Consider the following 71,303-nt stretch of genomic DNA (forward strand, 5'->3'; position numbering starts at 1 on the left):
CTCACTCATGAATTAATTCAATTTACACTAAATTGTTACAAAATATGATAATATATTGTCTTTCATTTTTAATAAAATTATATATTGTCACTATTTAATTTAATTAGTCAACTATTAGAATTAAATTCTAATTTAAATACCTTAATTGTAGATTTTGGTCGTAATTTTAGCAGTTTTCTTCAACTCATCAATATTGCTAGAATTAAGGAAGTTACTTTACATATATCTATTGATATAAAAAAATTATAAATTTAATTGAAATAATAATGTAAAATTTGTTTTTGGATAATTTAAAGTTTCTATCTTAAAGGTATTTTTTTTAACTCACACTAGGCCAAAAATCAAGGTTGACAATAGTTTTTTTACCATTGTCTAATCTAGAAGTCTACCATTGTCTGTTTCATAGTTCAGACAATACACAAAAAACATTGTCAAAAATCAACTCACACAATGGACATGGTTAAAAGAGTTATTGTCTATACACTAGAATCGACAATGCTTTTTAGTAAACAAACATTGTATAATTGTTATCAGACAATGTTTTTTAATCAATGTGGACAATGGTCTTTCTCACTTTGGCTATTGTCTATAATTTCGCTAGACAATAGTTCAATTTTCATTTGGGTTGTCCTTTGATCCATATAACAATGCTATTATTTATATTTCATGCATAGACAAGGTGCGAGGGAAAAATATCAATTTGCTTATAACCAAAACCATATTCAAACTAATTGCATTATCATAATCGACCAATTAAATACATCATTCATTGGCCTAAAGTATCAAATATATTATAATAATATCCCAACCTAGCCTTTATCAAACTGTCTATGTACACTGAAGAGAAAAAACTAATTAAATAAGAAAATAATTAACACTAGGAGATTGCCCAAAATGCAATTATATGCTCCAGTAGCTATAATGACCTTCAATTACTATGTTGCGTCATTCTTCAGCAACTCTATAAAATCATCTGCAAATATCAAGTATATATGAAGGAACAAATATCAGTCCAATATACTAGCAAAAAAAAAATTCTTCATTTTCATTTACAATATGACATGTATTAAATACTAACATGTAACCAAATGACACGGTGGTCAGAGAAATAACAAACCAGATATACATTAACCTTAGAGCTTGAGGAGCTATGCACCACACAATAGTAAAAAGGTCATATTTTAAACATAAACAAATAAATTGTGCTTCACATACCTTAAGACTCCAAAGAAGATTCATTTATCTTAACCATATTTATAACTTCCTTCTTATCTATTGAAAGCTGTCATCAAAAAGACTGATAGCTAAACTCATACTAGTTATAACATTTAACTTCTGCAAAAAAAAAGTAAAGATCACACATATTAGTATCTATAATCAAGAAATGAAGGTATGAAATAATAATTAAATTACATTAAGTTCTTCTTGCCAAAGTAACCTCAAATGTATAGTAATAGTTTATTATCTTTGCATAAGCATCAACCAAGACATCATATCATAGTTAATACCACATCATTTTAGAGATCCTTTACAAAAAAAAAACAATATTTAGTTTGTAAAAGCTCAAGCTAAGAAGGAAAGTAAAAGTTGTGACTATGCTCAAGGAGGTTGCATTTAATTAGTCATTTACACTTTGGTAAGTTGGTATAGTATTCTTAACTGGATTATAAATCCTGATTTAGGAGTTGTGGGAATGTTGCTGGGACTGAGACAAGCAAAACCCCACAAGAATCTCGAGCTATGGTGGCCGGAGGAGGCGGCGCCGACACAGCAGTAACTTCCGGCGGTTGCTACACCGTGTGTGGTTGTCGCTGGAGTGCAAGGCGTAGCCCAAAAGATGGAGATCGTCGAGCCCGTCAGTTTGATAGGTGGCACGACACGAGGCGACGTCGGATGGTGGAGAAATAGGCCGGAGAAGGTTTTTGGGTCGGGTGAACAGTACCCGAGCTCGGGTGAACAGTAACCGAGCGGATTTTTTGGAAAAAAAAAAACTGATTTTCTGATTTTTAATCTCCTCTCCTTCCTTTTATACTATTTCCAAAATCGGAAACGAACTTCCGACGTTAATAACATTCGCGTCCGACGTCCGATTCAAACGCGTGACGTGTCCACGAACTCGTATCGATGAGCTCTACGACTTTCGTGAAGGAAGTTTTCACAACCGAGCGACAGAATAAAAGTCGATCTATACGTTGCGGTAACATTACGTTTTCTAATTAAACGATCCGAGAACGTTTCCGTTTTCATTTCGAAATGTCGCAAACCTCCAATTGTCGTCTTGAATTACTTTCACAAGTTTAACACTTTGAAAATTCTCGACATTTAGTTTCTAAAAATTCGGGTTATTACAACTTTTGCATATTTAATAATGCATCTTATTTGGTACGTATTTCTTTACGCCAAATGTGTAACGACGTGAATAGAATTCATTCTCATCATGTCGTTTTATATTTTCTTTATAGGGACTATAAACCTAAACCTTTAGGTATTGTTGTTTCGTGGGCGCTAAGCTATACATCGAATGAGAGTCGAGTCAAGTATATTGTGTTAAGTGCAATAATGCGTCTTTGCACTTATATAGGGAATCTCATTTCCTAACACTTATTCATCATCTTTCATTTAGACGAAAACGGATCTATGTCTAAAGACTTCGACTGATCATGGGAGCTTGGAAGCCTCACTTTTTAACATTTAGAGTGCTTAAAAACCGATTGATGGTTAATCATCAATATTACAGTATTCAAGATCCATTTTGAGACTGTGTCTTCCCAATGATCTTTTTCATTATCGACTTAGGATTTGTATTGGCGACATCTTTTTAGTTCATCAAAAGACTATGCAAATCCATATTGAATACGCAATGACATAACACATTTGATCCCTATTCATAATCAAGTATTTTACTTCGTGAACGTTTCAATTCCTTTTGTAACGCTACGTGATCTAGAACCATTTATTGGGTGGATAAAGTATGTTCTATGACTTTCATGTATATCTATTAATTTCGATCCACATAGAGATACCTTATTTCACCATTCATAAGCTGCATTTGTCAGTTTTTCAGAAACTACCAAACTGATAAGGTAGTGGAGTCCAATGACTTCCGTTACGAGAATATCTCTTTATGGTCCATTACAAAAGAATATTTACTCGTAGTCGATTCCAGTGCGTTTGTGAGAGACCATTTATGCCACTTTATGGTGTCAACATGCCACCATCTATGGTGGCAATGCAATGCCCAATTCTTTTTTGGTGGCGTCATGTCCTCTTTTTAGGACATTGAACCTTGCAAGCCTATTTGCAGCTAATATCTGTGATCTTATCACTTTGTGCAATAGTGGGGATCAAGATGAGACACAGTGGGAACAAACCACGACAATTCCTGTCGTTTCTCTTGAACATTCTTTGTTCTTATCTCCCCCTAACGACGGGAAGACTGTCTCATCAAAGTGATATTCCACATATCTAGCGGGAAAAGAGATCGCTTGTCAAAGTTGCTATATAGCGGACTATCTAGATGCTCGTCTCCAATAAGAACATTTATTCACATTAGTTGGTTTCACCATCATGCAATGTGGCGTCACAATTCGGCACGTAGATTAATCTAGTTGAGATCAAGGATTGTAGATCCGTGTCAATCCTGGCAAGCTCAAGTATTTTCGATCCTTTGATGTTATCGATTGTAATTTCTTGTACAATGATTAAGGTGATAGCCAAAAACTAGTGAGTAATAAGTTGTTTATGCAAAAATTACATTATCATAAACGGAAAGATTGGTGCGCATTACAATTTACCAATATCAAGACTAGTACTTAAGTCATTTTCTGTGAGACCAAGTGGGTTTGTAACTATCATAAGTAACATTAGTTTTAGTAGTAAATGGTGTGATGACACGTGACCAACGTGTCGACACATCAACCAACACTATAAATTATTTAAAGTGTCCGCCAGTTGGTTGAATTAATCCACATAATAATCCACATAATTTTCGTTGGATTCAATCCTTGAACACAGTGAGAATACATGTCCTTTGCATAAGATGATCTCAATCTGAATTTCTTTAAGAAATTGATAAGATTGGAATGATTAGTTTTACATACCTAATCACAATAGATATAAGAAGCATAATATGATGTTAGTGCATATACTTATGCATCAAAAATATCATTGTTCCGTCTTAGGGAAGCGACGAAATCTGGGGATGAACTTACATCTTCAATACCTCCATAAAAATAAATTTAAGGATTTTGAGAGTACTTTGTTTCCTTAGTTCTTACTTTTATTTTATCCAAAAATATGAGTGTTCTGGTGTAACTCCTTTCATATACGAACAAATATAGCACGACCTGGGTATCCCAGTAAATCGTGTCAAAGCCCAAATATGCCAAAATCCTGAAGGTCAATTTCTTTTGACGTTGTTGGATTTATTAAGCAGTTTCATATATACTTGCTAAATAGACATATGAACTTCTCTAATACTTGGTTAAATCCACATTCATTAGAAGTAAACTGTAATCTCACTTATTCATTTTACATGAAAAAATCGTTGACATAAATGTTTAAAACATATGAGGGTTCGATTATCTCATGTTGACCCTTGTTACATAAAGTGCCAATGAAGTATATATGTAAGACATGAAAATGGAATATAAACCCAAATTCTTTAGAGTAATTTGATAGAATCGTAAAACGATATCTCCATATCATAATGCATGTATATTTTGAATCCCGAAGGATTATATATTAGCGATCATTATTAATATTATTATTTATATCCACAAATATAGTACAATTATTCTTCAGTACCACTGTGGGAATCACATGATGCAAAAATCCTAAAACATGTCATATGCCTCTAGTTAAACACTCACATAAAATCAGATAAGTGATTCATAGACAACCAATTGACAACTACTACCACAAACTCAATCTTTAAGTCATCAATTAACCACTTGCATGAATCCAAAGCCAGTATATATTACCTTGTGTATGACTCTCAATCTGTTAACTACACCAAACTCCCAAAAAAACGGAACCTTGCAAAAAAGAAGGCAAATTTAGCTAAAACTCAATCCATAACCTTCACCAAACGTTACTAAAATATTGGTCATTCATCAGAAGCCATTGTACCTTGCATTTAAGTTGCGTAAAGCCTTGTGACATCCAATGATGAATACAACCCTAGCAACTCATTCTAGGGCTTCTTTCCATGGAGCTTATGCAAAGGACTTTCTAGTGGCTTCCCTTATAAAAAATCAGTACAACAAGTAAGAAAATGGCAATGAACACACAAAAAGGGGTAATATTAGCAAGTAATTAAAATACAAATTGAGATATGAATATCTTGGGTAAGAAGTAGGACAACAATCAGCAAAACCTAGCATCTGTGTAAATTGACATTAAAATGTGTACTCAAACAGATTAATAGAGAAGAAGATTAAAAAGATTGAACCTCAACGACTTGATTTAAATTGGACTTGAGGAGATCGCTCTTTTGTTCATTCTTTCTCTTCTTCTTCTCAACCTCTTTTGTTTTCTATCAATTGTATATACTATAATTAGCAACAACAAAAATACATAATGAAAAGATTAATTTCCAGTAAACGAGCAACTAGATTACAGTAGCGAACCTTGATTATGTTATATGTTTAACTTGTTTTTGAGCATTTGAAAGGCTTTTGAACAAGTTTGTTGCTTCCAAAACTATAGAACCCTAAAATCAAAAGTAATCAGAACCCCAAAATTCAAAACACTAAAGAGCTGCACCAAAAAAGAACTCAAATATGAATCCAGTTTGTATTGCTCAAGTAATGCATAGAGCCGATAGGTCGAATTCAAGGTTTGACCTCCATTGAAGTTAGATTCGATGGCGAGAGAGAGATGCTATGAGAGGTTAACAGAAACAGAACCAAACTAATGCAAAACAACCTTTGCTGCAAAACTTACATCAAAACCCACAATTAAAATCAAAGCTTTCTAATTCCCAAATACACATAAATCAAAAAAATGAAAGAACATGACAACTCAATTCAATAAACAAAACCCAGTACATAAATCAAAGTATCAACAAAGATACAAAGTGAAACAAGTGATGAGGTTCGGAGTTACCCTTTTACGATTAGAAGGATGAGGAGCCAATCCTATCTCGGTGGTACGTGGCCCTTGTTCAATCTGACGAAGAGGTTTGTCTTGTGTTGCGCCGACACCACTTCTTGCAAACGAAACTCAGGCGAAGAGAGAGAGAGAGAGAGAGAGAGAGAGAGAGAGAGAGAAGAGGGATTTCTAGATCTGTATGAATCAAAAGCTAGGGTTTTGAATTGGGGAAAAAGCTGATGTCGGGACCGCATAGCCGATAGTGAGAGAGCCGAGTGAGAGCTGTCCCAGAAGAGAATGAACTGCTGGGACGTAAGGCTTCCTACCGTGACATGAAACTTGCTGTCGGGACGCGAGGCTTGAAACTACTGTTTGGACAAACTAATTGCCGAGAGAAATGGTAGGGTAGTGGAGTTTTCCTCCCTGACCGGGACCGGTGAGTTTGGAAAGTGTTTTTGCGCAAATATGAAATGGAAAGTGTTTGCCTAAATGGTTAAGTGTTATGGTTGGAAAAAATGAGGGGGGGGGGGGGGACTAAAGTGAGTCATGAATTCCCTCCAATATTTAGGGTTTCTTCTTCAATGAATTTGTTTTCAAAAACCATTGTTAGTTATACATTTGAGACAATCTGTAAAGATATCCTAAACAACTATTGTAAAAAAGATATTGTCCTAAACAATTCAGTCAATATTTCCCAAAATAAATAAAACAATTGTTCATAATTTGAGTACAGACAATAGGCAGTTTAAAACCATTGTTGTAAAAAAAATTCTAGACAATGTGATTTACGGTAAAATATAAAACATTGTCTTATAAACATCTAACAATGCCAAGAACAAAATCATTGTTCAGACCAAAACTTAAGACAATGCTTATTTTGAAAACCATTGTCTGAAAATCTTAGACAATGGTTTTTTTGCCCTGCATTGTCTATTACCATTGTTTATTCACTATTTTGGCCTAGTGTCATTACTTCGTATGTTGTTATCTTCAGCAATTTGCATTAACTATTTGAAGAATGAATTTGTAATCTAATTCAAATGTAGATATCAATGAAAGAAATCTATAAAGTAGAAGTTTTATGTTCTTAACCTAACTAATAGAGTTTACGTAACTTACAAACTATATGTCAGACGCGTTGAGTTTATATGATATACCTATTTGTTAGATAAAAATATACAAAAATACTTGTAATAAAAAACGATAAAAGAAATCAATCTCAAGAATAACATACCTTATTAGTAAGTACCAAAGAGAATGTAGACATGGATATGCATAGGTGATGATGTGATACATAAGTTTACAACAAACATATCGATTCAAATTTCTTCCTCTTTGCATTGGTGCAAATGAAATGAATTGTTTGTATTACAACTTAGCGTTTGCTAAATATAAAGGTTTTTTCCATGCAAATTAAACATGAATGCTTGCACAAATTAGGGCATAAATCACATATTTTTAAATTCTTATGATTATACAACAAAACTCTACATGGAAGGTTGTCAAATGGTATTTCAGGCATACAGAACAATACAAAATATGCACCAACACTCTAAAAGGGATGTTGCTTACGTGGATTATGTATAGATTAAAAGAAAAAATTGTGGGTTTCTTTTCAAGCCTTGTCTTGAAAATTAGGTTTTCTTCTAGTTTTCTCTATAATTTATGAGAGAATGTGTTCGATCAAAACTTGTATCTAGCTATGCATCACGATTAAAGTTGTTTAATAGGTTCCCTACATAACTAAGTAGGTCGAAGTTTAATATGTATGAGAAGATGGTACAGCGTAGATGAAGGAGATCTATCAATTGATGCTGGCTTTTCTCCATCTGAAAGGTGCGTGATCTTGATCGATGTTATCGATTGTGCTAATAGTACATGATGTGCGTTATGGAAAAAGGGTGGTAGTTATATAGGTTGTTGCTTGGAATGAGATTGAACACTTGTTAAAACCAAAGCCAAATATAGACATGCCATTTATACATATGTTCTACATACTTTACGCGAGATATCATTCACTTGGATATTGTACGTTAATACTTTGCTCTTATGTTTCTCATAGATGGAGAAGTTAACTTTGCATATCGAACTTGAGATGCTTTTCTTGCTGTCATTCAAAAACTAAATAGTTACGGTAACATTCTCAAATTCTTCAAACATATTCATTGAGTAGCAAATATGTTTACAGTTTCATACATAACATTATTCTTTTCTTGCTCCTTTTTAGTTAGCCTGTCACCAAACAATTTTCATACAATAGTTGCTGGATGACTAGGGTTTCTAATTGATGTTGTTCTCGCTTGAAACAAAATCAAAGTTCATGTAAATGTCAAAAAAAAACTCTTATTTCTCAAAAATCAAGCCTGATGTCTCAAGAAAATGCGTTTAATCTAGACTGTGTAGTAATGATCGAGTAGACACAATAACTTGTATTGGCTACGAGATATCTATTTAATCGTACTTACGTACCATTCTTCATTCGATGTACACGAGTCATTGAACATATATACATCTGTAAGATCGGGAAGGTTGTCGTCGATATTTAAGTGAAAACCAGAGCCAAAACTCCCTAAAATCTCCATAACCACATATCCAAAGGCCAGGGTAGCTATCTTCTATTGCTAATTTGCCATCCCCATCTTCCTCTCACCCTTTTCCACATTGATCGAACGTGATCTCCATCAAAGAAGAAAGCCAGCAAAAGAGGAAGACAAAAGTGCCGCGTAGGTATGGCAGTCGCCAGCTTCGGCATGCAACCAAAACCTAAAACATCCATTCGAGCTCGTAGCAGTAATTAACAGCAACGTCGATGGTGGCCGGCCAGAAGACTGGAAGAAAGTGCACGTGTACACAACCGACTTTGGCACGTGACTGGAAAGTAAATAATAATTAAACTGTAACAAGTGCGTGAGGGACTAGGAGCACCAGATTGGTGGATTCACGTGACATCATATCCCAAAAAGACGACAGATGGTAGAGATGAAGCTGGTTGGCCTGTCAATTATCAATCCCGTATGCAGTTGGAAAATGAAAGCTTCAAATCTTCTTCTGAATTCATCATTTGATAAATTTTAAAAGAGGCTCTGAGATTTTTAAGTGGGAAAATGCAGAGAAAAATTCCAACCTCTCCCCATTTGTTTGATTTATAATACTAGTTACTTGCACCTGAAGAAAACAAAGTTTAATCCTCCCATAAACTGATTCAAAAAATACATGATCATATATGTAATGTCAATTTTAACATTTAATTAAGCCAACTTCACTTGTATATCATCAATTCCTGACCTAATGATCAGCATCCAGCAGCCTAATAATTTAACTTGCTTGAGGTTTCGATTATTTTACATTGTTAACTATTGAGTTTTAATTTTTTTTTTCTAGTGGGATCGATTGCAGTTGCAACATTACCATCTGAAGTTGCTTCACATGATTCGTTATGCTTAGCTCATAGATTTTCTATACAGATGACGCGCGCATAGAGCATTTGCGTCAAATCTTTTTTTTTTTGATTTCACGGCAAGAAACCATACCCCATTAACATGAGGGGCCCTAGTCTCATGTAGCTCTTACGAGCGCGAGCAGATGCAGTCCACAAGCGGAACATCAAGGTATCCCCACAACTGAAAGTATTTCCTCCGGCATGGGACTAATCTCTGATGGGACCCATGTGAAATGGTTACAGCCCATGCCACAGTAATGCTTCCAGTGGCCCAACACGGCCCAGTTTTTCGCTACAATAGGCCCGTCAGACACACTGGAGTGTGTAATGCTTCTGCCAATGATCAAATTCCTGACCAATGCTACATTTAAGCCCTGATCAAAGAGTTGTCGCGGTCAGAAACCACTACACCACACCCCGTATTAATTTGTGTAATATAAAGTCAACAGAATTCAAAGATCATTGAAAAGTATAACAAATCAAGTTAAGAAAGTTCCACTTCATGTTGTTGTACTACAGGTAAAACCCTATTCGTGAAAACCTTTCAATGGATGGTCTCCTTGGGTAATTCTTTTAGCTAAAAGTCATGTACTTCTTCATCCAATTCCAGTCGCAGAGGCTAATGTTATTGGGTTATTATGGGCTGTTTGAAACGTACACTGATTACTTGAAAGCTAAGCGATACATATTGTACTTTACTTTTTGTTACTGAGAAAATGAGAGTGGAAGTAATTAAGGATGTGACCCCAATCTTTTTATATATAAATTACCTGAACATTCTAGAAGGTAATTTTACAAAAGTCACAACTTAATATACATTTGTATGCATTATATATAAGTCACTAACTAAGTGGTTATATATCGTTAAGATATTTGATTCTTAATGGATGTTTGGCAATGGGGCACAAACTTAAGCACGTACTCGTGCTTTTAGATTTGGCTAAACTAAACAATGATCACTAATCATATGACTGGAAGGGCAGGGTATTGGATTTAATTGGGATTTAAATAACCATTAGGGTTTGGTTGATAGAAAAATATGCGGCCGCAATATTACAAACACGTTTCGGAGAGCAACATCACACGATCCAAAAGCATCCTCACATGGCCATATCGAAGCTCCATGCTTTGGTAAGTTGATATTGAGAGATAGGAAAGTTAATTCGCTTCGAAATGAACCTGATTGAAGGGACACTTCGCTACTTCGAAATCGACAGAGCCTATAAGATGTTCGAGTAACTTATCAAACGTAGAGACAAACTGCTCGGTAAAATGTCGGGCTAGCTAGTATCGTATTCTTCCAAAGCTAAACAAAGATGGCATATATAATGACAAAGTAACAACACCCTTTGAAACAAAAAGGATAGAAACCACAAATAACATAGGTGGAGATCAAAAGGTCACGCCAAGAAAAGAGTAATGGAATCTCCCCATCTTGACATTGCCAGTCCCTACAGATGCTGTTAACTGTGATTTTCTGACCCGAAAATTTACCCAACTTCCTCTTCCGAGCCCAACCTCTCGCACGTGCCACCCATCCTTTGCGTGCACGCTTTCCTCATTAAATATAATGATATATATTTTTCCATATCCTCGCCTATCTTACTATGGTTGGGGTTTATAAATGACATTCAGCCATCTCAAATGACTAAAATGCTCCTACCAGACTTACGTTTCTGCTCCCTCAATATAATTATTGGCATGGGTATCATGGTCATTCACACACACCAAAGAATGGTGGTAGTTTGGATCATTGAGATGACTTCGTACTCACCTTATCTCTTATTATATTCCAATAGTTTGCGTTCGAATCCAAGTGGCACCAAGTAAATTACAATAATAGTCGCATTCCGGAAAGGGCACTTCAGTCATTGAGTCATTTGAGTGAACAAAATGCAAATGAAAATTTATGTAAAATCAAGACAATACAGATTTATCGACAATGCAATTCCACAATCTAAGGACCACAATTATGATAAAATATGTGGACGAGAATGCCCTTACTCTATGTACTCTAGGTATGAACATTAAGGTAATTTGAAAAGAATATAAAATACAATTGCATCCTCTTTATTCCAATTTTGTTTTATATGCAAATTCGTATTCAAAAAATTTAAAACCTTCTGGCAATTTGAAGAATAAATAAAATACAATAATGGTGTGGAAAAAAAGAGCCCTGAAAATAAATAGATGAAGAACAGCGACCGCCTCTCTCTCTCTCTCTCTCCCTCTCTCTATCTCTCTGTTTGGAGCTTAGCTGCGCTGTTGGTTTGAGAGAGATATTAGTACTACTCCTACTCTCCCAAACCCAAAAACAAAGCCACCATTTTTCGTTTTATATTTGCTGATCGATCGAGTTCCATCGCTAAGCTGCAGAAGAAAGAAGCCACTCTCACTCTGCTGCAAAAGGAGAAAGAAAAGGAGAGAAAGAAAGAGACGACAGAGAGTCCAGAGCGACAACACTGAGAATAGTGAGAAAGAAAGAGAGAGAGAGAGAGAGAGAAAAAGGAAAGGGAATTGAAGAAGCTTTCAATACCACAGAAGGGAAAACGATGTCTGAGAGCTTTACCTCCTTTCATACTCTGCAACTCCAAGAGGTATACATAAATATACTTATATATAAATATATATTCATCATGATATCTGAATATGAACAAAGCTGAAAATGATAAGGGCAGGATGAAAAGAAGAAATTAAAAAATAACATATATCACCAACAACAAATTAAGAGTAGTAGTAGTAGTAGTAGTAGTACTCCCATTGTTTTCTATCTCTCTCCCTTTTCATTTTTAATTCTCTTATATTTCTATAACCAGATAGCTTCATGAATGAAATGAGAGACTCAAACCCCATGATGGGTGATGTTTGTTTTGTTTGTCTTTGACCTGATCCGTGCTGAATTGAACAGTAAGTGGGTGGTACAAAGCGAACAAGGGGGAGGAGATATGATGAAGAACAAGATCATCACTAGTTTGATATGGGAATAGCATCAGTACAACGGTACAACCACTCTCACCAATATTCTTCTCATCAAAGGATACTCGCAATAATTCAATCTCAACATCGGAAAAGTTCTCCAATTCAGGTAACTCTATGTCCCAAGACTACCACCAAAGCATCTACAGCTTCCCCAATGGCTTCGAACGATCGGCGATGACCACCCACCAAGAGCAGCAGCAGCAACAGCAGGAGCAGCACCATTTCGCACATCAGATCCGGAGTGAAAAGCTGAGGGTGCAAGGGTTCGAGCCACCTCCTCCGCCATTGGTCGGGTTGGATGAGGAAGAATCCGGAGGACTTAATCCGGTGTATGAAACAGCTGGGATGTTGTCGGAGATGTTCAACTATCCTACAGGCGGTGCAATACCTGCAGAACTGCTAGAACATCCGATGACCGCAAGTTATCGGATGGCTCGGCCGCAACAACATCAATCTGCTGCGGTAGAATGGTATGGAAGCAGACAAAACGTGGTGGGCGGATTGGGTCCATTGGGGGATTCAAATAAGAATCAGGGTGGCCGCGACAACATAGCAGCTCATCAGCATCAGATTTCGACCATTAATGCGGACTCAGCTGCTGCCATGCAGCTTTTTCTAATGAATCCACAACCAAGATCGCCTTCTCCTCCACCTCACTCAACTTCTTCTACTCTTCATATGTTACTCCCTAATCCTTCATCCACTACTTTTCCGGGGGCAGGAGGAGGAGGTAGAGGAGGAGGAGGGGCTTTCGGTCAATTCTCATGGGTGAGACCAGATAGTCATGGCCATGAAGGCGGTTCCACAACTGGTCCTTCACACCAACTCAACACCAGCAGCATTAACCCTAGTGATCACCACCAACAAGGTCTTTCATTATCTTTATCCACTTCATTACAACACTTAGAGGCAGCCAAAGCTGAAGAACTGCGAATGGGAGATGGTTCCGGATTATTGTACTACAACAATCCCGACGGGTCTTCCGGCAGTGCACATTATAACCAGTACAAGAATCTCGTTGGTCATCAAAGCCAGCAGGTTCATGTCGGATTTGGTTCATCGTCTTTCGGGGTAGTGAATGTCTTGAGGAATTCAAAGTATGTCAAGGCAGCCCAAGAATTGTTGGAAGAGTTCTGCAGTGTTGGTAGGGGTCAACTGAAGAAGAACAAATTGGGCAGACAGAATAGCTCCTTAAACCCTAGCTCCAATCCAGTTGGCACCAGCGGCGGTGGTGCTGGCGGCGGCGCTTCTTCGTCTTCATCAAAGGATGCGCCTCCTACTTTGTCAGCCGCTGATAGGATCGAACATCAAAGAAGGAAGGTCAAACTATTGTCCATGCTTGATGAGGCATGTCTACTCTCTCTCTCTCTCTCTCTCTAGAGTCAAAGTTCTTTATTTAAAAGCTCCACTGTTTTTTTTTCCAAGTCACCGGGACAAACAAACAGAAAATTCCGGCCACTTACATTACAATGATTTTAAAATCAACCATTTTGAAAACTCGGCAGTCTAAAATAGGGAAAGCCGGCTGGTGAGAATAGGTTTCTTTTTTCTTCTTCTTCAAATGGACCTATAGTTTGGTTGCGACGCTTTTGGTTTACACATTATTCTATTCAATCCTTATTTATTTTCGTAGATTGGCTTCGATTGGTAATGGTGAAGTGCTAAGCTAATGCTACTATCGTAGTAGAGTCATAGCAAATGAACAACGAAATAAACGTTCGTATATGTAGGCTGATCATATCCATACATATATATAGAAGTTTGTTGACCTCTTGTTGGCTAATTCATTATTTTGATCTCCTTGTGTTCTTTTTGTTTTTTGTTTTTGAACTCAAGCGTGTTGTCTCTACACGGGGAGGCCAAGAAAACTGATATTTCCATTCACAGTTACCAGCCATTTCCAATCATTTCACTGTACCAAGCAGCACCAATATTTGATATATGCATTTACTCTTCTACTTCCCTTTTAAGAACCACACATCCTTCTCATAATTTTCGGAGGTTTTTAATATGATGAAAGAGGAAGACGATGGAGTTCTCTGACTTCTCTCTCTCAGTCTCCATCGATCAGTCTGCTTGCTGGTTTTTCTGTCACACTCATCTCGTATGTTGTAATTTTCTCTCACCGATTTTTCTGGTTTTAGTCACCTTCTCCATTTCTTCTGTTCTACTTTTATTAACTACGTACCTTCTCCATCTAATCTAACATGACCTTGACAGTTTATCTGTTTCTATGGTTTGCTAATCAATATGCTGCCTCCTTTTAATTGTGTCGCACGCTAGGGCTATCAACATTTAATCATTTATAATAAAATTATTACCAAAATTGTGAGCAGTTAAACCTTAATTATGTGATTGTGACTAATTAAGTAATCAACAAACAAAACGTATAATGTATGTCCATGGCTATACTAATGCAGGTGGATAGAAGGTACAACCACTACTGTGAGCAAATGCAAATGGTGGTTAACGCATTTGATTTGGTGATGGGTTTCGGGGCAGCAATGCCGTACACAGTTCTAGCTCAGAAGGCAATGTCAGGGCATTTCCGGTGCCTGAAAGATGAGGTAACAGCGCAGTTGAAACACAGTTGTGAATTGCTGGGAGAGAAAGATGGGGCGGGGAACTCAGGTATTACCAAGGGAGAGACGCCGAGGCTGAAGTTGCTAGAGCAAAGCCTGAGACAGCAAAGAGCATTTCATCAGATGGGCATGATGGAACAAGAAGCTTGGAGACCCCAAAGAGGCCTTCCCGAACGATCTGTCAACATCTTGAGAGCCTGGCTTTTTGAGCATTTTCTCCACCCGTGCGTTGCCTTTCCACTTCTCTTTTTAAGCTACTTGCATTTCATTTTCGCAATCATAATCATAACCAGGCTATTAACATCTGAAATTGTGATCATACCAATTATAGTTGATTGTTCCTAACTGTAACTTGCAGCTTTAGGGTATCATTTTTTGTGATATTTAGAATGTCAGGTTAATAAGCTTGCAAGTATAACATCATACAGTATACATGAGATTTTTATCATATTTCCCTTTTAAGAAAATAGGAAAGAAAAAGAAAATAGATAGAGACAGTAATACGAAAGTACGTCCGTTCATTCATTTTCAGACCAAAACAAATTTGTTCATTCATTTTTTCAAGTTCTGATTACTGTCTAAATGGACTTATAAGGACTGGTAAATTAATGTCCATTCATTGTCTGACCTACCAAGACCTTTGAGAAAAAATAGAGGCACTAATTAAACCATGCATTTATAACATCAGAAAAAGAAAACCTTTGTATTATAACTATTATTAAGTCTAGTGACCAGAGAGATACGAGTGAAATTTTGTTGTAACTTTGCACAGTACTAGTCTGTTAGCTCCTGCATTGCTAAGCTAGCAAGTGATCTTTCTGGCTATCGGGACTTAGATTCTCACGCCCATGCAGAGAGAGCAAAAGAAGAAAAGATTTGAAGTTTGGCAGTAATGTTATCTGATATATAGACCAATGCCATGTCAGCATAGAGAGTACGAAATAGTTATAGCTTTATACGATTAAGGGCAAGGACTCTAATGTCATTTTCTCTTCTGGTCTCTTTCTCAGGTACCCAAGCGATGCAGATAAGCATCTGTTGGCTCGACAGACTGGTCTCTCCAGAAACCAGGTTGGTCCTCTCTCTATCACTCTAATCTTTCTCTCTATACTTGTCTCGATCCATCGATATCTCTACCTCGCTAGCTTCATATACATTTATACACGCATCAATATATATTTATATGTATATGTAGATATTATATAGAGAGAGGGAGATGAAGCCTTGAGTGATGAGAATGGAAGGAAGGGGCCAGCTGTTAACATTATTTTTGGATTATACGTATTTCTCTGGTTTCTTTTCAAGGCTTTTCTGCTGGCTGGGAGAGAAAGACAATGTGTTTTTTCTGCCCCCGCATGTTCTTTCCATTCGTCTTTTCTCTTAATTAGTTAAACTTTGGATTCTTTAATTGCTCCTTGACATAAATTCTGAGAACACACTCAACACAGCGTGAAGTGAAACCCCACAAACAATAATAAAAGAGCTGTGCCGTGCAAAGTACATAGCAGACGAGACCTGAGAGTTTTCAGCTTTGAATTGCTCTTCTCTCACTCAATCACTCACTCTCTCATATCAAAGGAAACCTTCCTACCACACCCGTAAGCTAGTCAAAGATTGATGAAAATAAGTAAACCTTTCTGTACTTCAGAGACCAGAAGTTACTTGAATTATTGCTACAAACTATAAGATTATATGTCTATAACCTACTAGCTTCATCCACTGTTTCATTAAGTAGGTCATTACCTTTGCATGTGCATTGATTATTCCTGTTTCCATTTCATGTGTTTTCATTGTACCTTTGCTTGAAAAGCCATCTCATAAAATTTGTCTACTAGGTCTCTCATCTTTATGAGCTATCTACCTCACATTTATGTTTCACTGGAGATCATTTCATGCTCCATAGTTTTCTTCCTAGGTTATGTTTAATTTCATCAAAACAATCCAAAGATAAAATTAGGAACGTGAAGAAGTTGTGTCATTAATTAGCTACCTTCAACACAAATATTACGTACGTATTGCATGAGTATGTAGTTAATTACGAGAACCAATTTAATTAGTAGTATCTATCTGTTTTATAGTGTAAACATATTTCACGTTCGAGCAGTGATTTATCTGGATTATGGTGATTGATTTGCATCAGTACTGGTCCAGAATAGCAAACATGATTAATGAACACACATACATTTTATCGATATTAAAGGGGGAGTATCCCCATTTATGACTTTGATGATTTTATTTGTGCAGAGACTTTAATCAATCAGTGTGTTTTTTTATTTGGATCTGCAGGTCTCAAACTGGTTCATCAATGCTAGGGTTCGATTGTGGAAACCCATGGTGGAAGAGATGTACCAGCAAGAAGCCAATGAAGAAGAAGGTGGTGGTGGTGGTGGTGCAGGTACATCAGCAGTATCAGTAGATCAAGACCAAGATCAAGATCAGAGAACAGAACAACGCAACATTGGTGACCACCACGCACAGACTCCAACGCCTCCCGGAACAACAATGACAACTGCCATGTCAGCCACAACAACAACAACAGCAGCTACAAGATCCGATATCAATGCCTCCGAAAGCGACCCTTCACTCCTCGCAATGAATAAGCAACGATCCTTCTCGGAAAATCAATCCGCTACTACTCCAACTTACCCCATCAACATGTCCGCCAGCACCACCGCCACCGCTCTGGTGGCGCCGCCTGTGCCTTACTCCACCACCGGCGGCGACACGTGTCGCCGCGGCAGCATGGACTACGGGACCACCTCGGGCAATGCATCATCATCAGCAGGAGATCATCAGAGTCATCATCATCATGCAGGCTCTACGCTTATATCGTTCGGGACAGCCACGGCGGGTGACGTGTCTCTCACACTAGGGCTCCGCCATGCCGGAGGAGGGAACATGCCCGAGAAGAACACTTCTTCCTTCTCCATTAGAGACTTCGGGGGCTGTTAATAATTGATTAGTATAACTAGTTAATTATTAGCCTCATAATTAAGCTTGATACTATTCTATATAATATATAAGTAGTTTTAAACAAAAACAAAAAAACATTTTTACGTGCCTTCCATTCTATGAAAAAAGATACATGGTGATGAGAATTAAACCTAGAATTAAGAGTACGTAGCTTAGCTTTATGGGGTACATTACTGTAATTGTATAGTAGATATCGTTCATTTTGTTGTTATTTTAATTTTTCGTTTTAAAATTACAAGAATAATATCATGGGAAATTATAATTTGAGGGTGGTATTATATATGATCCTAATATTTGTTATTCTTGAATAATGAATGAGATATGTGCAGATGGGTTTTTTTTTAATTTGTCTCATTAATTGTTTTACTTGTACATCTAACATGCATGAATCATTATGTATATGATTGAGTATTCACAAGTAACTATTTATTGATGATCACTGATACTCTTAGCTAGCTAGAAAAAGAAATTGTACTGCCACAGAATCACATGGTGGATGTTTCAGATGTAAGGATCTGAATTTAAGGGCATGTCCAAGCTTGTCTACGCGGCGCGGTCAATATATGGACTAGTAGTGTATACTTGACTATATGACTCCAAATTTGAATTTTCAGGGCAATAGAGCCACATCTCTTTCATCGGGCGACCAGAAAATTCATTGCCTTGATATCATATGGAGAAAGATTATTTGGTACGTAAGACGAACCAGCAGGGTATTTGATCTTTTCGTTATTTGAATAGAGGGTATTTGATAAATTGGCGCATGCTATATCGAGTGTGTAGAAGACGTATGTAACTGATTGGTTCAGAACAATGATTTTCATTAGGGTTTAGGCGAAGCCACACACACATTGAGAACAAGCATGATGCAGTCATTCTTAACTAAATAATTATGTTTAAATGATTAATATACACAATCCGGCTGTTATTACTTCAAACAACTTTCAGATTAAACATATATATATATAATCATGTTGTTGGATCATTATGTTAAGGTAATCGGTCAATTAATTATTGATGCTTGGATTAGTTTTGGTCGATTATTTTTAAGGGATAGAAGAGATGAACATAGAGTGAGAAATCAGTTTGTACCACAACGTAAAGCTAGCTAGCAAATTGTTTTTGTTTTGGTGGTTGATATCAATGGAAACCCAGAGCGACAACTTATAGATGTTGAATTTTGACAGGGTTTGCTATCTACCTAATAACAAGCACCAGAACGGTTTACTTATATCCCAAACAAAAACATTCTAAGCAACAAGTACCGTTTACCCAATACCTAAGCATGCGTTGCTTATTTTCCTTCTCTGAGAAAGAATATATAACCAACTGAAAAACAGTACGTTGGATTTCCTAATTAGTTGTTCTGCTGCAACAACTAGGTACATACCTACTATAACCCATGCATGTGAGAAAGCTATAGAGAATCTCACAATGTAACGATAGATTCAAGAAAGATGTTTTTTAGAATCAAGATCCAAGGAAAGGTTAAAACCAATAACTCAAGCTCATCGTTTTATTGTCATATTTGACTTCATATGAATGTTCAGAAAGCAAATGCAAACAAAAGTAAAACACGCGTACTATTCGCTTAAAAAAAAGATCTAGTTCGGGTGAATAACATCAAGAGGATAGTTAAACTCGCACTTGCTGAACAAAGATTAAACTCCCACTTGTAATTTTCGTCTGTCCCTGCAGATGCATGTATGCACACAGGTAAGTTATATGTACGTTGCACGTTCCATATGACCATATATTGAATCCTATGCATGCACAGGTCGCTTAAATCTACCATTTAGAAATTGAGGGTGTTCGTATAAGTGAGAACTGTATGATTTAAAGTCTGAATCAGAATATGGACGAAGTTGAATGTTCAAATTCAAGTATTTTACTTTCTCATCTTGAGATCATGCAAATATCCAATATGTATAAAGGTTGCTTTCAAATGGGGGTCGGGGTGGGGTGGGGGGGGGGGGGTCATTTCCTGCGAGTCTGTGACACTGTTCATTAACATCCGGATCGACACAAGGCCATTCAATTCAAGTTTCAAGTTTCAACTATAATGGGCACTCAATTTAATTACAAGGGTTTCGCAGCAGCAGTGTTCCAGAATCATTTCTTTTGTCTGGTATGGTCACGCATAATTAAGTTACAGATAATAATCACTGTGAAGAAAGAGACGAAAATTCTATGCAAGCTCCTTAATTGTGTTCCAATATTTCATTGTCAATTGAAGAAGGCCCCATTTGTTTTTCCAGCTACATTATAATACTGCATTTCGCATGCAGGGACATCAGTGGGGTCGTGGATTGAAACTGTGAATGACTCGGTGTAAACTCATCTTTTTGAGGTAGCCTGTACGTGTAATCTAGACAAGTAAACCCTTATGTAGACTTAGTTTATCTTAGTCGATTGTAAAATGAGTGTGGATTTCACTCCGTAAAATAAAAGATACGAATACAGAATGCTATTAGTATACCATATACAAACAACAGGAGTTACCTGAAATACAATTCGAGCTAACATAACATTATACATTTTGATCATTCACGTGTCTAGTGTGAATAACTGGACAGAAATTAACACAATTATCAACACAAAGCGTGAATGGGGTCGTGGCGGATAAATCAACTATATGGATGGACTTCAAATTTTTTGTTGTCCTAACCCACATGGTATGGTAGGGTAGGAATATGCTGCAACATATATATGCAAGATAATGATCGATCAGTACTGAGCTGTAATTAATGTGATAATAGGAAACAAACAGTAAGCAGATCGATCTAGGTGCAAATGTCTTTGTTGGATACATTATGATTTCGCAGTTGGATTTAAATATGCATGGTATGGTGGCCTTCACTACGACCTTAGCTCCTCACCACCTCCACCACCACAGCAGGGCCGGCCATATATGCACAGAGGATACGACTTACACAGGAGAACATTCAATCCTGATCCAGCAGTGTGTAACATGCATACGTTTGGACCACTGCTGCCCATTGTCATGGTGCAATAATGCCTTCCTTCTTAGTTTGCTAGAATTTGACGAGGGTTACGAAAACAAAGGGATTCCAATTTTCTTCTACCATCTTAATGATCGAATCAACATGAGGATCAGAAACTGATGATCGAGTAAACATCTCATTTGAAACTTGCCTTACGATAAGCAAATGCGATTAAGATTGCGATTAGTGCAATGGAGATTAAAAGCAGCTAAACGAAACAGCCTCCTCTAACAATGTGACTACCGGTTGCATTTCATCTGGACTAATACATTTCCGATTTCCGAACCGAGAGCTAGCATCTCATCGACCAGAAGTACCGTATATAACGATATTTAACCAAAAAACAATTTGAAGAATATATGATATTAGCATATGGAAACAGTCCAACAGACTCTTCAGAAAATAGTTTTCACGTTTTATATAGTACCACCTCTGTTTGGCTGTTAATACCTAACCAAAACTATTCATCTGTTTTTTTATACGAAACTATTCATCTGTTCTTGTCCGTATAATGTTGACAACTTTGTTCATACACCGCTGGAGATCGATGCTGATACTGTACACGAATATGATTCACCTTTACTACAGTAGTAGTCATCAAATGAAAGCAACAATCAGTTATTGAAGAGTCGATCATATTGTACATGATGGGATTGTGACCTTTATTTATTACAGTAACTTACACAAGAAAGAACTTACTAGGTGCTTTGATTTTAATTAGATCTGTTCTGACTTGCGAATCTGAGAAAGCAGCTACAACAAACTAGGCTTCCCCAATGCCAAATTCTGTACAAGTCTGCAGACCTTTTAGAGTTTTAATCAAGTATGGTCTTATAATTGACTAGATATAAATAATCAGTCACCTAGATAAAAATCAAATAATCAATGTCTCTGTTAAAAGCTGATGAAGCTGATGGAAAGTCCAATGTACGCAATTCGCCACCCTAGTTGCACAGGAAGAGTCAATTTTATGCGTACGTACCTGAACTGATGACAAGTTACATCCTTCAATAAAGCATGACAATTGGATTCAGGAAATTGTACAGTAATGTAAATCTGCAGTCCATCGTAGTTTGATCGTGCAGCTGTACCAGAAATACTTTCACCAGCAAATCAAGTTACAAGTTATATATAACCTTTAGTGAAATCATATTTGGGCATTTGGCACATTACAAGTATATGATCATGAGCCTGAACCAAATGAAAAAAAAAAAAATATATTCACAAGAGGCAACATCTACAGTTTAGATTTTCTTTTTCCCAGTTTTTTCTGCATAAACAAATCAATTCCACATTAATCATTAACAAAAGCAGTACAAGTCCTGAAGTCCCACCCACTGTCTGGTCACTCTTTTGCCCTTTCACAAAAATCTGCCATGTTAGCCTTCACAAAATGAGAAACATTCCAAGTCCCTATTTTCACATTGAAGTGAACCCACATAATTGCTGAAAACAACACCAACTAGATTTACATACATTCTTATGGTATTAGCTTAGTCTTGGTAGGTCTACTAGGATGTCATTGAGCTATCTGACTGTAGTGAATTACCTTGTTGTCCATCGACATATGGTCTAACAAAAGTTCTCCTCCACCAGACTTCAAAGGCCTTCTGAAGATTTGGGCAGCTATCCCCAGACTTGAGAAAACTTCCCAGCCAAGAAAGCATAATACTTTGCTGGTCCTCTAGAGGCAGGGTAAGAATTGTCCGACCAATCCCTTCTTCCACAACCTTTCGGTCAAATGACCGACACCCATGTTGCAGCCAATTGTAGTCATTAATCAGTGGCTGTAACCATGTTTGTAGCAACAGTTGACGTGTATCCTTTGATGGCAGCAGCTCCCCTTTTCCAATTCCAACAAACAGCCTTGCTGAAATAATGCTAACATGGTAGCGCGACACAATAGGTAGTTTCATATGCAAGGCTGCCAGTTCCTGCTGCCCAGCCCACATTACTGCAAATTCATCTGCGGTTTGCCTGTCAGCCAAGATATCAAGCAACCATGAGAGGTTATCAGACGCCAAAGCTATTTGCTTTACCAGAGGATCTTTGTTGTCCACAGGTTTCTCAGGAGACTCTGGTTCTGCTGACTGCTTGAACAGAGACAACAGTAAACTTGAACAGTTTCTGCATGAGTCATAAAGTGTTTGATTGCAGACATCAGATGGACCAGACGAACTTGCAACGCTGTTATTCTCCCTAAGAAGCTTGAGCACTACAGATTTCATTTCCCGCCTGCCTCTCTCCTCATTGCTTCCAAGAACAAGTCCAATTATGTGGGAAAGTGTGTCTTTTGGGGCTTTAGAAACGTTGGAGGAGACTCGATTTAGTACTGGACTGACCCCAATACCTTCATTCTGGAGACGCAAGACCGATGAGACCACTTTTTCTTCTTCTTCCTCTCCAACCCACGGGACTGCTTCCAAGTATTCTAAACATGACTGCATGCATGAGTTGAAGCCAAGCACTTCTGCAATCTGAAACAACGTGTAATTCTGTTCCAGGTTAGGTTTTGATGCATCTAGATGTATATACACATACACAAATGTATTAACCCTTATATACAAAGGTGGACTGACAAGATATTGAAAACCTACATTGCAACTCTAGAACTATGATATTCAACTTCACAATATTTGTGTCTATTTCAATCATCATAAGCAATTAAGCATTTCATATTGTCATGAATGAATTTGATATATGCCTCATACAGTAAAATGAACAGTCCTTCAGTTGCATATAATTCAGACCAAAGAAAGAGATACAGAGTAGTTAAATGTATCATTGAGCATAATCAAGCCAAACTTTATAGCTCTAAAGGTTCATAATATGCAAGATAGCAATTACTTGGCATGATGCTTCCTATTTTCAACAAAGAAAATAGTATGATGCCTATCAGATGGGTCAATACTCTACTAATAATTCATCATATTTAAAAAATAGGAACTACAGTGCTGAAAGATTTAATAAGATGAATCATGCCACTTTGATTTCTTGATTAAAACCAAAGAGACATGATCCCAATAATCATGTCAATACCAGGACTATGTGTGCCATCATCTCCATAAAAAATCGCAATTACAAAGAATGAACAATGGGGGGACATCTATAAATTTTCAACTATAAAGCATCCCAATGGGGGGACCTCTGTTTTTGTTCCAAATAATAATGGACAATGTACAATCATACGCAAAATACCAGATACCATCTAAAGAAGGTGCATGGCGTATACCTTTAATACCAATGCTAATAAGGAAAAGCTTTGTTAAAACTCACTACATTTTGTTGAGGTCATTTTATTTATCAGTATGCTGTTACAGAGAACAGATGAATGAGAAGCAAAAATGAAAAGAAAAACAGAAAAAAAGGCATGACTTAGTAGGAATATATCAGAAAATTAGAAGGAAAGCATGATTGGAATTATGAGTCAGTGTTGTGGCCGCTTTAATTGGGAGGACAGAATGTCTTCTAGAATGGTACTGAATAGGGCAATATGCTTGTATCAACTACATGTCAGTCTAATACTTGTCGGTGTAAATATGCTCTCTGAAACTATCAACCTAAGCAACAGAATGATTTTGACAAAAATCTATCCAGACCAGGAGGAATTCCATTCAAATACTCGAGCTTCTGAAAGTCTAATCCCTGAACTATCTTATTACTTGGCAAAGCTTCGTAATACTTCATAGAAATGATACAGCTGTCATAACTACCCTTTAGACACCCTTTTGATAATCTTTTCTCCTTATTTAAGTTATGTTTTATCGACTGAGGTTGTAATTTGGCCACTATACTCTTATTTCTAGATTTTCTCAATCCAAATTTTTGAGTAAATTTACTCTTCTGATAGAAATATAAATATTAAGAAAAGGATACAGCAGTTGATAACTTGATATTACATGGTATTAAAGCATAACCAGCAACAAAACATTTGCAGTCACATAGTATGAAATAACTGATGCAGTATACAGTTCTGCGTATTACCTTCAGGATTCGGAGTACACGAGAAACACTTTGCTTCATCAGCCGTTGCCTCATTTCTTTGCAATACATAAGTCCAACAGTTTCAACATATATTTCAACATCCTCGCACTCTTCAATTTCAAGGCAGGACGAACTAGACAGTTGTTCAGCAAGCTTGTCAGCAAAAAAGTTGCTATTCTCCACTAGAACATTCTTGTGAACGCTCAACTTCACACAAAATCCCTGCTTCCCAAGTAAAATCACCTTCATATCACTAGTTCCCGGCTCACCAAACTCAATTGCCACCTTCCTCGGCAAGTTCTCCAATTTGGGCCTCGGAACTCTCTCTGCAACCATAGATGCACCGGAGACAGGTGCATCTGGTCCCTCTGGACCAAGAATTCTCTGACCATCAGAAACTGATCTAGACGGCCCGAAAGTTGGCTTCTTTTCATTCAGTATAGTTTGTTTTCTGTGAGCTGTTGTCCTGGGGGGTGGAGGTGGTGGTGGTGATGAGGACTTGGGCTTGTGAAGAGAGTTATGAGCTTTAAGGGTCTTTTGAAACGCAACAGGGGAAGGACAACACCAAAAACCTTCTGGGGTTACAGCAATTGGGACACTTCTAATTTTGGTCTGGCCTTGTTCTACCTTTGTAAGTCTAATTTCAGCCATATCTCACCAGAGAATTTACAGCAATCACTATTAGCACATTGATGCAGACCCTCACGCTCACACAACAACAAAGAAATGGCCTCTGCTTCAGCACAACTGTTCTTTCCTATCCAAAACAGTCTAATCAGAAACTCCCATGAAAACTCTTAACCATGAAAAGCATAAAAGGTCTAATCTTGAAGCTGATCCTGAGAAACCCAACTTGAGAAATCACAAACCCACCACCGAAATTGCATAAAACTAAACTTAATGCAAAAACCCAGCTCCCAAATTCTCAGAAACCATGAAAAGACGCAATCTTTACAGGCAGAATAGCATAAAAGATAAGAACTTGAGACTCACCAAGAACAGGGTAATCTAGGAGCTCCCTGGAAACTTAACTCTTAATCTTTGAAGCCCACGAGTGCCCCTAAATGATTGAATGGGAGCTCTCGGTGTCAAGCATCAAGGGAACCACTGAACAATGAGAGTTGGGATGAGGAATAGTAGTGCTGGTGCCCCTTTAAATTGGTAAAGCAGAAAAGGAAAGCCCACAAAGGAAAATTAAAGAAAAAGAAAAGAACAGGGGGTTTGTGTATTCTACTAGAATCAGTTTATGTCTACCTGTGCTTCTGGTGATGATGAATCATATTTGGTTTTTGTGACAGTGTGTGGGTTCAGAACTTGCATGTCTTGTTTTGCCTGTTCCAAATGCTAATGTTCTCCCTGCTCTTATCTCAAAAACACTTTCTCAGAGATCAAACAGGCACGCCTCAACACTAGTCTGTTCTCATTTTTTCTCTCAGTGTTATTATTGTTTTGTGTTCTTTGCTTCTTTTATGATGGCGTTGTTCCTACGGTGCTAGATTTTCTAGGTCTTTTCAAACATATAAAATAGAAAGAATTGCAATGAAGATAGATTTAATGCCTTAGGCTTCAAAGCTTTAGCAGTTCTTTCTTGTCAGGACCATCACTATCTTGTAGAATGATGTGTATGTTTAGACTGATCCAAGAACTGAAGTGACTCATGTAGTCATGTGTTGCCAAATTGGGTTGGGAGAGATATACATGAAACGGGGACGTTTTTGCCGACTTGATTGGGTGTGAGTGACCGAGTGTTACACGTAGCGGTATTCATGGATAGAGTTCCAGGAAGAATGAAAATGATGCATGGGTGTAACTACATTACATGTGCCATGTCCGTATCATCCTGAAGAAGAAGAACAAAGTAACTCACAAATCTCAGTCCATAATTGTATTCTTAGTGATTTGATTTCTCTTCAATTTTGAGATCATGTGAAGAATTCTTATAATTCAGGAATGAATTTGGAACATAATTAAGTACACTCGGCCATAACATAAGAAACACAATGTAACATGTATGATGAGGAAGTAGAAGTATTCCACATGGGAGATAGATTAATGATTGATTTTGAAAGGATACCTCGGAAAGCCAAGTTTACCAAAGGGATCTATCTATTCCAGAAAGAGTATTCCAATACAAACACAAGGTTTGTTCATCTATGGCAATAATACAGACATATGGTTACAGGAGCTTATAGTATAATATAGATTGCTTACGAATTCAGACTAAGAAAGCCAATTCTATATGCCAAGTTGCCATCACAGAACCCGATCACAAAGTTTCAAAGCTGTCCCGCGGTGGGTTCTCTAAGCAACCAAACTGTAACAACATGCATACATATGTATGCTGACATTTGTATACACACAAAAATGTTCTTTGCATTGTCGAACTTTAGTTCTCCCCTATCAAGAAATAGATTATCTATCCTCATTCTGCAATTTAACTCCTGACGATGTAACAAACTTGATTACTGTCTCTATGAAGATCAACTTAAATTTCTGTTAGAAAACATATATAAGCTCATATACCGCCATCATGTGTTAGTGCTCGACTTCATTGAACCTTGACAGAGCTAAAGGTTTTGTACATGTGAAGTTCTTTGGGTTGAATAAAAGAAAAGAGGCAGTAATTTTAGGGAAAGGAAGGACCATAAATCAAATTGTAGCCCACGGGAATCTATGCCTAGTTTATCTTTGTTGATTTGCTTTATGTTTGTTGCTATTAGCTTTAGAAAAAGAGTAGACAACATCATCCACAACAATCAAGTGTGGCACAAATTCACATTAGAAAGAGCTGGTAAGTAGCTCAAATATCTAAGGTTTGTATAGAATATCTATATGTGCTAAATTTGACCCCTTATATTTCTTTTAGGTGTTGTGCCATTATGAAAAGGAAAAGCCATTGAGGGTGTCAACTGTGAGGTGTAGGGGATATGCAATAATAGAGAGCCTATGCAAATGATGGTAGAATTGAGAGGACGTAGCACGTTTCATTATATCAATTGAGAATGGCCTTGCTGTAAATTTGGCCCACCATTGAACTTGGAATGGCTACCTTCTCAAGTGGTAGGTCTCATTTTCAGGCTGTGAATCTGACTATATTGATCAAGTTAAAGGTGGAGTCAGTTCTGTTTATGAGATGTAACATGAAAGCTCACTAAATATAATCAAATCTTCATAGGAGTAAACGTTCTGTACTTCTGTAAGTAGAAGATGAAGTTAGATTCTTATTTAGCATGTCTGATATTTTGATCAAGTTAGATTCTTATGCATGCATAAAACCTCATTCGATTTTCCAATTTCCATTGATTAAAGGCTGATCAAAAGCACCTACACGATCTGACTTTGCTCTCTGAATCGCTTCATATTACCTGTGTATGTTCCTTTTATTGTCTGTTCTCTGTACCCCAACTGATACCACTGAAGTGGAACAAAGAAAAGCCTAAAAGCTGAATTTTACAAGGCAACTCAACAGTGGCCTTAAAAATCAAGAGCAGTCTCAAAATCAATTTATTATCTCTAACAACTCAATATATGAGATTATAACATTTAGTTTTATTTCAGTCATATATCTAAGCATTTTTTAAGACCAAGACTCAAATAGTGATCTATATCCCACAATAATTATTTTGAACATTACACTCAAACAATAATATATATAATCTATTATATTGAATAAAACACCCATTATAAGGTCTTATTGTTGGAGATGAGATTTGTAAGACTCATAAATAGTGCAAGAAGGGGGTTCTAAAATGAAAATAACACCCCCAAATAAGACTTATTGTTGGAGTTGCCTTTATGGTAGTCATTAGAATAGCTAGCTCATTGTGAGTAAGATACCGTAAACGGTGACTAATCTAATCATTTCCGACTATATAGTTTTGATATCCTAAACACCATAAAAATTTTCGCTAATCTAACTTAGTGATGTCATACTAAAACCATTTTATTGACAGTAAGTGAATAAATTATTAACCATCACGTGTATCGTAACTGCTAATTTGATTCTTAGCAAAGAAGTCAGATGAGGATAAGTTAATTAACAGAGGTTGACTAGAATGGTTCAATGCTACCTGCAGCTAGTAAAATATATGCCATAATCCTTCATCGAAGATCTGAACAGCAAAAATGGCAACAGCAAGCAAGCTTTTTACCTTCTGTTCTCTACTAATGGCAGCACTATTTGCTTACTCAGCTTCTGTTCAATTAAATGACCCTGGTACTATAATCTTTGATATCCTTTTCTCGATTATTGCAATGTTAAATAACTGTCAAGGTAATTTTGTAAATTTTTTTGCTTCAGATTGGTACTTTTGGTTTCCCCTCTACGCTGTTGCTTGTGTTGTAAATCTAGTGAACTGGGCTATCTCATCCAAAAGAATCAAGCAATTTGCTGAGGCAGCACTATGGCTTGGAATGTTTCTTTTTATCAAGGTTGTAGCTGAAAATGGTACATCTGGGTTTTGGTCAGTGGATTTGAGTGAGAGAGTAATCAGGGAGAAGATAGGAAGTGGATTAGTCATAATCTCTATGGTTTTGCAGTTGATGGCATCATTATCACCACCAGAAGCTCCCACACAGAAAATGCCAAGATATGTTGAATATGGTAAAGACCCCTTAACCTACTAATTAAACTCAATTTGACTTGATAATTAGGAAATTATTGGTGAATTGTGATTTTCACAGGCATGGGAATCCTGGTGGGGTTTGGCTATGGACTCCCAGTTGTCTTCTTTATGGTCCTAAAAGGTGAAATGAAGTTCTGAAACAACAAGCAAGCATGAAACAAAAAGGAATCTCTCTCATGTTGTAGCCATTGTTTGTACCAGAAATGAACAACATTTTACTGTCTTGATTAGCAGAAGGCGCCACAGACGCATATTAGTTGCACAATAATATCGCATGAATTTGAAGCTCTACTTTTGAATCTGTTTACTTCACTGGTCCTGTCACATATGATGATTGGTGAATAAGAACAGATAAGTTTTGGTACCATTTCTTTTTACAAACTCAACTAATGCAGTGAATCTCATCACTCGCCACATTTCGTTTCAATCTCTGGTCATGCTCAATCTCCGGTGAAAATTCGCATATGTTGTTACAAGAACAGCTAAGAGAGAACAGTCAGTGGCCATGCCACATTGAAGCAACAACGGATTTGAGAACTTAAAAACATGTTCCAACTAATGAGAACTTTGATAAGAATAAGCCATTTATAAACTTTACCACCACTAAATCACCTAAGAACTTGCACCAGCTTAAAATCCATGATCCATCTACAATGTGCTAAATCCTGAACAGCTACATTAAAGGATAAAAATAAGTCCTAATTTCTTCAAATAAGCATGGGCTGGCTAAAACGCATGGTTTCAATCTACCTAAAGAAAATTTCATACACCGGCCCTGGTCCGTAGTGCACGAATTCAGAGCTACACAAACCCTTGCGGCAATATTATGACTAGGCCAAATTCGTCCAGCTCGGGCTTAGATCTCCATTCTGTAATCAACTGTTTGTAGATGGATATGAGACCAAGAACTCTCCATTAACCCAGATATAACTTTCCGTTAAAAACTGCCACTCAAATTATAATGTACAACCACCAAAACTGACGCTGAGCCCCGTGTTCATCGTAGGTTTAATAGAGCCGGCCTCGACATCTGGGAGATCCACAATAGCACGGGCATCCCCCTCCGGGAAGGAGTTTGTACCGATAGTCATACGTTAGTTCTTCACCCAAAGCTATCTGCTTAAACAGAGTGGAAATGAAATATTAGCAATGTTCACCCCTGCAATAGTAAAACAGTCCTTACGATCTCACAGATATGAATGATCAGCTATGTGATACCTTGCGATCTCACGAAGATGAATGATCTCAGAAACTATAATGACCGTTTCAACCCACCCATCCCATGCATCATATGCACAAAGATATGACAGAAAGAAGAGACAGAGCTTACATCTCGATTAGCATATAAGCCAATATGTGCACGATCACTATCCATGCTTTCCACAAGAACTTGGTAATTCACAAGATTTGGTGAACAGCTGCACAAAAAAGAAAAATGACAGATTCAACAATAGATCAAAAGACATTCAAAAAGTCTAACATATATAAGATAGAACAGTCCACATCCAATATCAAAGTAAGGAATACAATTTTTTTTTCTTTTTTCATTCAGGTTTTAAATAAAATTTGTGATTTGACTGATTACTTTTAGGAGTTGGTTTTAAATTGGAACTGAAGTCATCCTGCTATACTATTACATAAATTATATAAATTGCTAAATAAGTTCAAATATATAGATGTGATCAGCAATTACCCACACAAACAACTTCCCGAAATATCATGATCATGGAGAAATGTGGTTACCCACAATTTAATTGGTCTTCCATCAGAAGAAAGTACTAGAAATAATTATATATCGAGGCACTAAATAGTCTTTCATTACCTATGGTTGATAAATCGTGAAACATTTCCATAATTTGTAGAATCTATTACAAATTGGGCCTGTCCTTCCACCAGTCTGCTCATATCATTAATATGAGCATCAATTTCATACAAATAGCCGTAACCGTCTTTGCCATACCTGGTAATCAATGGGACCATTAAATTTAGAATAACTAATGTAAAACAAAAGTTGATCATAAGAACAATATCTAAACCTGTTGCGCCTCTTGTTTGCTTCATTTTCGTCTAAAATCTCACCAATGTATTCACAAATAAAAGTGCCACGCAAAATCACTTCACCTGCCCTAACTCCCCACCCCTGCATTACAGTAAAGTCAATACAAGACCTTCTTGAAACTATTTTTGTTTATATAGAATATATCATCTACCATTTTCTCTGTCTTGAAGACTTCCAAATTCACTCTTACTCCATTCTGCAAAGCCCTATTAGGACATGTTCTATTGCAGGTGCACATCTGATTGCATTCATAAACAAGATAGCCTTCCTGCCAATTTCATGATAAAAACAACAGATTATGCACTTGTATATTTATAATATCAAATCCAAACAATGCTTTATTACGTGTTAAATCTGACAGGGTAGATATATAGCATATTGAACACACAAGACATACCAATACCCATCAAGCATTATAATAAAGTAATAAATCCAAATCAATTAGAAACTGGGATTGTGATTGGTGATAGATTGCTTATCATACCTCCAAAATAATTCGGCCTCTATCATCATAGGGGAACCTTCCGAGCATGGGTTTCCCATGGATATCTTTTGCATCATCATAGTCATTATCAAAAAGGTAGACATGATCACATGCTTCAGGATCGCATGCAGAATGTGGGCAGGAACAACGCAATTGCAAACACTATAAAGATAGGGAAGATCAGAAAATCAACAAAAAAAGCCTAAAGTACAGGAAGAAAATACGGACTTGGTTGAATTTATCTATTTTTCTTGAAGTTATTAGTACCGTAAAATATAAAGTAAACTGTGATTAAAATTAACATGGACAGGATACTCACATTCTTGCTTAGGAACATGATCTTACAGTATTTCCTAAGTCAGGTTATTTGGCTGTTTATATAAGTTTCATAATTGTAAATTTGAGGTATACTATCTCGACCCCACCATGATTGATATAAATTTATATAAGTTATCGATGCTAGCCTCTGTCACTTGCTATCAACGTGCCAATAAGTTGAAAAACATAAAATGATATGCAGTGGTTAATTAGAAGTAGAGGGAACTCAAGGAAAAGCCAATTGTCCAATAAAACCATGAGAAAAGAAAGTTTTCTATTCTTATTTTTAATTTACTGACCTTTTAATATTATATTTTCATTGTAACTGTGGTTTTCTACCATCTTAAAAATCAATAGCATTTTAGATTTTTTTTATTATTATTTAACTGAAGCCAAGTATCTATACATCTATGATGAGAATAGACCAAGCATCAAAATCGTCTGAAATAAGTCACCTCTGTATCCAGTCCTGGGGATTGATCAAGTAATGGCTTTGCAGTATAGGTAAAGCTCTCCCAAGGCATGGAATGTCCGGCAGTTTGGTGAGTAGAACTACCTTCATTGGCAGGAAGAGAATCCAACAGATCTTCATCAGCTACACAGACCAATGGCACTGTTTCTTGGCCAAAGCTAATATCATCACATAATATATGAGCTTTCAGCAAAGACCTTTGGCTCAAGTAATTTGAACCAACAACATAGTGACTCTCATCCACCTCCCACTTTTCTTCAAAAGGATCTGATAAAGGTTGAGATTTGTGCCCCACAGTACCAACTGGACGAGGTATCAAGGGAGACGGCAAAAGAGCATTGAAATCCCTGCACCCTTTAGGGCACATGAAACCCTCTTGATGCCAACTTACCTTAATATTATGCTCACTGCAGAGCTTAGCTGCCTTCAGATACAAGCGTTCTGGCAAAATTCCATACTTTCCCTGGAGCAGAACTTCAAGACTAATCTTGCAGCACGCAGTGCGAGCAACAGATAAAATGTCTAGGTTGTTGGGCCTACGTTTTGTTTTTTGCATCTCAGAATACAAAATCCTTGCTACTGCTGAACAATGTGAATCTGCCAACCTACCAAGACTCACGGCCTCAGTTGTATGACTCTGTATATCTATCCCTCCACTGCCAATTGACTTAGACGCTTGGATGCGTTTCTTTATAGTTGCATTTGCTCTGTTCCTGATCCTATATGATGCCGCTGCCAAACTCTTTTTCAGTCTAGGACGGCTAAGTCTCCCAGATTTTAATCTATATGCATAATAACGTATTCCCCTCTTCGAGGGTCGAGAACTGACTAAACTTGGCCCCATGTGGGCAGCTTGATGGTGGCGACCAAGATCAGGGAGTAAATCAAATTTCAAACCACAAAACCTACAAACAAATTTTCGGACATTAGCTTGATTTTGAGAGGTATTTTCCACAGAAGCTGAATTGGACAGCTCAAACTTCCTTGGAGAGCCATCATCAGCAGACAGAGTATGTTGAACAGCTTTTGAGGGCCTGAAATCATCAGGATGTACCACAAGCACATGAGACCATAACTCCTCATTATTCCCAAAGTGGCTGCCACAAGGGATGCACTGGAGAAGCATGCATTGTTCAACAAATTGCACACGGTGTCTATCCTGGACATGTGTTTCCAAAACTTTTTTATTAGTAAAAGAATCCAGGCAGATAGCACATGCATAACCTCTAAAGAGCCATTGAGCTTCTTTTTTATGATTGTCCATCCAGTGAGTTCCAAGTTCTTGCTCATCCATAAACTCCTCAGAGCAAATTTTGCACTTGATGGCTGTTTCATCATCATGGTTATCATCCTCAACCCAAGGCAACATGGCTGGTTCTTCCATAGCAGAGTTCAAAACACATACATCTTCACGTGTATCATCATCAGTAGTAAAGCCCCAAAGTCTTACTAGTCTCTCCTTTTCACTGCAAACCAACTTTGTAAATATTTCCCCAACCACCAAATTTTTAGAAGCTTCTGATAATGCCCACTGAAACTGAACATTCTTAGGTACGGGATTTCTTAAAGATAAGATACTTTTGAAGAGCTTGTAAAATAGCTCACACGCTTGATGAATATGCAACTTGTGCTCATGTGAGTGACAATCCTTCAAAAGATCTATAAATACTTCTTTTGATATTATCTTACTCTTACCGTTTCTAGCACGTTTCAACCAGGTTGGGAGGTGCTTTTCACAATATAGTGAATGCCTTTTTGGACTTTCCAGACAAGAATTGCTGCTATCATGCAAACCAGATCCGATGCAACGCATCTCTTCAGTCACATTACTAGTTTTGGCAGAAAGCTCAGAATGCACAAATAGGCCCTCCCTTCCACTAAAGCCATCGCCAGCCATGATTCTAACAGGATCCACTTCTAGTGGAGCACCAACATCTCCCACCAATACCATCTCTCGGCAGTTCACGGTTTCTAAACTAGCCATGTTCTCCTCATGCATTCTCTTAAGTCCATTCTCCGGAGTACTTAAGATTGTTTCCGGCTCAGTTTTCGGTCTATGTTTCTTGCAAAATGAAGAGCCATGAAGGGACCGATGCTTACATTTAGTTCCAAGGACAGTTGTTCCTTCACACATTGGTGTGTCCACAGAGTGAGCTCCCTCTGATTTTGCAGAGCTTCCTGTGAAACGAGATGACAAGTGCACACAACAGTAAACATCACCGTCATTTGCCCATCTCACACATTGCCTTCCTTTGGCTTCAATATAAGCAATGCATTGGCGACTTTTAGTCCCAAGAACAGGAGACTTTATACCAGCCACACTGTTGACCGGTGTCATTTCTACATCTTTGCTTTGGATATACACAGAATTTTCAGTTGCAACTACAACATCATCCCATTTTGCAGCAGCAGCACCATCTCCAGATGGTGGAGCAACTTCTTTCATAATCACTTCTTTATCAGGTTCTGATGCTAAAGTAGCAGCATTTAGAGCCTCACGATTATTAAAGAACTCAGAGTCAATTTCAATGGCTATAGCTTCCTCTGAACCCCTATATTCCATCTGGGATGCATGTGCCTCTGCACGGCGAACTTCAAGCTTGGGCCTCTTCCTGCTAACTTGAAGACTAGGGGTCACAGGGGAATCACTACTGTGCTGTGGAAAGTCCCCACCATTGGATATGGGATGGGAGGTTGAAAACCATTTCATAACTTCATGCTTCCAGGTTCTCCACTCAGAACCCAAGGTGGGTTGCAAAGCTGCATTCCGGAGAGACTGGACTTCATTCCAGAGAATACACTCAACCAATTCCTGACACAAAAGAAAATTATCGTCACTTTTAACTCTTTTGAATACAATGCAGTTTCATCCATTTTAACAGATGCATGGAAGAGAGTTCTGTTATGTCTCCAATCGGAGTCTAACTCAGAAACAAATTGCAGTAACAGCTCGAAAGGAACATATACCACCTTCAATAGTTCAACCAGACAAGAAAGTGCACATGTAGGACAACTTGCTAAGCTACAGCGTGAACATAACACAAATGGTCCACCACATAAAAACATGTACCTCCTTCAGTAGTTCAACCAATTCAGCACTACAGGCATTCTGACAGCGTTGCACCCAAGAATGATTTGAATTTTGTAGCCAATCATGATTTATGTAGCTCCGTGAAATCATCTGTAAGGGGAAGAAATGAATTTTAAAATTACTCATTCAAACAATAGAAATGAGAGGCAGAGAATATTGCTCATTAATTTCTGAGAAAAATAATCAAGTTATAGAGTTTAAGTTTTACTTTAAATATAATAATATATCCATATAATATGATCACATACATATTTCAAAGAGAGGTTCAACAATGACATATGCCACTAGAATTCATCATACACCTTCAAAAGATATGTGTTTCCAACACCCAAATTGCTTGCCAAGATTGATGTTCAAGACAGCTAAAAGATGTAACAGTCTCGATTACGAAATGTGGATTTTTTTTCTAACTATATTAGAGAGGGAGGAGGGGGCATGTGGGTCTACAGCTAACGATTGTAATTACAACTATCTTTTCAGAAAAATCCATAGTGATGTGCGTAAAAATATATCTACACTTTTGTTAGCATGCAGATTATATAGCTCATGGATTTGAACTTTAAAGATATCACTGGAGAAACTGTTATTCAAGACTGGCTATTCTCAGTGAACGTGAGAATGTAGAAGCAACTATCTCCTTATTTTAAAAAAATCAAGCATGAATAGATAATGGACTTTACACTTTGCAGCTTCAGAAGCATCTTTCCCAGATCAGAATAACCGGTACAGCGAGAAGCTTCCATAGCAAACTCCTTCCAGAACACCACATTACGAGCAGTCTCTATCAAAGCCTACACAAGTTTGACCAGAGGTGTCTAATGCTAATGCTACAGTAAAAACATGTGCTCCAACAGCAAATGAATGAGAAGAAAAAGAAGAAAATAAAGGAATTTTGAAAGAGAGGACAACAGCTTGAGATTCACGCATGAATCACATACCTCAGTATGAAATTGATCAACTATATTCAGCATTCCAACAGCTAACTTTTGCATAATGAACCGATGTGCGACACTCAGGTCATCTACCATTCTCAAACCAGCATTATGTGTTTTATACGCAATAGGCTGTGGAATTTCATCTATGGACCGAACAAGTAGCATGTCTGCCCAAGAATAATTCCTTGTGTGTGGAAAAAAAATCACAACATATTTCTTCCTGTCATGAGTTGGTTTTGCTCTCAAAGTTGATAGAGGCCAGTCAGCTCTTGCACAACGAATCCCTGCCTGCCACTTCCCTCTCCACTATAAAAGTCAGAGTACCAAATGGGAAAAAAATCAGTAAATATAAACTCGTTCAAAAAGTCCTCTTATTTTCTTTTAGATTAGCAAAGAAAAATGAGTGAAACGCATTAGGATATATAAATTATCAATTTATGTTAAATAGTATTTTCCAACATAGAGAAATTTACACCCCCATATCCAACCAAAAATCTAATATTGTCAAAACTTAAGCAGACAAGTATTGTTTACTATTGCATTCTCCTTCATGTGGGGCTATCCCCATTACTAGAGAGACAGGTACTCCGAAGATATAAATTGTGCAGATTTCACCTCAAGGGACCACATTATATTACACCCATAATATGCGTGTTAAGAGAGAAATGAAATGTAAGAACTCAATTAAGTTTTAAAAACAGGAATATTAAAAGCAAATTGGGGCATCCCAGAACCAGTGAACTTGTATGTCAAGATTAGGTGACTAGACAAGATGATATGCAACATACATAGAAATGCATAAGAAAAAAAATGTCATGTGAAAAAGCAAAGAATTAATAGTTAACTAAATAAAAGTATACCTTCACCCACAGTGGCACAGATTCATGACATTCTAGCCATGTGGAGTCTGAATGAGACGACTCTCCTTCTCTACTGTTGTATGGAAGTCCATTTTCATTGCCATCTAATTTTAAATTACCATTGTCTGAGATTAAGGAAGGTTCTGTAGAGTAATTCTGTGCATTAATGTCGTCATCATCAAAAGATTCAGAACCATGTGAACCACTAGATGACTTTTGGCTCTCCACTTGGCAATCAAGATTTGAAGCTCCAGCCCGACATCCTTCTGACATATGCAATTCATGGGCTGCCCCTTTAACTTCACCTTGTGATCCTAATTGAGTCACTTCCACAGTTGGCAATAGGCCTTCTACCGTACGATCTATAACTGGCACTTGCCTTTCATGTTCAAGGCAGTTGGATTCTCCATTCACAGGAGTTGTTCCTGAACTCTCTTGAGGGCAGTCGGATTGTCCAACACATTGGACAGTTGAACAAGGGAGCACTTCCATGGTCTTACACCCAAAACTATGATGCCATATGATGTGAATATTATCCAATAAGTTTCCCTCCCACCTCTCTGTTCAAACAAAGCTCCATTCACAAAAAAAGTCAGATGAATGCACCACGCAATCTATAACCAAAGATCTATATATAGTTGTAACAATTTATACAAATACTTCAGTTTCTACAAAATAAAATTATTCAGACTGAAAACCTCTCTAAACAATGATGAGAGGCTACGATGTTCTGAGTTGAACTGATCAACATACCATCGATAATCATATGATTGTGATCAACCAAGAAATGCATCATAAAATCAAGAAGCTTTTTCGGCATGCCATTGACACTTGCCAGCATGGTTCAGGTTTATTTACTTTCCTAAAAAATTAATCGTACTTAAGACATCCTGAATATAGTTCTTCTTCCATAATTTATTTTTATTTGAATGTTACTCCTAATTGCCAACTGCCAACTGCATGCCAAACAAACATCTTGATTGTAGTTGTGAAACTTGCATAATAAAAAATATAGTTGAAGGAAACAATGTCACAGCTTAAAAATTTTGAGGATCATCTTCATTCAATATATATTATTCAGTAGACAAAGACAATGCCTAAACACGATACTGCATAAATGCAAAATGGCAAAAAATATAATAAGTTATAAGCACTTTTGGAAAGTAACTTCAGACTTCAGAGCCACAGACATTTATTGCTTACTTAACAGTTAACACTTAACACTAATTCATTTAAAATAACCAGCAATTTCCGGCACTACTAAATTATATTCTCCTCTTCAAAGTAGAAACTAAAAGCATTAGCTGATACATCTACCAAAACTACATTTAATATTCACAAAAAAATTGGCAACTTTCACAAGATCACCTTACACATCCGATAGGAAAGAAAAGAAAAAGAAGAAGAACCAAGATTCTTTTAGTTGTTTTTCTCTTTTTGTTAGAACTTAATGTGTTACTATAGTATGAAATTGCTTGTCCAAAAGGTAATTGTTTAAAAAGAAACATATAAACTTCCAGCAAAATAACAATCTACGCTACATATAATTTCTACAAGTATCCATCTATCAGGAAAGTGTGTAGTATCATAAAATATATATATAGTTTCTCAAATACACATTAATATGTTCTTCTAGAAAAACCACCACGTCAAAACTGATCAATTAAAAATGTGGAAAAACTTGGAAAATTACTATGCAGCTTTAAAATTTTGAACATATTTATAATGCTGGCTCTTCAAGTACAGAAGAATATCTGCATCAAAACCTATGTGACAAAACATAACAAGAAACTAAACAGCAATGAACCCATTAACTTTGAGCTCAAAATGATCTCAGCCAAAACCCAACTCCAATTTTTTTGATCACCTCAAAATGTCAAATTGATCCCTACCTCAGCAAAACAAACCCTAATCCACTAAACCCAGAACACCAAATTCAATAAAGCCACAACCTTCAACCCTCGATTGGCACCACAATGAAGCCAAAACCCTAGACACAAACACCGATCGGGAACATGCAACAAGTGGGCACAGATCAAAAATGGTGCAACCCAAAACAAAACATTAACAGAAACCCAAGATAGGGTTTCAAAGCTTGTTCCTTTAGGGGTTTAGAGGCTGTGTTGAATGTTATGGATTATTGGGTTTTGGGTGGTGAGAGCTAAGTCAGCATAAAATTGACTGCAGAAGAAATTGAACAAAAAAAATGTGACATACATAGAGAGATGGTAGGCATGGACATGTCTCAGGCAATTTACAGAGTAAGAAAAAGAGAGAGAGAGATTTAGAGGGTAGTGGTGGAAGTAATGTACCTTTAAAGAAGGGGGAAGTTTTCAACTCTCAGATCAATTGGAGTTTTGGGGGTGAAATTTTTGGTTTGTGGGTATGTGATGGGATTTGTGGTACTTGTTTTTGTAGTGAGAAAGATAGGGTTTTTTTTTTGGTTGGGTTATCTATTCGATATCTCTCTATGTATCTCAATCTGGCAAATCGAGACTAGTGAGAGAGATGTGATAGATGTGTGTCGAATTGGTAGGGAGGGATGGGGGTCGTGCCCAAAATGAGATATATACGTATAGATGTGTTGGGGGTGGTACAAAGAAGTGGTCTGGTTTTCGAGTTTGGTTTTGAGGATGATAGAGAGGAAGCGAGGACTGACTCAAACTGGGGTTGGGTTTTTGGTTTTGGTTGGTGCTTCTTCTTCTATAAAGGTTGCACCTTTTTGGTCTATATATGAGTTTTCTGAGGTATAAAGAAAAGAAAAAAAACAAAAGGGTTGGTTTTTTTGTTTATTTATTTATATATATATATATTGGGGAAGAGATTAGGGAGACTCGGGGTCTGGGAAGCACGCTTCTATAGGCTAGTTCTGTAACGTGGTTCTAGTTAAGGTTACCATTCAGACTAGAGCTGGATTTGTTACTACTGTTGTGGTTAATATGGATCCAGAGCCAGAATCCTATCTGGGTTTTCTATAAGAGGTGCTGTTCATCTTCCTTTTATGGGTCTGTTTTTCGTTCAGTGCATATATATATGAGTATTTGGTAATGATCGAATTGTGCATCGAGATGCGAGTGTTGTGGTTTTGTTTCCTTTAATCGACCATGGGGGTATTGATTGGACCTGAAAACTGGGGGTGGGTCTTAATCTGGATTCATGGATTTGTCTTTTTGACTCTTTGGTTTGTGTATTATAATGTTACCAGGGAGATGTTGAATTCTGATAGATTTGTTTCCTTATCAGAGAGAGAGAGAGAGGGAGACTGAGGAGGCTAACGCGTGAAGTAACTAATGGCATCATCATCCATAACCACAATCTCCTACCCAAATTATTAATCAAGTAGAAATACCCTGTGTAGTGTATAAAATAACGCATACACCCTTTGTGTATAGGCATGTACGTACTACGTAACATGTGGGGTGATTCAGTACTACACGGTGTAGTTTTGAGTTTTGACTGGATTCCACTTGTTATTTTACGATTATTTTTCTTTTGTTTTATATTTTCATTTGAACGTATCGTGAGTTGTCGTCAAATTATTATCTTAATTAATCTAAACTTGTTAGGTTCTAAATATAACTTGTGTTATTAGTTAAAAAAAAGGTGTATAAACACTTATCTACTAATCAAATGGGTCTGGAACGTTATAAATTACAAATGATAATAAAACATTTCGTTCTCTGTTTTCAACTTACAAGATAGTGGTAATGATACAGGTTATTGGAACTTGAATGTAAATTGTAGTAAATTGATTTGAATACCCAAGCTGACAACGTCAGCTTTCTTATCCTCATTCATGTCCTCATTTTTCTGTTTTGTCTGATTTTTCAAAAAAAATGTGGTCACATTCAGAATCAACAGATGGAGATTGGAGAGTTACGAGCCTCCAACTGATGTCTTGACTAGGCTATCTGCATGATTAGCTTCCCATGTCACCTCTAAACTACTCCTGCAATGTGTTAACTTCTTAGTATCAACTCTTCTGCAGTTGCAGGAATGTACTGTGTATAACATCCCACTTCACTACACTCAAAAATAACCTAATTGGTAATATATAGATGACATTAACGAAAATAATAAACAAGATTTGCTACCTGCTTGGAAGTAGAAGAACAAGAAGTTCTGAGAGACTTAAGGATTTTACCTCTGACCTATTAAGATTCTTGTCTCACACTTGTTTTGTTTTTATGTGCTTTTCATTCACATTCATACACTGGAGCGAGCAATATCCATGAAGATTATATAGTACACAGTTGAAGATTATGTCTTGTTTGATGCCAAGTTAGAACTCAGTACTGTACTATTTTTACAGGTTGGCTTTGCTTACTGATATTGACTATGTAGTTGACCGCTCAGTTTCAGCCAATGGCTATGAAGTATGAACCAATCAAAGCCAATGGGCTATGAGCCAATCAAATGGGTTTGGAACGTAGACTTGAACAAACCTGGAGCATAGTACAGTTATCTGTTAAATCTGCGAAATGCAAATGCCTATGTCACAACTCACAAGCAATAATTATAGCTAGCTCCAGTTGCATTATTGTATTCTAGCAATTTTTTTTCCATGTCAACCAGCAATTTTCAACAAATCATAGTCTGATTATATTTGCTTTATCCAAAATCAAGTTTGGCGGGAAGTACAAAAAACATTAAGTACTTTATTCATAAATTTACGTGTTTCCCTGAATGAGCTAAGAAGTCACAGTTAGTTATTGCCACAGAAGACATCACAATCAGAAAACCAGAGAAGTGGGAGATGCTAGCTAGCTGACACGACAATTGAAAATAGAGGCAAAATGATGTAATTGCATGAAGAACATAAGAACATACGAATATGTATAACTTGGACAACATAATTCCAGTCAGTTAACTATCTTTTCGTCTGTAGCCACTAGCCACAACATTAGGGGCATGAGATATGAGTCATATGACCGAAAAAAAAAAAGATGAAGAAGAATCCGTGAATAACTAACAACTTTAACCGAGTACTCAATTCGATAGAGTGAATAAGATTCAATTTTGTGATACGGAAATGTAGGCAGCTTCAGCAGTCACAGCGATCATCACAATAATATGGTATAAAGAATTCAACAATGTGCATGATCGAGTCATCTTTGATCATTGTGACGTCTGATCATATACGAAAGAGCTCTTATAATTGCTTACAAGAGTGAATTTAAGGGCTTGAAAATGGCTCACAAGTTACAACATCTAGAAATGGCCTCCCCACTCACTTGGACAATCTCGATCTACTGACGAAAGCAATGCTTGAGAGATGGTCACAGACAATTCCTCTAGTTCCTGAGAAACAGCAAGGAAATATACTGTTTTTAGAGTTGCTCCCATTAGTAAGAATCCTTTAAAATGGCAGCAATTAAGGAGTAAGAAAAGCAAATCACCGAGACAATGATTCATATCTGATCAGCAACTACTAAATTCTAGCCCCAAATTCTACAATTAGCTAGTCAATCGCTTAATCTCCAACAACCAGTCTAGCTCAGTTGGTGATGGAGCCAAATGTTTTTCTATATATATGTTCATGTATATAAGACATATTTGATGTACCACCTTGGCTGTTAGTACGACGAGATATAAACTACAAGACATGATAGTCTCTCAGTTTGTTTTCTCTGGACCTTTTATTGCTTACTTTATCTGCTACTTCAGATAGTGTATTAAGCATAAACTATAACATTACAATATGAATCACATAGCCAATGATGGTGTGAAAGTGAAGTCATGAATCTTAACTTCTACATATAAAATTTCCAGAATATCTAAATTAAAGCAAATAAAGTATCTCACTACAGAATTCATAATCAGCTAGATCAGGTTAGAAAGGAATCAAGGATGCAGCAACAAACCGTAACAGGCTCGAGTAGTGCCTCACAGGTCAAAGGCACTAGAAAAAGGGACCCTGATGCAATGCCACCAACAATAAAACTTTCCTCTAGTTCCCTGCATATACCGAATACAAATACTTAAATCATAAGAAGGAAATCAACAAAATATATAATTAAGCGCCCAAATATATATTTAAAACAAGTAAATAACAGTAAGCTGCATGCAATTTTATCATTTTCAAAGGTTACATATAACCTTTTATTTGGTTAATGCTTGGAGTCCTTAACATCTCATCAAACCATTATAAAAAGAAGAGGAAAATCAATAGTGCAGATGAATGGCTTCTCTTGACTCAATAGTGATAAAAGGTTACAAATGTCCTTGGGTGAGTTGGCTCAAATTATATCAATAATGCGGATGAATATTCATCTGCCAATAGAGCAATTCAGGCTGAATGAAGTGGGGACCAAATTTGTGTTTCAAAAGGAAACAAACATTTGTAGTCATTCCTATGTTATAAACGTGCTTTTACAAACAGTAATCATATTAGCTAACATATAAAAGAAAGACGTTTAGGATGTGCAAGTATTAAAAAAAAGCTGTTTCAAGTTTTTACGAATAAGAGGTTAGAGAAAAAGCCAGTGAAAGTAGTAACATGTACATAAGTTGATGAACATAAGGAACTGTAATTAGAAGCAGCAGCACAGCTAACCTCTCGATCTCTTTAAAATAGCATAGACAAGGCTGGCAAAAGTATCGGGTTTCATATATCTCGCTTCGCGTGGTACAGGTACAGCTTGTAGCAGAACATAAGTATCTGATACCTTTACCATTAAAACATGTTCCTATTACATTGTATTTGTTTTAATTTAAACTTCAACCTATGGAAATCAGAGATAAGATTGCTCAACTCCTTTGAGTGAATGGTTTGCAGAAGAAACCACAAATGCAAATAATTAGATTAAGAATCTGTAAACAAATTCCAGATGCTAGACACATGCATACAAAATGTCATCTGCCATCAGTAAACAAGTAATGAATTTCCAGATAGTCAGAATTTATTGTGGTTTGAATCTTGTATCAGATCGTATATTTGATACCTGACATATACATTATACACTACCAGTAAGTCAGTAACTAGGAAGTAAGGAACATAAAACTTTGGACCTTTCCCCTGAATCCCTTAAACCTCCGACAATAAACCCACTTCATATTGAGCAACGTTGGCCTCATTTTACTCGGATTACCTCAATAAACTTTGCACTATAGTTTTAACCTTTATAACACACATGTACTAGTGTACTACCATATACTAAGCTAGCATTCGAGATTCTAAAGCAAATATACAAAACCAAGAGAATGGTGAGGCTTGGATTTGGACAACAAAAAGAAATTAGAGAAAGAGGGCAACTTTTACCTTGTGATCAGACTTAGGTAAAGCAGAGGAGCAGGAAAGGAAGACGAAGAGAAGAATACCGTGATGAATGGAGTGTTTTCAATCTCTGTTATTCCTTTACTTGGGCCACACATGTTCATGGGCTAGTTCGTCCTTCAAGATAAATGGGTCGATTCAGGTCAAATGAAGCTAATAGTTTTGGACGGTGGCTATACCTTGTTTTTTTTTTTATAAGCGTAGAGCGACCAACATCTTCATTCAAATATTTATTGAAAAAAAAACAAAAAAGAATAAAGAATAACAAACACAATTATCTCTCAACCAACTAAGAAACAGCTAACAAAAACGAAAATTAGGAAATCTTAATTGATCTCTATTACAATGACTTACCAGAAAATCTGGAACTGAATCCCACCAAGTAAAACTATATGAAGAAGCACCGAAATTAGTAAGAGCATCAGCAGCTTGATTGCCCTCACGAAAAATATGGCTCGATCTAAAATGCATTTGGGAGATTCGATACAAGCAATTTGACCACTTCACACGAAGACTCTAAGGAACTAGATTAGGAAACTGTAGATAAAGAAGAATAAGAGAAGAGTCCACCTCTAACCATATAAACTTTCAGTCTCTAACCCAAGCTAGTTCAATAGCCTTAATAACCGCCATGATTTTTGCAGCAACTAAGCTAGGGATATCAAAAGTAGAAAAGAAAGCACCTAAAACGGTACATTTGTAGTCTCTATAAACACCATCATATCCTGCCTTATTAGAACTAATTTTCCATGCTCCATCAGTATTAACTTTGATCAAACCAAAAGGAGGGGTTAACCAGTTCAACTCAATCACTCGAGGTGCCCGGCGAGGCTTGCAACTAGCACCCATACTTTTAATTACACAAATCTCTTGAACATTATTAAAACATGGAACCATAAGACAACTTACTAGAGGCTGCAATATTACCCGTAATTAAACGGTAAACTTGAGAAACAGTAACTTCAATACCAGCATACCGAGCTCGATTTCTGCAATGCCAAATGAACCAAAGAGTTGAGGAAAAACATGCAACCCAAAGATCATGTAATTGAGAACTCCGCCCAGCCGACAACCCCATATTCAAAAGATCAATAATAGAGCTCGGGACACCATGAACCTGAAACTTCCCTAGCATAATAGACTAAATAGCTGCTGAGAAAAAACAATGAAGAAAAATATGATCTAATGACTCTCCATAGCAGCGACAAAGCACACACATTAAAGCTAGAGATATGTCTCTTCTTTGTAAACAATCTTCTGATAGAACCCGCCCCCGTAGAACTTTCCAAGCCAATAGAGAAATGCGAGGAGGAATATACTTTGCCCAAATTAGTTTACCCCATATCAATGGAGGATTAGTAGGCTTTACAAAACTATACGCTTCTTTAGCAATGAGCTCCCCTGATGAAGAAGGAGACCAAATAAGTTTGTCTTCAGCGGGAGTAGTGATAGGGATTGGAACTTTGTTCACAATAGCACATATCGCTGGAAAGTGAAAGTGCAAAAGGAATGAAAATTCCAACTTCCATCATGGACATAATCAAAGACTTTGACCTCCATTTGATGAGATAACCCCTATGCACGTTCAAACAATGAATGAGAGACATACCCATGAAATTATCATGCTAAAAAAAACGGTGGCTATACTTTGTAGAACAACATTCCCAAGAATTTTCAACCACCGTTTTATTTTCTTTTGATCGAGATCATACGGTTTTTCAAAGGCTAGAGACCCAGAGACCGATCCGTGTCTTATGAAGCTACCTATTATGGTTTAACTTCCTATCGTTATTAAGAAACCCTCTTACAACACAGCAATGGGTCAACACATCAGTCCATTCTTAGGAGTGGAGAAGATATGAGTTTCTTCTTCAATATAAAAGAAGAAATAGTAAAGAGAATCAACTATAGTACTTGAGAAGAAATGTCAAATTTTTTGTGCTTCAAATTGTTTAGGAGACATGCATTTAACACGAAACTACTCTATCTCCTCATATATAGGAGATTTGGAAATTTTGAAAGGTGTAAAACCTACTCTATCTCCTCGTATATAGGAAGCCATAATAGGAGCTCCTTAATTTGGTCAAGCAACTTTCTTTATATGGACCTTGCAAGGTTACGATCCTTCCCATCACAAACCCTTTCTTCTTCCAAAGTTACACAGAAACAGATATCACGATGGATCGCTCCATTCGTTTGTTTTCAGCTGCCTTCATCCTTGCCATTCTTGTAGTAGCTGCGGGTACATTTCCTTAATTAGCTTCTTCTTATTTACCAAACAGTGAATGTGTGTCTGTAAATTTTATTGGTATCCGTTTGAATTGACTAGCTGATATATATATGTTGGCAGAGATGGGACCAATGGCTGTTGAGGCTAGGATACGTAGTCGTAGGTTCTCGGGAATGTGCTTCTTTCCCGGCAATTGTGAAAACGTTTGCAAACAAGAAGGCTTCCTTGGAGGGAGTTGCAGTGGCTTCCTCCTCCGTAAATGCTTTTGCCACAATTGAAGTTACTATCTCGACAAGAATATATGAGGGTGGTGAAAATTATTTTTTTCCAGTATGAGGGGCTTGTAGCTAGGTGTTGAGAAGAAGTTTCGTACATCCAACCATTCCAATGTAATGAAGTTTTTAGGTAATTATTTTTGTTTCTTGATAACCCCTCCTACGTGATTTTTTTTTAATAGCCTCGAAGTAAGTCGCTAACTCGCTATATATATGATGGGAAAGTTTCAAGAACAGTACGTATAGAAACTTTAAAGATCATAGACTAATTTAAAACAAATGAAATGCACATAAGTTCGGTGTCACTCAAATTTCATGTGATGTTTGAAAAAAAATATTACTTTTTCAATACAGCTTTTTTCCTATATGGGGATTTTCTTCCTGAACAAATTAAAAACACACCCAGAAAAATAGCTTAAACCCTACAACTACCACTCGTCCACTTCCAAGATTAATCCAAATAAAATTCCCCTACAGTGGGAAGAATGAAACCTCCAGAGTCCAATGAAACTTCTCTGGTCGCAAACCAAGAGTGCCTCAATGCATAAATTAGCTCGACGCATGCATGGCAAAAAAGATTGTGAATTCCTAATTTACTTCAGGATGGCTGAAGAAAATTGTAATCAATGTTATGCATTTTGTTGTTCAGTTCTCTTCTGGATATGGATGATGCTTGATACTTCAGTTGAAGAGAATATGAAAGATAGGGCAACGGCACACAAATCTGGCCTTTAGCAAAGTGCAATTCTACAAAAGGACATACAGATATGCATCTTCCGATTCCTTCCCTACAAGGAATTGAAGCTTTAATTTGTAACCAAAGCTTGGCCAATGGCCTGACAGCATGGACCAGCTAGTCTATCGCATGTGTATGAAAAAAAAACAAAAAAAAGTAAAGTCTATCGCATGTGTATGAGATGTAGCACCACCGAAAAATTAATTGGCCAAAAACAAACGCTACATCACCCCATTACCTGCGTGCATGCATGCTTAAGAAATTTGTAGTGGACGATCATATGAGCTTCTCTATCAAAATTATCGATAGGTTCTTGATCCATATTTTAGCTTTTAATATGATATCATACTATCGCAGTCGTCATATATGTGACTAATGCTCTAGATTGGTCAGAAGTATCGGGTGGCTATGACCGGTCTGGTGATGCCGACAAAGCCCCACATTACTGGGGTTAACGTATTTCTACATATGCATGTAGTATCAATCGAACCTTAACGAATCGAGTATATATGTAGACGATGATATTAAATGCATAGATTATTGTATTACTGTATTACATCATTATCGATTAGCTAGGCAACTCCACCCAGTTACCCTTTTGGATCAATTGGACCATATAATATGAGCGAGAGAACTTGGAGGGAAATGATCGAGATGCCTTTCGCTGGTTATGATTGGCATTGACTTGCTTGTCCAAATATCTTTGGAAAGTTGTGCTTTTCCTGTCTCACTTTGTGCGATTCCCTTCACCTTCCCCAACCCAAAACAGAGACTCTTTGCGGAATATTGAGCCCTCTTCGATCTCCATTTCGTTTCACCATCAACAAACGTGTCCCTCCTGCTGTGCCCTTCATAGCTAGGTTTGCTATTAGCTAGAGGACATTTTTGGTGGATTTGAGTTTTTACCAACTCGAGGCGGCAGCTCACTGACTCAGTCCCCACGTACTCGTGACAGATCGAGAAGCACTGAATCTGCTTGTTCATGTCTGGCTATCTGATTTGGGTTCTTCAGTACTTCTGATAATGAAGCACCTTTGCTGAGTCCTTTTCTTGTTTAAGATTACTGTTTCATTCGCCCTTGAGTTCTTATATGCATCGTATATTCTTTGAGTGGAGGCTTTTAGCCCTAGTTTGATTCGCAGAACAACGTACGTACTGTTGAGAAACATGATGCATGAGAGAATATATAATGTCGCGAGAAAGTACGTTGGAATCATTCAGATCCGTTGAGTCATTCTTATTTAAAATCAAACCATTTCGATCTATATATTCGAACTGAGGTTCTAAAGTTCGATACTAATGTTTTGATCAGTAAGTTTTGAAGAGAATAGTGTGATTGTCTAACAAATATTTAGAGCAATTATAAAAACTAAAGAGGCAGACAAAACTAGCTAGCTTGAGTTTTCGAACATGAATTATTGCATTCCATCTGTCATAGGTAGACAATGCAATTGAATGAATTGATACTTTAACATAGGAAAAGTGGCAATTATTTCTGTTCTTTGAATGCAGAAACTGTACATCTGCATGTTATTCTCGATGAGCTAGAAATACGTTGGATCACAATGATGAAGTTCTTATATGGTTTACACTTTACATGGGTACAAAGTTTTCCTTTCCTTGATGCAGATCATTCTCTAACAGAACACCTACTATACTTAATTTATCTTTGCATATGAAGTGGAAAAATATAGTGAAAACAACAAAAAAAGTTTAACCTCATTCAGAAGCTGCAGCATCCTTCGAATTTCATGAGCTTCTCTTGAATTTGAAATATATTCCACATTTCAGTACTTCTAATTTGTCTTCTTTAACCATTCCAGTTGCATTTCGAACTTGACATCTTGGTAAATGTAAATTGCAGCTTCTGTCGTTTAAGCTTAGCTACATGACAGACACTATATTGATTCAAAACCAAGAATACAGGGTTGTCTAACCTAATCTTGTGTTTGGATTCTTGGAAAACTAACAACTTTCCCAGATAAAATCTCAGTAGCATGGAGCTCTGTGGTCCATCACTTAAAGAATAACATTAATGCAACTTATACATTCCAAAGTTTTATGAAGCATGTCTGTCAGTTTTGTTTTGAATAATAAGAGATTCTCCTACTCTTCAATTGAATACAGTTTCTTCTTTAGGAATTCTAAGTTTTTGGCTTTGAGAAACCATCCTTCTGACTAGTATAGTTATATATAAACACGTAGATAGTAAGATAAAATAGAAGTTTCATTAATCTGTTGTATTTTTGGGGACTAAACATTTCAACCACTAGTAATATAGGAGCCTGAACTTTCAGATGGATCCAAAAGGAACCATGTTTATATGGACTATATTCTGTCACCCCACCCCAAATGAAGAATCCCTATGCAAAGATAATATTGAATACCATGATCTGCTGCTAAGTAACCAAGCATGCATAGGGCAGTTGGTTAATTATTTAACATCACAAGTCATTGTCATTTTCAGTTGATAACTTGAGAGTAATATTTATCTCACCATCACCACTGATCAGTACCTAAGTTAGGTCAGGAATCCATGGAGTTAGTGTGCATGAAAAAGAAGCTTGTAATTAATATGGGCATATTTAATGTATGCCTTTTTAGACTTCTAGTTTACAAACGATGTCACTGTAAGCACTTCCAATAGATATAGCAATAATTCAACAATAAAACTACCAAAGTTGCATGATCAATACTCAAAGCACAACATTTTAGGTTTGATGATTGAGCTTTATTTACGTTTATCCATCATCTTGAGTCCTACATAATCTTCATTAAGAGAATTACTCACATGCACGTAGGGAGAAAGCGAGCTAGGTGAAAGCAACAATATTCTAGAAAATGGTGGTTAAATTTCAACTTATTATGCGGCATCGTGTTAATGTATTCGGACAAGTCACTAAGCCAATATTTTTGAGTCTAAAAATGCACCCAACATTAGACCCTCTAGATAATTACCTTGTAGTTATGCTATGCTTTTGGTTTCTGCAATTTCAAAATGCAAAAAGCTACCCAGAAAACGAAACAATCCAATGAAAAGTTTCTACCAAACAGAAAAGGTCTCCCTCGGTGCAGTGAAAAACGAAGCCTTTCCCTTTCCCTCCCAATTAGCCAACTTACGTGAATATTACGACAAAAAGAGAGACCTGGCCACCATAGCAAAACTGGCCATTATCTTTTTCTTTTCTGTATCGTTTTTGCAGAAGGTCAAGCTTCCATATTTTATTGTCTGGATTCTGTGACAAACGTTAGTCTCCTAAGCGCTGAAGGACAATCTGGGCAATTTGGTCATCACACATTAATCACAAAAGAGATTTTGACAAAGAGAAAGCTCACAAATCTTCATTTCCTTTCAAGCATCCTATGTCTCCTTTATCCTTCACCTTTCAATGCTTTCATCCCTTTTGAGGGCTTGCTTTGCCTTTTCTTCTATAACCATAAAGTTTGACATAAATCACATAACCCGTATTTTGGTTTTTGCCAAAAAATTGTCTTAGTTTAGATGGACTCATTTGGTGTCGTTTTGATCCAAAATCATAATTCAATATCATCCCACAAAACATGTGTTTCTACCATTCCAATTTATGCCTGTATTCAAAGTTATGCACTATACTTGGTGGCCAGGTCTCTCCCAATATGCATTTAAGTTGCTTTAGGCTGCATGCCTTGTGTCATGGAATATCAGTAGCTATCCTCAATTATTTGGCATTTAAAGGACAACATATTCCATCTTCTTTAACCAAATGATCCAAATTAATGAGTCATTGCTTCTCAATGAAAGCAAAAAGTGTGACAAATGTGATCCTAATTATGGAACCATCAATTATACAAGTTTCCTATGTTTTTAGAGAACATGGATATTACTACAGTACTACTCCCTTATTTTCAATATGAAAATGAAACTTTTCTGGGCAATGCATATGTTGCCAGAAGCATAGGGCAAACTAGACCATGGGAAACTAGTATGGGACAAAGGTGGAGAGGCGCTCACCAACTCCCACTTTTTTTTTTGATGAAATCACCAACTCCCACTTGCTTCCCAACAAGAGAAGAGAATGTAGAAAATTGGCTTTGTTATTTTGTGAGATATAAATGTAAATAAATAAATAATAATAATGAAATTAAATATAACCTTCACTCACACACAGTCATATTCAGTAGCCACTATTTATCTTCCTCCCATTTGTCTCTGGTTGAGTGAAGAAGAAAGAAAGGAAGGACTTTGTCCACTTTTGGGTGCTTTGACATTCAGGGTCTCCCTCTATTTCTACTACCACAAGTCTCATGGCAACCTTTTCCTTCTTCCATATTTAGAGAGAACCCACGAGCTGGTTTGGTTTTACTTCTTTTTTCGAAAAGCCAAAGCTCCTCCTCCATTGCTAAAGCTTCAATTTTTACAGCCGGAATCGTTAAAGAGAAGCTCTTTCGTCAAAAGGGTCTTCCTTTCTGAGTCCTGTTTTTGTGGGTTTCATGACCCATTTCACCTCTCTGTTTTGTTCAGAACTTCAGACTTGTACTAGTTCCTGGAAGCTCTCTGGTTTTTCTGAAATGCTAGTGGACAAGTTCAAGTCTTGGAGTTTAATTGGAGGCATTTGAAGACTGTTTGGTCTCATTTTTGGACTTGTGGGTCTTTTTCATTCAGCAAAATTTAGTCTTCTCTGGCTTTTCTGGACTGTAATGGTAAAACTGCATTTTCTTCTTCTCTGCATTTTGTGTCCTTTGTGCCATGAACAATTGAACATGTTTATGTTTTTGGCTCACGGAAAATTTTACTGCTTTGTTTTTGTAGAGATGGGGTTTGAGGTCAATGGTGATGGTAAAATGCTGGAATTGTTGAAGGTGAATCCAAGGCACAAGCGTTCCAAAAGGTAACTTTGGAATTACTATGTATTTGGTGTCAGGTTGCATTGAAGTGTTTTGTTACTTAGGAATCAGTGTTCTTCACACTCTTTCAGATTTTTGGTACTTTGTACTTGGTGATGTTCTGAAACTGGATACAATTTCTGGGATTGGTTGTTGGAAAAAATGGGATCCTGAGCTTTCACAGCTGTGTCTTGTTTGTCAACTAGCTACACTGATAGGATGTAATTCACTGTATCAGAACCTCCATTGCGGGTTGTTTCAACTTCTGTGATTATTTTACTGTTCATGGTGGGTAGCCTGAATTATATTTCATGGCTGAATTTGACAGTTAAAGAGAGGGATATTACTTGAGAGTTTACAAATTATCAGATCATTGAATTTCAGGTTTTTTTAGCCATTAATTTTTTTCCCTTCACTTAAAGATTTTATCCTCCCTTCCCCTCATATTTTTTTCCCTTTTGATTTATGATGAAGTTGGTGATTCATAAGTGAAGAGGCCAATGGAACTGAAACATATGTTGAGAATTGAGAAGTAGTCATGGGTTAATAGAGGGTGAATTTTCTTCTTTAAGGCTACCTTGATCTTAAGCTTGTAAATAGAGAAGAATCGTGTAGGGAGTGGTCTAGATGAACCAAAATCTCTTCAAGCAATATTTATTAATCATTTTTGTTGCATTGGCAGCTTTCCTGATAAGAAAAGAGTGAACGAAGATCAGTTGGATAGTTCTCATGAAGCATCAAACCGTGTGAAACTGGTAAGATAGTTCTCCTCCTGTATGTATACTCTCTTTTGCGAAATGTATTTCAAAATCCAAAAGAACGTTAGATACTAAAGCATGATGATCTCATCATATGATCATTTGTTTGACTACCCATTATATAAAGCTCTTATTAATTTAAGATCTTGAGGAAAGTGGCAGGAGCATTAGCATGCTGGTTCCGTTATCTTTTCCACCCTTTCCAGACAATGGATATCAATAGTTTTTTCTTTTTAAATGTTCGTATAAGTATAAACTAGAGGGCATAGTGATTATAGATTTATAGACTTGTGTACTTAAGAGTCCTGTGAGTGTAAGATGGTGTACACGCTTTGTTAAACCAAGTTAAATATAAGGCTGGGGATGGGTTTGATGATTAATGAAACTGAACTCTGAGTAGGAATGAACTGCACTCTGGAACACAGTTGTTTACCCTGACTTCTGGATTGGATCTGAAACAGGATTCACCACAGTTCAAGGGCCTTGTTGCAACCAAGAAGAATCAATCTCCAACCATGGACGTTCACAACTCGTTGAAACAAGAGGTATGTTAACTTGCATGTCTTTATATTTGGTTCCAAGGAGGTTGTGATTTGTGAATGATAAAATCGTGCTGGCAGGCTCCAACTTTTTATCTTGTTTATTGATTTCTTAATATATTCGATGCAGATTCTACATCTTGAAAAAAGATTACAAAATCAGTTTCAGGTCCGTCATGCTTTAGAGAATGCATTGGGTTATAAGTCTGCCATCCATAAAAATGCTGTCAACACAAATGAAACTGCACTTCCCAAGGTAGTTTCCTTGTCTTTATTTTCAATTTTTTCCTTTTAATGTATGTCTTATACTTGAGAGGGCTCATTTCTTAACTACCAAACATGTAAATTATCTTAAGATATGTAAGTTGTTAGGCTCCTGTGAAACATACTCATTTTGAGGACCTGTAAGTGATCATGTGCTACAGAATAATGTAAAACCACAAAAAAGAAAAATGACTGTTGGGTTATTTGTAAATTTATAGCTTTATATATATATTTCCAAATTAACTGTCTTAAAACCCACTTTACTGCTCTATATCTCAACTGGTTAAACTGCAGTCCGACTTCCCATTGCTTATGACCCAGTCTTCCTTTTACTTTCTTTGTACAAATGTTACTTTACATTTCAACAATGGTTTTGTTTGACTCCAGCCAGCTACAGAATTGATCAAGGAGATTGCAGTGTTAGAATTGGAAGTTGGGCATTTGGAACAATATCTTCTCTCATTGTACCGGAAAGCATTTGATGAACAATTGTCATGTGCTTCCCCACGCAAGAAGGATGAAAAACTAAGCTCACCTGTAACAACCCCAAGAAAAAACTTGCTGAAAGTTTTTGAACCTGACTTGGAAATGAAGAGGGAAGATCGGGCAGTTCATTCTGGTACTCAGTCACTTGATAATTCCTGGAAGACATACGATGGAGAAGAAAAGAGGCCATTAGATTCCAGTGTTCACCGTTGTCACTCCTCACTTTCGCAACATTCTGCATTCGTAACTAGAACTTCTCCTCCAGAAGAGTCAATGGCCAAAGCTCTGCGTGCCTGTCATTCTCAACCATTGTCCATGATGGAGGTAACTTCCACATACTGGTTTTACTTTTCCCTGATCAAAGTTGGTAAACAGAATTATTACTAAGAATTTGCATTGCCAGACATCGTGGTATGGTCTTTTTCACTTTTGGTTCTTTTACCTAAGTAGTGAAGGTATTCTTGCCATTCAAAATTTTTATGTATCCTTGTTGGTAGAGATACTCTTCCAGTTGTGATAGTTAAGGGGAATCTAATTATAGGGGACCAATGACTTTCATGTTATCTAATATCTATGATGATTTGGAACCATCATCTGATTATAACCTTTTTTCCTTTTCTTTTTCAGTACGCTCAGAATACTTCATCAAATATAATTAGTTTGGCAGAGCATCTCGGGACACGCATTTCTGATCATATTCAAGAGACACCTAATAGGCTATCGGAGGACATGATCAAGTGCATGTCCACTATATATTGCAAGCTTGCGGAACCCCCCTTGACACATAATGGCCTTTCATCTCCCAATTCATCTTTGTCATCAACGAGTGCCTTTTCTCCACATGAACAGAGTGATATCTGGAGTCCGAACTTCAAGAATAGTACGTCTTTTGATGTGCGATTGGATAATCCATTTCTGGTGGAAGGACTTAAGGAATTTAGTGGACCATACAGCACAATGGTTGAAGTGCCATGGATATATAGAGATAGTAAAAAACTCAAAGATATTGATGACTTGCTACAACATTTCAGGTGAGGCTTGATGACATATTTTTATTCTATATTCCATCGCATCTTCATTATGCTTACTGTGTGATTCTGTTGCAGGTCACTTATCAGTCGTTTAGAGGAAGTAGATCCTAGAAAATTGAATCATGATGAGAAATTAGCGTTTTGGATTAATGTACACAATACTTTGGTTATGCATGTAAGTTTATCACTATATAGTACTACATCAGGTCCTTCCTTGGATGATTGGATTGAATGGTAATCAATAATATGTTTTTGATAGGCATATTTGGCTTACGGGGTTCCACAGAACAATGTAAAGAGGGTATATTTACTTTTAAAGGTAAGAAGCGTCACACTGCAGGCATTACTTTTAGTGGAAAATCAAGTAGTATTTTCTCACTTGCTTTCTTGCACATCCAGGCTGCATATAACATAGGTGGCCATACAATCAGCGCAGACACAATGCAGAGCTCTATTCTCGGATGCCGAATTTCTCGTCCAGGACAGGTAGATCCTACTGAAACACTATGAAACTCTTGTTTTTACCAAATTCCTATTACACTAAGGAAGGTTATTGATCTTTTGACTAATGATATGCTTGTAGTGGCTTCGTATGTTACTTACTCCAAGGAACAAATTCAAGACTGGAGATGAACGGCAGGGCTACGCAATTGACCATCCAGAGCCCCTTCTACGTTTTGCACTTTGTTCAGGAAGCCATTCGGATCCTGCGGTATATCATCAACCCTGTTTTTAGTAACTGCATTTTGTACTGTCTTATCAAGTGAAGTTCATATGTTGAGCAGTACAATTTAGACTTCCATTGTGATAATTGTATCGACATTTCCATATTTTCAGGTCCGTGTATACATGCCAAAGAGATTAACTCAGGAGCTGGAAGCTGCAAAAGAGGAGTATGTCCGAGCTACCTTTGGTGTGCGCAAGGACCACAAGATTATCCTTCCAAAGATTGTCGAGTCATTTGCAAAGAGTTCAGATTTGTGTCCTGGCGGTGTTTTAGAGATGATACAACGGTCGTTGCCTGATTCTCTGAGGAAAAGTGTCAAGAAATGCCAGCAGGCTGCGAAATCACGGAAGAATATAATCGAGTGGATGCCTCACAACTTCACTTTCCGGTATCTGATTTCTAAAGAGCTTGTAAAGTAAACGCTTGCATGATGAGGGTTGCTGTTTGATATATGCCATTGTTGGAAAGGTTTTTGTGGTAGAAGATTTCATTCATGTAGCTCATCTTTTGTACAAAAGTAGTATATGAACCAGAAAGAAAAACAGTGAGAACTGGAGGAAGGGTATGGTGCAACCTGCGGCATTTCTGCATTATTAAGCTATTGCCAAGAATCTGTAACCTTGTGAGTGTAATAGAGTGGCGCCTTTGGCCTTGTAAATTCATCTTTAGTGTTCCTCCCACAATCAAAATTGCATATAATCTTTGGCCAACAAAACTCATTCATCATATTATTTAGTGTATATGATACACCGAATTGCTATTTGACCTTCAACTTCTAAAACTTTCTTTTTTTTTAGAAGACCACCAACTTCTAAATTAAGAACTCATAATTTTGGAGCTGAAGGTTCTCGCATGGTAATTCTTCGACGTAAATGTAAAACATTTCTAACAGTGAGCTCCACAGATGTGATTCACCGCTCACGGGTGTTAATGCTTTGCGAGTTTCACTTCTCAATCTGTCGGTGGATCATATCAATATAATCTCCAACTTGGGGTTCTCTATCATATCCTCTATCTTGGATCTCCCAAACCATTTGTCTTAGACTCTTGGTTATAAACATATAATTCTAAAACCAACTGTTCAGGATTAACAAACACTAACACTGACAAAGAACCGGTTAATCTGTACTTTGCAACCAAACAACAAAAGAAACAGAGAGATCTGATCGAGGACTCTGAAACCATTCATACAAATTATTAAACTCACATACATTAAACTTGATCAACTCCGATCACTAGTACGGACTCTCCCCTACATAATTTCCAGGAGGATTGTAGAAGCAAATGCTCAAGGTGCTCTGGTCCTTGGGACACGTGGCCATCGCGCAGCCCAGCTCCAGCGACTTCCGCCACACCACCTGTGTGTAGACGCCGCACTGGTGGTTGGGGACGCACGTGTTGTCTGTGTGGTTGTAGAACTCCTTCTCCTTCACCCAACTGTCCACCACCATGGTCGGCGTCACGACCTGGCCGCTCGCCCAGAGCTGGTTCCCGCCGTACTTGCCGCTTGTCAGGTTGGCGAAGTTGCACTCCATCTTGTCTCTCTGGTACCTCACGAGTCGACTCGTCGAGTTAGCGAGTGACTCGTTCCATTTCAGAGGTGGGACGCCGACGGCGGCTCTGGCTTGGTTGTGGGCTTGAAGGTACTCGGTGGCTGCCGCGGAGACAGGAGCTGCAGCTCCGGAGGAAATGAATAAGGTGCAGCACATGGCTAGAACCACTGCTAGTACAGACAAGCTGGTTTGAGCCATTTGTTCTTGGTGCTTAACTGCTAAGGAGTCTGTGATCAAGCTTGAGTTGTCTTTAGTCTTTACCGAGTTATTTATAGCTTGAAGGTGATGCGTGATTGCCTCTGTGGGTTGGTGGCAAAGGATCAATGTTTAAGTTACTGATTTGCCCTTCTCGAGTGACTAGTTATGGAGTGTTTTGGAGGGTATTATAGAGCTTATACGTACCATTATTTTTGCTTTTGCATTATGTAGAAGTAGAACGCATAATGCGTAATAATTTTTCCAGAACTCGGAACTCATAATTTGGTAACCATGCACAAGAACCTGGTGTTGTAATTAATCAATTAATAAATTGTGCATTGCATGATTAATATTCTACGATGATTCCAATCTTTTGTACACAGTACATTGTACCCCTGTTTTGGAACACAGGAATTACTTTAGTTCAATAAATCAATGTAGCATATCTTGGATCTCACCGCTCATTTCCATGCCAGTAACTATAGTAATAAACCTCCGATATCATGCATAAATAAATAAATAAACCTTATCATGCACTGATGTTAGTGATGTACATGCATCGGTAAAAGAGAAACTGTATCAAGAACGCCGGGAATGAGCGAGTTTCTGGCGGCAATTACTTGGCTTGTCTCCGGCGCCACCAGGCACCAGGGTTGAGCTTTACCTGAGACCAACTGCCGCTCTCTATTGGCTGGGACTATGTGAGGTGAAACTCTGAAAGCATCCCCGAATTCCGTTCTTTCATTTGGCACAGGATAAGCCATTTTCTTGTGTGCAACATATCACCTTTCAGTTGTGGTTCAATCATTTATAGCCAATCAGTTATCATTCTTATCTATTTTATTGGCACTTCAGTGCACGCTGCAATATACAGAACAATTATCATTCATGATCCATGCATTATTTATAACTTACAGAACGTACGTATTGATCGAGTTTCTTCCAAGCTAGTACGGTCTCTCCCCCGGGACATTTCCAGGGGGACTTAGACAGAGAGTTACATCATTAGCCACCTCTGGCCAATGCCAACCAACTTCCTCAGCACACCCCAACTCCAAGGACTTCCTCCACACCATCTGGCACCTGCGTATATGTACTGCAGTTACTGTTGCGCGAACACGAGTTTCTGGCATAGTTGTAGTACTTCTTCATTGCCACCCAGTTGACCACTACCTCTTCCGGCGTCGGTAATTGACCAAGTTTCCAGTGCAGGTTGTAGCCACCGATGCCATGCGTTCGATTGAGGCTTCGCTCGTCGATATAACTATGGCATCCCCTTTCGGAATTGATCATGGACCATGCTATTTCTTCCGCGGACTTGGCCAGGGAAGGGCTCCACTAATTTAAGAGGGGCAACCCCAACTGCGGCTCTTTCTTTGTTGTGAGTTTCCAGGAATTCCCTGGTATGGTCTTCTGGGGGGTGATTCTTCTCGTTCCGTTGTCATGGCCAGGTCCATCGACCGCAGAGCCGTGACACGGTATGAAACATATGGCTAGAGTCATGGCTAGTACTACAACGAAGACGCGAACCATTTTCTTCATCATCTGTTCTGCTCTGCAAGTGACTTCAAACTCCATTCGGTTGGTCCTGTTCTTATAGCAGGCTAGCTCTGCTTTGTTTGGTCTGCCAAACCAGATAAAGCCGACCACCAACATAAATGTAAGGATATGGACGGGTATGAATAGATGTCATTCCGTCGGATTAATGGACTAAAATGTGATGTTGGGTCGGATTTATCGACTGAAATGTGATGTAGGACTCAATTGAAGCAGTCCATATGATCAGAAAGGAATATATATTAAGTGCTCAAACACTAAACCAATTGATGTTGTGAAATTCACCATTTTACGGTTCTAGGTGATGAAGTACTTTTTTGTACCAAGAGTTCATCAGTCATATTCAACTTCAGGCTAGGTTATCCCCCTTCCAATAGGTGATCAGCATAAACTTTCATAAGAAGTTCCTAGCTCGATCTGCTTCAGTTAATTTAAGTATCCCCAAATCAACAACATCCTATCCACATTAGTTTTCCACCAGGAAAAGAATAAAAATAAACAGTTGTGCATACCAGCAGAGTTGAGTTTGCATTCCCCACAGTCCACAGAGCGTAAGACCAACCTAGCTAGTCGTACAATGTCTAGGAAGTTAAACATATGATTTGTTAATTGCAAGACAGAATTTGGGGCCTGGGATAAAGAACAAACCATGCATTTCCATTTCCATTTCCATGTATGCAATACAGTGGTTGTAGAAATCAAACATTAAGGCAGCCCTTGATTTGTAGTATATCTTTGTGAACTCAAATTTTAAGCATCCAACGAATTGAGGGAAATGCGAAACAGTGCCAGAATACACTTTCCTAAATAAGTTTTCCAAAGACTCCGGAAAGGTTTTTACATGTAGGAACCATTTGTGACTGCTCAAAACCCTCGGACTCATTTGAGCTGCAAATTTGGTGCCATGATCAACTACAAATGAAGATTACCACTATCATTGGGAGTCCCAAAAATACACAATCCGAAGAAATTAAAGTTTAGCGAGAATGTATTGAGTTGTTTTTTTCTTCGTGACATTTTATTAAACCACATCGATTTTCCTTGGTTTAAGGGTGAGCCTAAACTTGTATTTGAAGCCTGTATCGTTGTACCGGCTTTCCCGCCCCAAAATTAAGTCTCACTCGTTGCGCAATGCAATCGCAAAGAGATCAATTTTCTTATTGCTTCAATGTGTTTGACTATATCATCCAATTATTTACAAGCATAAAAAATATAACGCCCAAAAATAATAATATAAACACCAAGAACAAGAACAACTCACTGAAATTGGTCATCTTTTCCCCAATGCAGAACTGGCCTTTATCGCGAGATCACATAGTTCCGGCAAAGAAAGCGGATTCTGGGCCTGCTGCAGTGGCATGAGAAAGTAAATTTGACCCGGCTGGAGAACCTCGTCCCCGGGAACGTGAGGCGCGCACGTGCCGACGGACATGGCCTCGGAGTTGCAGAGAACATGGTCGGGATGCTGCGAGATTATCCGCCTGGCTTGGATTGGTTGCTTCAACTCTTGCACTCGAATGACCCGATCACTGTCGACGTGGATTACGACGACCCCTTTTGGACGTCCGATGAAGTCTCCCCTTGTTCCTTCTAGTCCACTACTGCTTCTGCCTCCATTTCTCTTGAGCTTGATGGTTGGAGATGAAGCGCAGACGCCCATGGTTGTGTGAGAGACAGAGAGGGAGAAGATGTGTTTAACTCAATTACCTCCCTCCTCTCTCTCTCTCTCTCTCTCTCTCTCTCTCTCTCTCATAACGAAGACTATTCGGGTTTTTCTTTGTATCAACGACGTATTTCCATTTTATTTTGAGTTTTTTTCACCAACAGTCCCTCAACTCTGGTGCACCTACCAATGTGATACCCCAACTCTTAATCGTACCAATGTGATACCCAGACTCTAATATTGCTATCATTGAAGTACTTCCGTCAATTTTTTTTAACCTCCCAGTTATCTTTATGACGTGGCAAATATGTGGGGCCCACAAGGAGGGGTAAACATGAAATTTTACCAAAGCAAACCTAATCTGGTCTTCTGATTATCTGGCCCTCATATATATAGATCTTCCATTATGTTTCTGGGCCGTTTTGCACTTTTGCTAGCATATCAGAGTGGAGACAGAGCAAAAGTCTCCAAAAAAGTCAGAAGATTTCAACTTTCTTCAAATCGAAACTCGAATAGTTGATAGCATCTTCGATGGCGAAGATGTGGAGAATGTTTAGGGAATACTGGCAAAAATCATGCAAAAATCATGGCAGATCAACATAAATACTGTTCCATGATGCATAATATGTTATGCAGCACTTAATACACAACCTTAACCAAAAGCCAAAATAACAGGTGAAATCGTTGTAAGTGCTGCAATCAAAATAAGTCAAGCTACGATTCAAAGTCCTGCCCACTCTGAAGAACCTTGGCTTGGTTGCAGAGGATGGGATGCTTCATTCTGTGAACCTTTTGCAGCAACATTTTGACCACTTTGAGTGGCAGCTTGCTGTCTTGTTTGTGAAGATGATGCAACAGCACTAAAACCAGCATTTCGTTCCATAGATTCTTTGACCTTCTTCCATGTCTTTCTTGACCTTATGATTTGGTTCCTCAAACTAGCAGCCCCCTGTGGAAGAGGTGGTCTTCTAGCCTACAAAGAAATCAACAATAGTATAATGAGAGTGGTTAATTCGATCCTATCATCACTTAATTCTCACATTAATTTTTAAACAAATAATAAAGAAATATTTTCTCAGAATTTTCTAAGAATCAGTGGTATAGAGTTTTCAGAGTTTTTCATAAACCACATACCTTAGGGTTTCTTTGCTTTTTGTTAGCAGTACTTGTTCCTGTTGAGGTTCCTTCTCCCTGTTAATATTTTGACATGAGTTAGTGATCGAAATAATGTTGTGAAATGAGATGTGACTTAAACTTAGTCTGTAAGACGCAAGATTGTTATATTGATCAATGTAGTGCCCTTCATTCATTCTCTTTGCTTTTCTTTTCGCTCTACTGATTGTCTGCACCCCCACCACCAGATTAAACTTTTTCTGTATATTGTTGTGTATTCCCTTCCTAGACCAATCCTCATCAACCAATAGGTCATCAGCAATCTCTTGTGCAATTCTGTCAAAAGAAACAAAAAATAATAATTGAATTTTTTACACTAATGTTGCATTGAAAACAATTGAAAAATGAGACTACTCTATCTTTAAGCACATCAATCAGAGGAGTTACAAACCTGTTGTAAGTCAACCATTGGCTTGAATCCACCGGTGAGCATGAATGATCATTGTTGAGAGTCCTGATGATCATGGTATCACCCACATCTTTCTCTGTGCTTGCATACAAGTTGAATGGGCATTCCCATTGACAAGAGACTTGAACTTTGTTTTTCGAATTTTTTTTAAACCACAATCCAAGTTGATTTTTGATGCCATACTCTCTTACACCTTCTTTCAAATATTTTGAATTTGAGAATGCATGACCTAACTTAAATTTAGGATTTTTGAGGTCTACTGATCTGATCCAAGGAATTATCTTTACTCCTTTCTTGAGTTTTTTGGGAAGTGGATTACCATTCTCATCCTCTTCTGTTTTACTCCCATTTAGATCTTGAAGCTCATCAGAATCTCCTGCTTCATCAGAACAATATCCTCTGAAACCCATATCTTCAAACTCTTCAATAACTCTCGGATTGGTGACATTTTTCTCGAACTCAAAATCATCAAACTCATCATTGTCAAGATCGTAGTCTGAGTCAACATAAAAATCTGAACCCTCATCAGATTCATCATCATCAACTACAACCTCTACTTGCTTGCTACGCTTACCCCTTGTTTTATATCTTTTCTCTGCAGGCTTTCTCCCACTTTTGTTAACCTTCTGAGCTTCCACAGACCTTTTACCCTTATCCTGAGGCCTTTTCGCTAGTTTACTTGCATCAGATTTTTCCTTGAATTTAGCAGCCAACTCCTCCCTAGCAGCAAATGCCTCTCTATATCTCTCATCAGCAATCTCCCGTTCTCTTTTCTCAGCCTCTTCACTTGCTTTTTTCTTAGCCTCTTCACTTGCTTTTTTCTCACCCTCCTCCCTCTCTAGTCTCTCTAACATCTCACTGTCACCTGCACAAGCTTCTCTCTGCTTCTTCTTAGCAGCTTCATATTCACTCTTCTCCCAAGCTTCTCTATCCTTCTCAAGAGCCTCTTCTCTCTGCCTTTTCTGAATGAACGCAAGTTTTTTGTTCAATGCTGCAGTAGCAGAAATATCAATTCTCCTTGCCAAATACGTTTTAGGTACTGGCTGTTGCACATTACTATGACCCCTTTTCCCCTGCAACTGAGAACTATTCTCACTTTGACCCACATCTCTTTCAAAGACACTTGTTTGTGAGGCAAAAATATCGGGTATGATATCACTTAGATAAGCAAATGTGGACTGAGTTGCAATTTGGTCTGCATTTATACCACTTGAGTCTCCACCAACCATATCAACTTCACCCATATTAACTCCTTCACCTACCTCTGCAGCTCCATCTTCAAGCTCAATCAAATATGGGCCACCATCCTCATCAACTCCCACTGCACATGTATTTAACTGTTTTGCATGCAAATTAGCTTCCTCAAACATTCTCTCTTTTTCTGCTGCAGACATAGTATTGAGAGGATTTTCATGATCAGGGTCTACTGGCCTTAAATCATCCAATTCAGCCTCCCTTATTTTCCTCCTACCACCACCTGTAATGTACAAACTTATCTGTTTGCTCTTTGGTGGAATCAACTTAACCATTTCCAATGCATCTGCATCGTTTTTAATTGGAATCCACCCTTCATTACATGTTGTCCTTGGAAGCTTGAAGTGATAAGAAATAGGCTTCTCCCTGTACCCCAAATCATAAGCAATGTTGTTCAATTCAATGAAAGACATGAGTTCAGGATCTAATCCGTCCAAGTAGATCTTCCCTGCCGTCTTGCTAAACCTAGCCACTTTATATTTCTTACTTCCATCTAACTGCTTGTCAAAATAACCACCGTGATGAATCTCCAATATGTATTGATCATCTGAAACTGAAAGAAAACAAAAACAATCATTCAGATGTGTATATAATCAAACTAAACAATGTCAAATATTAAAATGTAAAACTATACGAGTAATGCTAGCTTCATGTGTTTCAACCAATATGAACAATCACACAATTATCGATATATGTATATGTGTGTTATATATATATATATATGCTAGGTAAAGTAAAATATTAAAACTCTTACAAGTTGAACAGATCTGATCTGATGAAAAAGAATGAATGACAAATTCAAAGCTTCTGGGTTTGTATTTAAAAACCACCGTTATATTCCAATTCCCCTCTTCTTCAAACTAAAGTCCAAACAAGATCAATATAAAATGACAAACATAGAAATCTATTTGGCTTTATGCAATTATGCTTCATTCTTTATTATCAACTCCAACTCCACGTACTAACCCAATTTGTTTTTCACACCATTCGCACACCATGTCAAGGAATTCCCCATGTCAAAACCCAGGTTCAAGTGTGTGATTTTGTGGGATTGTCGTTTCACTACTAGTAAAGAAAACTTACTTTTGGATGGCTGACCATATTCCCTAAACATTCTCCACATCTTCGCCATCGAAGATGCTATCAACTATTCGAGTTTCGATTTGAAGAAAGTTGAAATCTTCTGACTTTTTTGGAGACTTTTGCTGTCTCCACTCTGATATGCTAGCAAAAGTGCAAAACGGCCCAGAAACATAATGGAAGATCTATATATATGAGGGCCAGATAATCAGAAGACCAGATTAGGTTTGCTTTGGTAAAATTTCATGTTTACCCCTCCTTGTGGGCCCCACATATTTGTCACGTCATAAAGATAATTGGGAGGTTAAAAAAAACTGACGGAAGTACTTCAATGATAGCAATATTAGAGTCTGGGTATCACATTGGTACGATTAAGAGTTGGGGTATCACATTGGTAGGTGCACCAGAATTGAGGGACTGTTGGTGAAAAAAACTCTTTTATTTTCGTGTAAGGTAACTTCTAGATATTAATATTATTTTATTTGGGTCAACCACATTTGTGATTTGTGAACCAAATCATAATTAATTTACACGATCAGAAGTTATGTTCACTCTTATTTGATACAACTCATGACAACCTATAGATACATTGATTGATCAGTAGCTATTGTCACGTACAGCTTGTAGTATTGGATTTGCAGAGATATCCCAATTTTAAGTTACAAGTTAGCTTTTACAGTGATTTAACCTTATCCTGAAAACAAGTGGAAAAGATTCATAAATTTAACTTTGGAAAATTATCATTTCGTGTGTTTTTCATTTCCATAAAGCTTCTTCATATGTTGTTTTAGGTAATATACTTTGTACTTTGTTGTAAGGTGATGTACTATTGCACTTATTAGCTATTAAAGGTGATGAAGCATGTATGTATGTATGTATGTATGTATGTATGTATGTATGTATTCCAAGTTCATTCACCTTAAGTATGTTAATCCAATCAAATGAATATCATAGAAACAGGTCGACTGATCGTAGGTGTAGAGATCAAAACTGATCCAAAGCAAGGTCAACGAAGAAAAACGTAATTGTAATTACTTGGAAGACTTAAATATTTTTCTATATTGAAAGCCAACTGATGGAGTGCCGGGAATGATGCTACTGGAGAGTTCACAAGTGCCAGCATTTTTATTTACACATAAACATCAAACTATTATATGTGGATTAAGATCTGAATCATATACATAAGTAACCAAGCGGTTTACTCATTTCCAATAATTAGGACTAGACTGGTAAAAGCAGCTAGGTAGGGACTATAAATTAAAGCACAATATGATTATATGAACACGAATTGTTAATTGAAGAGTCCGGCGGCTATCTGATTGTGATAAAATAATGTTATAGGTAATAGGATATGAGCATTAACAAGTAACTATTAATTTTGTAATTGGAACTCTGGATTGCTCCCACTCGATCAAGGGCGTTGCTACATAGTTCCCATAAGGGTCACTTGTCCCTGCTCACATTCATGAAGATCCACCCTATGTATTGTAATTACACTTGTTTACAACTTTAATTAGATGAAAGGGGAGAGATAATTCATTATTTTGACAATTCTAATCTTAGAAAAAAGTTAATTGACACATCAAATGATCTATATCAATCATTATCTGGAAAATGTGTATTATGTATTATACAAGATTTGTATGTATGCCCATTGTTTTTCTTTTCAAATTTGATTTTATTGTTATAATATGTAAGTTCACTTACATATATTATATAAAGTAATTTTTGGTGAATATATCTGAATTATATGATTTTAAACCAAGTAATTTTTGTTGAACTATGTTGGATATCATGAATCAAAATAGTAAGTTAAGTATTGACCCTCCTTAATAATTTTCTGGCTACGCCACCGACTCGATGTCTACACATATTAAAGTGCTGATTCCCCCATACTTATCGCAAGGGATACTTAAATAGAGTCGGAGCTAGACTCATAAATTATCGACCTAAGATAGCTGTAAACATCATTAGAGGTTTAGAATACAATTGAGTAACTTAATTGATCAGAAGCTCATGGTAATCCAGCTTCTTATTTTCTTCCCTGCAAATCGAAAGTGATCGATCGCAATGATCATCGGTCCCTCAAATGCTTCTAGCTTATCCATATTTCTTTAATAACTTGCTTTCCAAACACTATAAAGTTCGAATCGTTCAAATATTTCTTTTATGGAATGCGAAATGCAGAGGCCCTGCAATCCTTTTCTGCAAAGTATAATATATGATGATACGTCCCTGTTTAGAAGTAGGAATGCAGTTCTTTGATTATACCCGTTTAATGTGCTTTGGTGATCACTCACCTATTTCTATAATATTTTTCTCATCTATTCCCTGTTTTATACTCTAAAATTGTCACTTTAGCGTCCCACAATCATCTACTTCTGTTCAATAATAGCAAAGGATATATAGAACAGTTCGCTTTTCGGATACTTATAATTACTAATATTCTTCTTTGATCACAACAAAATGACATTGAAAAAAAAACCTAAATTTTCTATACGTTTTGAGTCCATATACAACAGTTGCCCCGAGTTAATCTTCTTAAGATCTTATTACTGTTTTGACGATATATGTCACCGCCTTATTAGTTATAATTTGTTTCGTAATACATGCCATCATTTCTATGTTAAACAGCGACAAGCGTGGCCCGTGGACCAACTGTACCGATATTGTCCCAACTTAGCCACCTCACAGGTGTTGGGTTTTAATCACAAAAGGCCTCGGTATAATTGGTTATTATCCACCCACTTATAAGCTTTATTTTCTTTGTCACTTCTTAGATGTGGGATCTCTCATCTCCAACACGCCCCCTCACGTGCAACCTAATTTTTAGGTCTGCACGTGACAGATTAACATCCCACATACTGGGATGAAAGAAACTAAGGTCCAGTAACCAACGACACTTAGTGGCCATCCAATCGGAAATCCTCCGATGGCATGACAAAGTGGCACCCAACTCGGGCCCACGAAAGATTGGAGGCGCGATTGGAGAGGGACCCGCTCTGATACCATGTTAAACAACGACAAGCGTGGCCCGTGGACCAACTGTACCGATATTGTCCCAACTTAGCCACCTCACAGGTGTTGGGTTTTAATCACAAAAGGCCTCGGTACAATTGGTTATTATCCACCAACTTATAAGCTTTATTTTATTTGTCACTTCTTAGATGTGGGATCTCTCCTCTCCAACACGCCCCCTCACGTGCAACCTAATTTTTAGGTCTGCACGTGACAGATTAACATCCCACATACTGAGATGAAAGAAACTAAGGTCCAGTAACCAACGACACTTAGTGGTCATCCAATCGGAAATCCTCCGATGACATGACAAATTGGCACCCAACTCGGGCCCACGGAAGATTGGAGGCGCGACTGGAGAGGGACCCGCTCTGATACCATGTTAAACAGCGACAAGCGTGGCCCGTGGACCAACTGTACCGATATTGTCCCAACTTAGCCACCTCACAGGTGTTGGGTTTTAATCACAAAAGGCCTCGGTACAATTGGTTATTATCCACCCACTTATAAGCTTTATTTTCTTTGTCACTTCTTAGATGTGGGATCTCTCATCCTCCACACGGATGACAAGAACTAAGGCATTTAGCAACTGCACGCAATCAATACAAAGCATAAATTCGTACACCTACATGATTGTCATCTACGGGCTCTCCTAACTGCAACTTTATGTTTTCAATATGCTATTATATGCAGTTTAATACTGACTTCCTAACAAACTGGTCACATCATGAACTGCAAAAAAAAAAACGCAATGAGCAATATTCTGGTATGAACCGTATGATATTAACGTTGATCGTGATGTACAGTCCCTATCAATGATTGCATGTATATAATATGTTCTAAACTCCACTTATGTAAAAAGAGCACTCTTAAAACAAAAAGACGAAAGAACGTACATTCATCTGTTAACGAAGGAGCTAGCACTACACTCTATACATAACAAAATGTGTGAACTCCAAAGTAAAGCAATGCCATGTCTATCGAACTTTTTTTCCCTAAGCTTTCTTCAATTTTCTGAACATGATCTTTCCCTTTCATCAATTCTTGTCCCTTCTCTTAAAACTTTTTCATTTGTCTATTGACTATTGCACATCCTCAAACTAATTAGGTCTCCAATTGCTCGCTTTTTTTTAAATTAAAGTCCAATCCATATAGTCTGGGATAATAATGTATAGCAAAGTATAACACATAGTTTCCTTACTACTGAAGATCTTGAAATGGCACGAAGAAGTTATCAATAAGTGAGTAAAATTACTTTAACTCCACACCATTATAATCAAACTGCACTTTTTATGTTTGTAAGTATATTCATATTAGTAAACAATATGATCAAATACAAAGTCTACTCACATATGGAACATGGTTTAAGGGACTTTGAGAGACTAGTGAATAGAAAGAAAGAAAGTAAATATAGAGTTTATAGTTCTTAGTATCTATGCTTTTCAAGATCATACATTTAGGTTAAGCGTACGCACTTGTCCTATGTGGAATGGTAGTGGGTAGAAATGCATAAGGCTGACGGAGAGAAATCAGAAATGCATCACGTAGATAATAAACAACATCAACAGCTGGATCTGAAGGGGCTCTAGTATCGAAGCAATGTAGACCGTATAATTGTTGCAGGATATGGAAGAAAAAAGAGTGGGAGGTTAAAGCTTGAAGACGAAAATGGAGGCAAGCCAAAACAAGTTGATTAGCTAGGGCATAATAAGTGATGAGGAACATGATATTCACGCTTGATATATAATAAGACACGACCCCTGCCCTTTTGTATTGTAATCAAAGTGACAAGGTTGGAATCTTCTCGCCCTCAAACAAAAACATAAAGAGACTTGTAGTGGAGGCAGCACTGATCCTTCATCGCTAAAATCCAAACGATATCCTCTGTTCCTTGTTCTTGATGCAGATTTCCAGAAACTAGTATTTTTAAAATGATTGAGATTTCAACCAAACTGATCACTCTAGCTAGCTATGTCTCTGCAAAGTTGCGCATAGTTTAGACCAGAAATGATCGATCTTGCAGTACACTATAATATGGGAGTGTTTGAGTAGTGGTATGCAACTGATCAGCGTGGCCGTCCACGGTGTCGACAAACCAATGTCTACAAAATGTTAGAGCCGGTAAACATTTAGGTTTGGTGGTAATACACTGTTAGATATAACTCACCATGATTGATCTTGATTCCCCCATGTTCTTGATTCATATTAGCAATTAATAATTTTAATAATAAAACTCTGGAGGCACAATGATTATACTTCGGTGTCTTATTTCTCACCCAACATGTTTGTCTTCATTCACATCTAAATATAAGTT

At 37.5% G+C, this 71,303-nt stretch overlaps 7 protein-coding genes across 12 annotated transcripts; 3 read left to right on the top strand and 4 right to left on the bottom strand.

Annotated features, from left to right (window-relative positions):
• The first annotated feature begins 11,790 nt into the window (after window positions 1-11,790).
• On the top strand, window positions 11,791-18,348 carry LOC126805129 (BEL1-like homeodomain protein 4). Of its 3 annotated transcripts, XM_050532246.1 has the most exons (6): window positions 11,791-12,129; window positions 12,441-12,532; window positions 12,618-13,858; window positions 14,932-15,317; window positions 16,104-16,164; window positions 17,380-18,348. In XM_050532246.1, exons 3-6 carry the CDS (start codon window positions 12,626-12,628, stop codon window positions 18,043-18,045), a joined length of 2,346 nt encoding a protein of 781 aa, XP_050388203.1. In that variant the 5' UTR covers window positions 11,791-12,129; window positions 12,441-12,532; window positions 12,618-12,625; the 3' UTR covers window positions 18,046-18,348. The 3 variants fall into 3 exon arrangements, with proteins under 3 accessions (XP_050388203.1, XP_050388197.1, XP_050388204.1); XM_050532240.1 differs by having other exon boundaries at window positions 12,349-13,858; XM_050532247.1 differs by having other exon boundaries at window positions 12,353-13,858.
• A 3,959-nt stretch (window positions 18,349-22,307) lies between these two features.
• Window positions 22,308-26,477, bottom strand: LOC126805308 (BTB/POZ domain-containing protein At3g50780). Of its 3 annotated transcripts, none has more exons than XM_050532261.1 (4): window positions 26,310-26,477; window positions 26,049-26,162; window positions 25,056-25,807; window positions 22,308-23,548 (listed from the first exon to the last, which is right to left on the bottom strand). In XM_050532261.1, the coding sequence occupies exons 3-4, from the start codon at window positions 25,704-25,706 to the stop codon at window positions 22,583-22,585; spliced, it is 1,617 nt and encodes a 538-aa protein (XP_050388218.1). In that variant the 5' UTR covers window positions 25,707-25,807; window positions 26,049-26,162; window positions 26,310-26,477; the 3' UTR covers window positions 22,308-22,582. The 3 variants fall into 3 exon arrangements, with proteins under 3 accessions (XP_050388218.1, XP_050388217.1, XP_050388216.1); XM_050532260.1 differs by having other exon boundaries at window positions 25,056-25,812; XM_050532259.1 differs by lacking the exon at window positions 26,310-26,477 and having other exon boundaries at window positions 25,056-25,812; window positions 26,049-26,233.
• A 2,683-nt stretch (window positions 26,478-29,160) lies between these two features.
• LOC126782038 (uncharacterized) lies at window positions 29,161-29,971 on the top strand. Its single transcript, XM_050507191.1, has 3 exons — window positions 29,161-29,271; window positions 29,356-29,658; window positions 29,739-29,971. Exons 1-3 carry the CDS (start codon window positions 29,181-29,183, stop codon window positions 29,816-29,818), a joined length of 474 nt encoding a protein of 157 aa, XP_050363148.1. The 5' UTR covers window positions 29,161-29,180; the 3' UTR covers window positions 29,819-29,971.
• A 258-nt stretch (window positions 29,972-30,229) lies between these two features.
• On the bottom strand, window positions 30,230-40,581 carry LOC126805075 (histone-lysine N-methyltransferase SUVR5). Of its 2 annotated transcripts, none has more exons than XM_050532175.1 (12): window positions 40,212-40,581; window positions 37,900-38,459; window positions 37,043-37,345; window positions 36,785-36,895; window positions 36,084-36,194; window positions 32,997-35,825; window positions 32,224-32,385; window positions 31,891-32,007; window positions 31,717-31,820; window positions 31,503-31,640; window positions 31,011-31,098; window positions 30,230-30,796 (listed from the first exon to the last, which is right to left on the bottom strand). In XM_050532175.1, exons 2-12 carry the CDS (start codon window positions 38,389-38,391, stop codon window positions 30,689-30,691), a joined length of 4,563 nt encoding a protein of 1,520 aa, XP_050388132.1. In that variant the 5' UTR covers window positions 38,392-38,459; window positions 40,212-40,581; the 3' UTR covers window positions 30,230-30,688. The 2 variants fall into 2 exon arrangements, with proteins under 2 accessions (XP_050388132.1, XP_050388141.1); XM_050532184.1 differs by having other exon boundaries at window positions 37,900-38,473.
• A 12,031-nt stretch (window positions 40,582-52,612) lies between these two features.
• On the top strand, window positions 52,613-57,740 carry LOC126805292 (uncharacterized). The gene is made up of 12 exons (XM_050532258.1): window positions 52,613-53,096; window positions 53,206-53,284; window positions 53,962-54,034; window positions 54,499-54,582; window positions 54,707-54,832; window positions 55,228-55,650; window positions 55,954-56,357; window positions 56,433-56,532; window positions 56,617-56,676; window positions 56,757-56,843; window positions 56,941-57,069; window positions 57,195-57,740. The coding sequence occupies exons 2-12, from the start codon at window positions 53,208-53,210 to the stop codon at window positions 57,501-57,503; spliced, it is 1,872 nt and encodes a 623-aa protein (XP_050388215.1). The 5' UTR covers window positions 52,613-53,096; window positions 53,206-53,207; the 3' UTR covers window positions 57,504-57,740.
• A 446-nt stretch (window positions 57,741-58,186) lies between these two features.
• LOC126782028 (STS14 protein) lies at window positions 58,187-58,881 on the bottom strand. The gene has a single exon (XM_050507177.1). The coding sequence runs from the start codon at window positions 58,833-58,835 to the stop codon at window positions 58,320-58,322; it is 516 nt and encodes a 171-aa protein (XP_050363134.1). The 5' UTR covers window positions 58,836-58,881; the 3' UTR covers window positions 58,187-58,319.
• Window positions 58,882-61,662: 2,781 nt separating this feature from the next.
• On the bottom strand, window positions 61,663-62,052 carry LOC126800838 (uncharacterized). Its single transcript, XM_050528253.1, has one exon. It carries the CDS (start codon window positions 62,050-62,052, stop codon window positions 61,663-61,665), a length of 390 nt encoding a protein of 129 aa, XP_050384210.1.
• Between the last annotated feature and the right edge of the window lie 9,251 nt (window positions 62,053-71,303).

Source organism: Argentina anserina, chromosome 1 (assembly GCF_933775445.1).
Source record: "Argentina anserina chromosome 1, drPotAnse1.1, whole genome shotgun sequence".
Lineage (NCBI taxonomy): Eukaryota > Viridiplantae > Streptophyta > Magnoliopsida > Rosales > Rosaceae > Argentina > Argentina anserina.

Bases quoted from the DNA above. Each gene is read 5' to 3' on its own strand.
- LOC126805129 (XM_050532240.1), top strand. From the start codon at position 12,626: ATGTCCCAAGACTACCACCAAAGCATCTACAGCTTCCCCAATGGCTTC. The intron at 15,318-16,103 runs GTGCGTTGCCTT...TCTCTTTCTCAG, and splicing joins TTTGAGCATTTTCTCCACCC to GTACCCAAGCGATGCAGATA. The intron at 16,165-17,379 runs GTTGGTCCTCTC...TTGGATCTGCAG, and splicing joins CTGGTCTCTCCAGAAACCAG to GTCTCAAACTGGTTCATCAA.
- LOC126805308 (XM_050532261.1), bottom strand. From the start codon at position 25,706: ATGGCTGAAATTAGACTTACAAAGGTAGAACAAGGCCAGACCAAAATT. The intron at 23,549-25,055 runs GTAATACGCAGA...ACGTTGTTTCAG, and splicing joins GTGTACTCCGAATCCTGAAG to ATTGCAGAAGTGCTTGGCTT.
- LOC126782038 (XM_050507191.1), top strand. From the start codon at position 29,181: ATGGCAACAGCAAGCAAGCTTTTTACCTTCTGTTCTCTACTAATGGCA. The intron at 29,272-29,355 runs GTACTATAATCT...TTTTTGCTTCAG, and splicing joins TGTTCAATTAAATGACCCTG to ATTGGTACTTTTGGTTTCCC. The intron at 29,659-29,738 runs GTAAAGACCCCT...TGATTTTCACAG, and splicing joins GCCAAGATATGTTGAATATG to GCATGGGAATCCTGGTGGGG.
- LOC126805075 (XM_050532175.1), bottom strand. From the start codon at position 38,391: ATGGAAGTGCTCCCTTGTTCAACTGTCCAATGTGTTGGACAATCCGAC. The intron at 32,008-32,223 runs GTATGATAAGCA...TGAAATTGGCAG, and splicing joins GAGGCCGAATTATTTTGGAG to GAAGGCTATCTTGTTTATGA. The intron at 31,641-31,716 runs GTTTAGATATTG...ATTGATTACCAG, and splicing joins GCAAACAAGAGGCGCAACAG to GTATGGCAAAGACGGTTACG.
- LOC126805292 (XM_050532258.1), top strand. From the start codon at position 53,208: ATGGGGTTTGAGGTCAATGGTGATGGTAAAATGCTGGAATTGTTGAAG. The intron at 53,285-53,961 runs GTAACTTTGGAA...TTGCATTGGCAG, and splicing joins AGGCACAAGCGTTCCAAAAG to CTTTCCTGATAAGAAAAGAG. The intron at 54,583-54,706 runs GTATGTTAACTT...TATTCGATGCAG, and splicing joins ACAACTCGTTGAAACAAGAG to ATTCTACATCTTGAAAAAAG.
- LOC126782028 (XM_050507177.1), bottom strand. From the start codon at position 58,835: ATGGCTCAAACCAGCTTGTCTGTACTAGCAGTGGTTCTAGCCATGTGC.
- LOC126800838 (XM_050528253.1), bottom strand. From the start codon at position 62,052: ATGGGCGTCTGCGCTTCATCTCCAACCATCAAGCTCAAGAGAAATGGA.